The 72,089-nt window shown below is 39.6% G+C and overlaps 1 protein-coding gene across 1 annotated transcript; it reads right to left on the reverse strand.

The window, feature by feature from the left end:
* Nucleotides 1-482: 482 nt before the first annotated feature.
* PKD2 (polycystin 2, transient receptor potential cation channel) lies at nucleotides 483-51,666 on the reverse strand. The gene is made up of 15 exons (XM_043572210.1): nucleotides 50,930-51,666; nucleotides 43,116-43,229; nucleotides 32,665-32,798; nucleotides 30,557-30,807; nucleotides 25,698-25,922; nucleotides 22,992-23,220; nucleotides 18,536-18,703; nucleotides 15,462-15,643; nucleotides 14,199-14,319; nucleotides 10,253-10,351; nucleotides 7,902-8,023; nucleotides 7,525-7,642; nucleotides 6,259-6,422; nucleotides 1,785-1,932; nucleotides 483-1,415 (listed from the first exon to the last, which is right to left on the reverse strand). The coding sequence occupies exons 1-15, from the start codon at nucleotides 51,528-51,530 to the stop codon at nucleotides 1,179-1,181; spliced, it is 2,913 nt and encodes a 970-aa protein (XP_043428145.1). The 5' UTR covers nucleotides 51,531-51,666; the 3' UTR covers nucleotides 483-1,178.
* Between the last annotated feature and the right edge of the window lie 20,423 nt (nucleotides 51,667-72,089).

The following is a 72,089-nucleotide window of genomic DNA, read 5'->3' on the forward strand; positions in this document are numbered from 1 at the left end:
ACAGCTCAGAGCCTGGAACTTGCTCCTGTGCTAATAGCTCGGAGCCTAGAACTTGCTTCAGATTCTGTGTCTCCCTCTCTCTCTGCCCCTCCCCCGCTCATTGTCTGTCTCTCTCTCAAAAATAAACATAAAAAGAAAAAGAAAGAAAGAAAGAAAGAAAAAGTCAAACTGAGTGACAGGGCTCCTTCTAATTTTCCTATGTCATGGCTAGAGATGACATTTTAACCTACAATCAATCTGGTGGTTTGACGCAGCTCATTTTATTTTTTTTTTAAATGTTTATTTATTATTAAGAGACAGAGAGAGACAGAGCATGAGCATGGGAGGGGCAGAGAGAGAAGGAGACACAGAATCCAAAGCAGGCTCCAGGCTCTGAGCTGTCAGCACAGAGCCCGATGCGGGGCTCAAACTCACAGACCGCGAGATCATGACCTGAGCTGAAGTCGGACACTCAACCGACTGAGCCACCCAGGCGCCCCATCACGCAGCTCATTTTAAATGAGAGTGAAAACAGGATGAATAAATGAAACAGTTATTCCCACGGACATGAAATATAATACAATGATAAAAAAGCACAGTATTCAACATGTATCTTCACCATTCATACACATTCTAGCATAATGACTACATACCCATTCCATGGTTCATAGTTCTTTTCCAGCTCATCTTTTGGAAATGTTTGCCCCAGGAAGGTAGTTGAAACAAAGGGTTCCTTTCTTTAAAGCAAGCTATGTTTTACGTCCATAAACCAAGCCCGAGTGGGAAAGAATGCCCCTACTTTCCCTTCACGCACTGGGCAAAAATGACAATACTGATTTTTGTGACTGGAAATAAAACTCAGAAGGCTTTTGACAATTCTCTCCTAGCTTTAAAGGCTACATTGTTGTCCACTGAGAAGACTCATCCATGGTAACAAGTGGGAAGACCACTCCATGTACTTTACAAAGATTTTTTTTTTCTGTACTCAATATTTACACCTAGGTTTCTTATATGAGAAAAAAAAATCTTCTTTGATCCATGGGCAAAGTTTATCTAAAATAAATTAAAGTGCAGAAGAATTAACATTTGGTCACAAAGACCAGCATCATATGGTGGTCAGGGCATATAAATAGTGTACTTGCTCTGGCCATTCAGGACAGCCCTTTCTCCCCTATTAGGAACACACACTAACACACATCTTAGACTTGGATATTGGAACTCCCATTTGCACCTGCGCCTTCTATTCCGTCTGCAGACTGGGAGGAAGAAGGGCGGGAGCTTCTGGGGCGCGGCTGACCATTCAGTCCCACCGGCGTGCCTAAACCATGACTTATCTGGGAAGCTGCATCGTCAGACTCCCAGCGTTCCAACTCTTCCCGCACTAGTCGTTCCATCTGCTCCCTGTGGATTTCACTGTCACGACCCAGTCTTTCATCCTAACAAAGGAAAAAGAGATCAGGATGTTGGGGGTTGGGGATGCACACTTTTGTACTTAGAAATTGCCTTAGGAAATCAGGGGGCCAAATAATCCGTCGACATTAAATAACATTAAATAACACTGGCGATTTATAGCATATATAGCAATTCTCTGAGCTACTGGAGTGACTTTTTGACTTAATTCTACCATTCAGTGAAGGCAGAACCATCAGAACAGTATTAAGAAAGTAACACCTCCAGACTATCATCTGATCTGCACTGATCTGTAGTTATAGACATCTCAGAAACCCTCTCAGATGAAACACTACAAAATATGACTACCCTGATATTTTCTAGAATCAGTGTTTCTGTGTCAGATGACCACTTACCTCCGCCACCCCATCCAGAAGCCTTCCCAGAACCTCCCTTCTCTTCAGTTTGGCCCGCTCCATGATCTCCAGCTTCACGATCACAGCATCAATCTTGGACACGATGCTGCCGATGGAATGCTCCATTCGATCCACTCGTCTCACCAGGCTGCAGGAAACCACAGGTGAGAGGGGGAAAGCCACCTCATGTGGTGGGCTGCCTTTTCAGCCCAGCTGGCTTTTCATTTAAAAAAATTTGTTTTAAACAATTTTTTTTTACATTTATTTATTTTTGAGAGACACAGTGAGACAGTGCATGAGTGCGGGAGGGGCAGAGAGAGGAGACACAGAATCTGAAGCAGAGTCCAGGCTCTGAGCCGCCAGCACAGAGTCCAACACGGGGCTCAAACCCACGAACCGTGAGATCGTGACCTGAGCTGAGTTGGACTTAACCAACTGAGCCACCCAGGTGCTCCCCAGCTGGCTTTTCAAATGGAAGTGCTAAGATATTTTTCTTAAACAAGATGATAATCAGCAGTCTCAAACTTTAGCTATAAACTCATATATTGCTGATGGGAATGCTAACTGGCACAACTTCTCTGCAAGTCAACATTGTATGAGAAGTCTTATAAATGTATGTTTAGCTTTTATTCAGGTATTCCATTTCTTGAAAATTTTCCAAAGGAGGGGCGCCTGGGTGGCGCAGTCGGTTAAGCGTCCGACTTCAGCCAGGTCACGATCTCGCGGTCCGTGAGTTCGAGCCCCGCGTTGGGCTCTGGGCTGATGGCTCGGAGCCTGGAGCCTGTTTCCGATTCTGTGTCTCCCTCTCTCTCTGCCCCTCCCCTGTTCATGCTCTGTCTCTCTCTGTCCCAAAAATAAATAAACGTTGAAAAAAAAAAAAAAAAAAGAAAATTTTCCAAAGGAAGGAAGTAAGTATATATGTGATTTTTTGGGCTACCAGCATATTCATTAGAGTTCTGCCTATTAATAGTGGTTCACTGAAAAATGGTTACATTAAATAATTAATAGAAAAATTTTCAAATATGTTATTTTCATCTATACAATGGAATTCTATGGAGATACCAGAAATTGTATGGTGATAGAATATTTAACGGAATAGTGGTATTCACAATATATTAAGTAAATAAAGCAGTTGGAAAACACTATTCACTAGTGATCCCATTATTTTGAATAAAAAAATTTATGTAAATGCTTTAAAAACATAGAAATAGGAGACAACTTCTGGAATGGTGACAGGAGGGCTTTGTAAGCCCTCTCCCAGTGAAACAACTGCAACTGTTGAAAATTATCAAAAAAATTTTTTTTCAAAACTCTGGACATTTTCTTAAGGGTACACAGCAAATGAAGAAGCATTTATTTAAGAAAATCCACTGAATTTCAGAGAGTCTGCTCCCTCTCTTTCTCCCCCAGTTCAGTGTGACAGAAGTGCCACTCCAGTTGGGTTAGGCAATGAACACAGGGCTCCCACTCCCTTCTACTCCCAGTGGGGGGCTCTGGTATCTCACAGGAAGGGGTGGGCTGCACAGTTCTCATCCCTGTGCCTCCACCCCCGAATCCATATTGCAGAGGATCTAATCCAGACAAGAGTGGCAGCGAGCTATAAGGCTCTCTTCCTCCACTCATCTGCCAACTATAGGGTGGAGTTTCCACGCCCGGAGAGGCAAGCTGAGAAGACCGAAGGCTGCCATCCCAGCCCAGTGCTTGATTCATGAAACAGGGGTATCACTCTGGGAAGTAGACCACTGTTCCTGCTCCTCTCTCTGAAGCAGTAGCACAGGGGTTTTGCCCAGGGGATAGTCAGGCCACAGAACAGAGAGCTCCAAAGCTTCCCCCCAAGAGAACTGGCTTTATTTGGAACAAAGTGCTAAGCCTAAGAGTGCTTTTGAAAACAATGGAGATTATGGTGATAAACAGTTAAGATGAGGCTGGTCTGCTCTGGAAAATATCAACAAAGAGATACAGATTATTTTAAGGAACCAAATATAAATTCTGGAGTTGAAAAGTACAATAAATGAGATGAAAAAGTCACTTAAGGGTCTCCACAGCAGATCTGAGCTGGCAGTAGAAAGAATCAGCACACTTGAAGATAGATGGATAGAAACTATGTAATCTGAAGGGCCGAAGAGGCAAAAAGTGAAGAAAAATGTAGGATACCTGTAAGCACCCCAACAAACACAGGGTAGGAATCCCAGAAGGAAAGGAGAGAAAACAGCAAAAAACTATTTTAAGACATAATGGTTGAAAACTTCCTAAATGTGATGAAAATATTACACATTGTAGCAGCTTAATGAACTCCAAATAGGATAACTGCAAAGAGATACACACTCAGATCAGTCAAAATACTGAAAGACAAAGACAAAGAAAAAATCTTGAAAGTATCAGAGAAAAGTGACTCATTATGTATAACACTGAGGTAAGATTGCTAAGGTTAGATTGCTGAGGTTAAGACTGCTAAGATCTTACTGCTAATCTTAGCAGTAAGATTAACAGCTATCTTCTCATCAGAAACAATGGAGACCAGAAAAAAATGAAGGGGAAATAAAAATATTCCCAGATTAAAAAAAAAACTGAGGGAATTCATGCTAGCAGGCCTGCTTTAGAATAGATACTAAAGGAAGTTCTTTAGGCTGACATTAAGTGATCCAGATAGTAATCAGAAGCCACATGAAAAAACGAAGAGCACTGGGTACAGGTAATTATGTAACTATAAAAGGCAGTACAAATTCATATCTCTTCTCCTTTTTTTCCTCTTAACTGATTTAAAAAGCAATTGTGTAAGACAATATGTACACAATTGTATTGTTGGGCCCATAACATACAAAATTTAATAATATATTTGACAGGAGCAGGACAAAAGGGGGGTAAGAGCAAAGTTGTACTGGAATATGGAAATAACACCAGATGGTAACTTGAATCCACGGGAACGAATGAAGGGAACCAGAAATGGTAAGTAGGAAAAAGAATATAACAAACTCTATAAATATATACTTTCTCTTCTTTCTAGTCTCCTTTAAGAGACATAAAATTATATGAAGTGATCATTATGACAATGTTGTATTGGATTTGTAACATAGATTAATATGTATAATATGGCACAAAACAGGGGAGGAGTTATATAGGAATGATATTTCTATATCGCGTTGGATTAAGTTAATATAAATCTGAAGTAGATCCTGATAAATCAATTTGTATATATTACGTCCTAGAGAAACTACTAAAAAAATAACTAAAAAATGTAGTGAAAAAAATTATTAAAGGAATTAAACTGTTGCTCTAGAAAATATTACTTTATGTAAAAGAAAGCAACAAAGGAGAAAAAGAGGGACAAAAAAAGATATGACACCTACAGAAAATGAAAAATAAGGGACCCCTGAGTGGGCTCAGTCAGTTGGGCATCCGACTCTGGCTCAGGTCATGATCTCACAGTTCATGGGTTCAAGCCCTGCATCCAGCTGTCTGCTGTAAGCACAGAGCCCACTTTGGATCCTTGGTTCCCCTCTCTCTCTAACCCTCCTCTGCTCATGTGTGTGTACACATCCTGTCTCTCAAAAATAAACATTTAAAAAACAAGAAGAAAAATGGTAGTTGTAAGTCCAACTATATTAATGATAACATTAAATGTAAATGAAGTAAATATTGTAATCAAAAGGCAAAGATTACCAGACTGGATGAAAAGACCAGGTCCAACTATATGCTGTCTACAGGTGACACACTTAAGATTCAAAGATACAAACGACTGGAAATGAGAACAGAAAAAGGTGTATCATGCAAAAAGCGATGATAAGAAAATTGGAGTTGCTATAGTAATATCAGACAAAAAAGACTTTAAAACAAAAAAAAATTACTAGAGATAAAGTAGGACATTTTTTAATGAAAACGGGGTCAATCTATTAGAAAGATATACCAGTTATAAACATTTATACACCTAACAACAGAGTTCCAAAATACACAAAGCAAAACCTTACAGAAATGAAGGAACAATTTAATAATAATAGTTGGAGACTTTAATACCCTACTTTCAAAAAGTAGATGAAACTAGGCAGAACAACAGGAAATAGGAGATTTAAGTAACACTACAAACCAACTAGACCTAAAAAACGCCTATAGAACACTCCACTTAACAACAGTAGTACATACATTCTTCTCAGGTGCTCATGGAACATTCTTTGGGATATACCTTGTGCTACGCCATAAAAACAAAAAACACATGAAAAACAAAAAACATGTAAATGGAGATACAAACACCAAAATTACATTTTGGGTTAGTGGGAATAGGAGAGATCGTAATGTTTTCTTCTATTTATTTGCTAACTTAAACATATTACTTCTATTGAAAAAAAAACATTAAAAGTTATAAAAAAAAAAGAACTGATGATTAGTAATGGAAAGAATTAAACTGAGAGAGGTGGGAGAAACTGCTTTATCTCATTTAAACTCTTGTCAACACAAATCCTGCCAATTCCTTTATACTTACACTTGAAACTCTTCATAAGAAACCCCACTGGAGATGCTTCCCCTCCTTCTGGAGCTATGCCCACTGTCTTCATCATCATCCTCCTCAGAGTCATCCAGACTTCTTGGGAAACTTCGGCTGCTCATGGGACGTGGTAAAGAGCTGTGATCCAGATCCAGATCCTCCTGAAGAACATTGGATCACTGGGTGAGGAGCAAGAACACCCAGTCCCCACAGAGCTTCACTGAGGGCTTGGGCAAATGGCAAATGGGTATGTACCAATTACCTAGGATTTCTTTGTGGCTAACACCAGACTGTGATTCCCACACTTGTAAATTTCATGGATTGGCAAATTTTCAAAACAGGTCTTAATGACCAGCAAGGGACTGCTAACTTGTTTGGACAAGAAAGAACATTAAAAATAGAACAAAGCAGAGAAAAAAAGGTAGAGGAAGAAATATATTATCACCTTTTCATAAAAGATAACACATTTAATAGCTACAAAGTTGGAAGGATATAATCTTACAGTAAAAATTTTGACTAAATGCAGCCTTGTGAAAGGTGATTTCACTATGCCTGGGGAAGTTTTTCACTTGCTGGCACCATTCGATGGGGCAGAGTTTAGAAACTACTCCTCATAGAGAAGGAACTTTGGTATATAGTATTCACCTGCATTCTCTGTACCTCAATTACAATGGATATTTTTTGGTTCATTTAACCATTTATTTTTAATGTTAATGTTAAAGCTTGTAGTTATCCTTTCTGATTATAAAAGACCATGGGAGTTTACTTCTAACAATTTCATAAGAAGTATTCAAATGGAAGGCAGTAGTTAGTTTTGTTTCATTATAAATGTTAAAGAACAATTAGCTTTACATCTCCTGAGGAATCTTTTTTCCTCCACTCTCATGGACACAGTGAGGTGTGTGACTATTCAGGTTTCCCTTTTGAAGCTGCTGGCCAGAAAACTTAAGGCCAGATTTATAGCCTAATCTTTAATCAACATACATGTATTTTTATGGAAGCATTTTTAGCTTCCTAGTCTAGTTTTATATTTCACTTTTGTTTTACTTCATTTTTTCATTTTGATTGTTTTACACTGATGCCAACTTATTGCATTTTTACATATTATTATGTTATATATCCTTTTTGGAACAAGCTGGGTATTACAACATAAATTGAGACAGAGAGAGGAGAAAGACAGACTCTCAGTAATCCATGACTTAGCATGGTGTCTGAAACACTGTGGGTACTGAATCAAATCATGTTCTCCTAAATGAGACCCACCCTCTCTTTTTCCAAGTCGTCTCTCATCTGTTGATGTTCATGTTCGGTCAGTTCTTGGTCTCCATCTTGGTCATATTTTGTGAATATTGCCTCAATCTCTGCATCAGTATGGCCCTTCCTGAAATTATTGAGAGGTTACAGATGAAATCACTTGTGTACATAGTACAGTGAAAACAAAGGGACACCAAAATGCAGGAATAAAGGAGAAATTGCTGAATCAGGGCCAGCCCTTCTCTTATTAATATGTGCCAGAAAGACACCTACTCTGAAAAAAGAGCATCTCTATGAGTAAGTGCTTGGGCCAAAAATATCCTTATCACCAAGAACTTATCTTTCCATTAAGAATTTCCCTGGTCCTCAGAAAGAGTGATTCTTACCCTTTGAGATCTTGTCGAAGTTCATCAAAGTTTAACTTGCCTCCGCCTTGCCTCAGACTCTCAGAAATGTCATCCACGGTATTTTTTTTCAGTTTTAGTTTGACCAAGGCTTTATGGTAGCCCTGTTGAAAAGATTTGGTTTAGTTTATTCTCTTTTTACATGCGCTTTACCATCCATTTACAGTAGTAACTAACTACCTGTGCAGACCTTGCTTTGCATGGTAGTTGCAGGATTATAAAAATGACCATGCAAGCCTGAACTATGTGAAGTGATGTTAATAATACAGGCAAAATTATGATTGCTCCGTGACCTTTAAAACCTTTTATGAGGGGCACCTGGCTGTCTCAGTCAGAAGAGCTTGCAACTTTTGATTGTGGGGTCATGTGTTTAAGCCCTGTGTTGGGTGTGGGGATTAATTAAACAAACTTAAAAAAACAACTTTTTATCAAAGCATTAAAATTTTCTTGGTGTTGGTTTTAAACTTATTAGGAAAAATTTAAAAACAGTAAGGTGAATATTTATTTGGTACACTGAAATTTAAAACCTCAGAAACACTGAAAATTAAAATGTTTTATTTCTTTGTAAAAAATTTATCCAGAGTAGTCTGAACAGCGCTTGCTTTCTTCCTGTATAACGTAGGATATGGAGTAAACATCTTTTCTATGTCTTGGGGAGCTTTCATAATCTTTTCTTAATATGGGTCAGCTCCCAACATTTTATCCTTTGCATTTTCCATGTCATAACATATCTCCAAGAATTCCTTTAATGTCAAGTTGTTTGTCAGTGTCACTTCCTTGAAGACATTGTCAGCCTTTTCCTCATAACCACTGCCCTCGTTCATGTTGATAAATGTGCTTCACTAAGCTCTTTGACTGTATATCTGTCTATCCATTGATATTCAAGACCTTGAAGGGTAGTAATGTCAACATTTCCACGCCCAGCTACATAGCCTAGAAATCTGTTACACTGGTTTTGAATTTCACTTTCAGTGTTGTCATTCTTTGTTTCTTTGCTATGCTTTCATCTTTGCTGGCCCATTCTCCTTTTCCATCACACATTCTTGCAAAATGTCATATGGGTTTTTCACAGGGAGATACAGAAGCAACACAACTACATGTTCTGTGCCTGAACTGAACAGCAGATGCTCAGGGACCAATCCTAGACTTTGTAAGAAGTGATGTTATGCTCACCGGTTATGATACACATCTGTTACTTATGTAATGATTTGTAGACTGAAGAGCCAGCAGTGAAGTTTATAGTCATGCTATTACAGTTAATATACTGTGATAACTAAGATATTCTGTGAGAATTGCAAGTTTGTACTTCTATACTATTATTCACAGTCAATATACTGTGATAACTGATATATGAACTGCGTTGAGAGGCTGGTGTTATTTAACTGAACTAATTGAAATCTGTGCATACCAGAACCAGAGCGCAAAGTAAGGACTGTTTGTATATACGTTGGAGATTTACTAACGTGTAATAAGCTGTCGTTGCAAAATTCAGGATAACACACATCTCAGGTCCTATGGAAGGGATTTTGTTTTAAGAACTGGAAGTTCTCTGTTCAAACAGGACAGACAACATAGTCCTATGACTTGAACCAACAGAAAAAGATCAGTCAAGGAGCCGCTGGTATCTTAGCAAAATGATGTTAGGGAACAAGCTGTGTACTTCAGATGTAGTTATTTGTTGTTGCTTAAGTTTTATACTTTAGACCAAATAAAGAAGTCACATTGAAAAGAACAAAGTTACCCAGCTTTCCTGTCCTGCCCTTCCATTTAACAATTAACTTCCTGAGAGGGTGCGTGCTTAAGTGAAAGTCCTCAGACCCTTAGGCTGTGGCCTGATGCCACGGACAGTTTTCCTTTGACTATTTAAAAACTTCTCTGGAAGATCAAGGGTAAAGGGCGGACTACAAAATATTTGTTTCTAAACTTTTTTTTCCTCCTTTTAAATTGCATCTGAGATAGAAAAAAGCAGAGATGTCTATATTTTTCTCTTCCAATTTATTCTGAATTCTGGAACTGCAAGTGAGAGCCACCTGGAGGTGTTGTCAACATAAGTGAAGGTGATGAAGCCAGCAGCTCAGCTCTCAAGAGTCGAAAGAGATTGTTGAGAATTTAATTCTAGGGCGTTTACGGGTTCCCAGAATTTAAGTCCAAGTTAACAGCATACCCATCTCTAGCTCTGAGACAGAGAACTTTTAAATCATTCCTGAAATGTAGCAATCTACTCTTTATTTTAACAATGACAATGGGTCAGTGTTGCTGTGGAAATCTGGCTGAAACAATGCTCATTATATGTAGAGGATGAAAACAATTCTGAGAATTAGGGCTTGTCATACCTTTCTGATAAGATCTGAGAGTTCCATTTCAGCTTTCTGCTGGGCCAAATCAGATTTAACTTCGGAGTAAGTATCATTGATGATGGCCAAAAACATATTCTGTTTGTAAATTAGAGGAAAGTTGAGATTAAAGAAGAAACCTAAATATACTTTCCAAACATCAATCCGAAATTTGACATATGTATTTTTGTTCAGTTTTTTTTTTTTAAGTAATCTGATGTCTTAAGAAGTCATAAATTAATAGTTTTGCTGTTATATTCTTTGGGAAAATTATTTTTTCCATTAAGTCATGCCAGAGGAAAATACAATATATTTTCTTACTTACAAACCATATATTGTGATACATTTTGCAAAAAAAGATAAGAATGAAATACAACAAAATATTGATGTATTTACTTATGGATGGTGGTATTACTCTATTTTATTATTTCTGCTTGTCTATGTTCTCTACATTTTTTTCATTTGACATAAATTATTAGAAAATTAGAACTCTACATAGTTCTTCAAATTACAACAATCAGTACAGACAAGTGGAATCCTATGCTTATTCCAAATGTTGTTATATATTACTTGAGATTTACAGACCATGTTTTGAAGAGTTAAAAAAAGATCTCTCCAAATAGAAATACAGTAGGCTTCACAGAAGAGGGTCAAGAAAAGCTTAGTGAAAAAGACAAAGACTTTGGAGTCAAGCACATTAGGGTTTCAGTCTTAGCACTGCCAAGACTATATTGTTCAAATTTTCTAATCTTTAGGGGTGCCTGGGTGGCTCAGTCAGTTAAGTGTCCAACTTCAGCTCAGGTCATGATCTCATCGTTTGTGAGTTTGAGCCCTGCCTCGGGCTCTGTGCTGACCACTCCGAGCCTGGAGCCTGCTTCTGATTCTGTGACTCCCTCTTTTGTCTGCCCCTCCCCTGTCTCTCTCTGTCTCTCAAAAATGAATAAAAACATTAAAAACTTTTTTCTAATCTTTATTTTAAAATTTATTTGTTCTTGCATTAATAAAGTGGAAGAAATAATAGTACAGATTTTTACAAGAATTAATGAGATAATCTATGTAAAAGTACTTAGGACAGGACCTAACGCATGGTAAGTGCTACAGATATTTATAGCTATTATTATTCAGTGACGCTTAGTTCATTTTCCTAACTTTTCCTCTCCCCAGGATAATGGTTTGTATTTCCAACAGGTTTTTCTTGAAGCTCCACGCCCAACTGATCCAGTCCTTCTTTAACACGCTCTTCCTTCACTTTTCCGTTTTGACACATAACTATGGTTTGGACTCAGAGTTGTGTGTTTGATTATGTCTGTTTTCCCCCACAAATCTGTGGAATTTTCATGAGGGCAGAGCTGGTCTCTTATTTTCCTTACCACTGTACCCCCAGTACATAGCAGCTTGCCTGGAAATAGTGGCTCAGCAAGTATTTATTGAATAATGGATGAATGAACAAATGGGAGCTCTATTATTTTAATGGGCTACTAAATCATTGCAAGTTAAGGGGGAACACTACTTAAGATTCTGTAGCAGAAATGAGAATAAAATATACGATGCATGTAAGTTCGTGGCTTAATGTTTAATTCCGAGTACAGACCGTTGCAGTTGGAGCAACATTCCCACCTTCTCGCTCCCAACCCAGGCAACTAATGTTCTCTTTTTAAAAGTTTCCAAATGGTTGTTAGCTAATGCCTGCAAATATCTTAGGTGTAGGGTTAAAGGGTGGGTCCTCTGAAGAGATTTTTAAAACACTGAAAGTGGCTGAGAAAGACTACTGAAAGTGTGGGGAGAGGAAGCCCCCCTCCTCTCCACCCTGTCTCAGAAGGCTTGCTTAATTGTGCAATCAGAGGTCTTTTCCTGGTGATGACAGGATTTTGCTTCCTGGCTCATTTGGGCCACCTCTCACCACGGTAGCTTCTTTTACAGCCAGGGCAATAAATTAACACCCGGCAGTCGTCACAGAAAAATGGCCAACCCTGCACTCGGCTTGTCATTTCTTTAAAGAAAAATCTGTATTGACTGTAACTCCCCACCTGTCTCTGGGGGAGTGCGGGGTAGAGGAGTGGAGTTCAGGGAGAGCAATTCCTTTTTGTGTAACAGCACAAAAAATTACTTTAATATAAAGACAGAAGCTGAACGCTTCTTTTCATGTTCTAGTGATTGATTTGACGAAATGACTGAACAATTGCAGGGCACCGCCTACCAGAAGACAACATTCAAACAAGTCCACATTTGACCATTTCAAATTGCCACAGGTATGTTCCTCATTTGGCAGAGGGACACACAAAGAAAACTTAGGTGGCCAGCAGTTAACTAAAGGGTCCACTGCAGAGCTCTCAATTCCTGGGTTTTGTTTTCCTAGTAGAGATTCGGGGATTCAGATGCTCCAGAATCCAAAGTACTACCAATATTAGAGATGAAAAAGGCTTACTGTTCCATTTTTTTCTTTAACATATGATAGAAAAAAGAAACTAGAGAGGCTTAACTTTAAAACTAATAACACATTTGTGCAAGATACAAATGGACTTGCGTGATATTGCTGACTCTTTCAATCCTACCAAGGTAGATCTAATACTCAATCTGTAAATAACCACTAAATGCTTGGACAAACTTAGGGAATATTACGCTGAATTACTGAACTTTACACAAAGGATCTTATAAAATTTATTGAAAACGGAGACAATTTTGTTGTTTTCTTATGATGATGATTAATGTAAGGAAAGACTTAAATATTAGTGTTTGGATAAAGAACACCCACGCTGGGGTGCCTGGATGGCTCAGTCGGTTAAGCACCGTACTCTTGATCTCAGCTCAGGTCATGATCTCATGGTTACTGAGTTCAAAGCCCTGTGTTAGGCTCTGTGCTGATAGCCTGGAGCCTGTTTTGAATTTTGTCTCTCCCTCTCTCTGCCCCTCCCTCCTTCTCTCTCTGTCTCTCAAAATAAATAAATAAACTTAAAAAAAATTTTTTTTCAATGGTTATTTATTTTTGAGAGAAAGATGAGTGTAAGCAGGGGAGGTGCAGAGAGAGAGGGAGGCACAGAATCCGAAGCAAGCTTCAGGTTCTGTGCTGTCAGCACAGAGCCTGATGCAGGACTCGAACTCATGGATGGCGAGATCATGACCTGAGCCAAAGTCGGATGCTCAACCGACTGAGCCACCCAGGCGCCCCAAATAAATAAACTTAAAAAAAAACATCCACTGCCTAGGTTAAGCTAACTTAAATGAATAATTACTCAGTAAAATGTGTAACTGTTAAGATGAAGAACAAAATGCCTTTTAAAAAATATTAATTAACTTAGGGTCAAAATGTTAAAAATGTTCATTTGTACCAAATCAAGAGAATGAAAAGTTATTTTTGAAAGTAACTTTTAAAGCAATTTCCATCCATTGTTAGCTAGTTTTAAATTTAAAATTTGAATACTCTCTGTGGGCAGTCTCTAGATGTGTTAAATATAAGTAATTCAAGACAAAGTATCTTAAGCTTGACAAGCAATAATTAACTCATATATTACTCTTGACATCCTGGATCTAGCTTGCTTTGTCAGTTCCTATTTCTTTTTTTTTAAAGAAAAGAGGAAAAAGAGGAATGAAAAGTCATGCTAGCAAAGTGATCACGAAAGTGCTGACATCTGTGTTAAAAAAGGCTGTAAATATGTAAGTAGTCTACTTTTTAGGCAAAGCATTATTTTAGGTGACTCTATCAATTTGCATGTGACCTAATTTTTTCTTACATTGAATAGACATATATATGGATAAATGAAAGACAATGCAAAAGATTATTTGGTGGCGACTTAAAACTGAATCAATGAGAAGTAAAATAAAATATGTATTCTCATCTATAGTTTTTCCTGAGTCTTTTAAAAAATAAGGACTCTAGAGCATGAGAGAAAAAGGAAGATGGTGATTTATGAAGTTTAAATCACCTCACTGTAAACAAAAGTGTACATACCAAAAGAATGAAGAACATAAAGAACACAAATGTAGTGAAATAAATTGGTCCCAAAACTCGATTAGCTTCCTCAATCTCTGCGAAGTTGATATCACCCAAAATGATACGGAATTGAGTGAAGCTATAAAAACAAAACAAAACAAAACAAAACAAAACAAAACACTACAATACAAAAACAAAGACTGTTCAGCATTGATGTAACATTTCCTAAAGATGATTTCACACTTTTGGACCTCTTTATCAGTGTGCACAGCTGCCAGATAATAGAAAATTGTCAGTCTCCTTGGAAAACTCTTGCTAACTATTCAAGCAATTGAAGCTTTCTGGAATAAAAATCATATACTTTTGTGCTAAATACATTATTTCCATTTGGTTAAAAAGAAAATACAATAATTATTAGATGACTCATAAAGCAACCAGTTACAAGAATTTAATCCATAATCTGGCTAAAACATGGATGGTTAACTCTAAACTTCACCACGGTCACCCTGGGTCTGAATTTAAAACCTCTTTAAAAAAAGACTTTGAAAGATAGCCAAAATTGTATGCATTCAAAGATCCAATATCCTCACACGCTCTCAGAGTGGTGTTGAATGGCCATGTGTTGCCAATGCTGGGGTCTTAATCAGTAAAATCATTTCCCTTTCCGACTTCCATCGAACAGCAACATTAATTTGGTATCCCCCAGCACAAAAGCCCTTTTAACTTCCATTATCATAATCCTCTTCTCCTTTCCTGACTTACTTCTTTCCAAATGGCGTGGAAATGTAGTATTGGTTATTTTTTTTTTTTTAGTCTTAATATCATATATGAGAACTTTGGAAAAGGACAGAAAATTCCTACATTGGTTTGAGTTTCTCATAGAATATTAGAAATACTATTTTTTTTCTAGAAAATAACCTGAAGTTTAAAATACATGGCAACAATATTGAATAAGAATGAAAATCTAGGCAAATGGTCTCTTAAAAGCTACCATCCGCTCTTGGTGCTAAGAAGACCTCTGTCTTTGTAATCATATTGGTTTACTGTAGCTGTTCTATCTCTTATGACTTTAGAGTTGCTACCTTAAGTTTATCAGTATTATACATTGTCATCTTTACATTGGTGGGTAATTGCTTCTGGGAAAGATAATTAATTCTTATTTTTAAATAACTATTTAAAACTACTTGGTGGTTAAATAGCAACCATAAAGATTTCTTTATCCTTGAGGAGGCAAGGACAGCTCTGATTAAATTTTTCTTTTATAATTTCATATATACTTACATACACTCTTGGAAGGTACTGAAGTCATCAACCTGAGTGCCAAAGACAAGGTATGCCAACTGAGCATATGCTAAGAAGATGATGAAGAACATAATTGCAAAGCCAAAGAGGTCTTTGGCACATCGAGACATGGTTGTGGAGAGCTGACTCATGGTCCTGTTAAAGTTGATGAATTTGAAGAGCTGTAAGAGAGGGAAGATATCAACAGATGAATGGGTAAACAAATATAGTATATACACACAGTGGAATATTACCCAGCCTTACAAAGGGATAAAGTTTTGATCCATGCCACAACATGGATGAACCTTGAAAACTTTATGCTAAAGTGAAATAAGCCAGACATAAAAAGACAAATATTGTATGACCCCAGTAACATGGGGTAGCTAGAATATGAAAATTCATAGAGACAGAAAGTAGAATAGAGGTTACCAGGGGCTGCGGTGAGGTGGGAATTGGGAGTTAGTTTTTACTAGATACAGTTTCAGCTGGAATGCTGAAAAACTTCTGGAAATATATATGATGGTTGCACAACATTGTGAATGTAACTAATGCCACTGAATTGTACACTGAAAAATGGTTAAAGTGATAAATTTTATGTTAATGTGTATTTTACAACATTTTTTTAAAAAGTTCATTATTTATTTTGAGAAAGAGAGAACGAGCATGAGTGGGGGGATGGGCAGAGAGAAAGGAAGAGAAAATCCCAAGCTTCCCAACATTTTTTTAAGAGAGAGAATAATGACTTGCTTTTGTCCCCAAACCCAGCAACTTCTATTTTCTCATTCAAAAAGTACTTGTTGAATGCCTACCATGTGCCGGGCACTATTCTTGGAGTTGCAAACAGCAGTGCACAGAACAAAGCTCCTCCCCTGATGTTGCTTACATTTTACATGGTTACAATACAGTAAAAATAGGTTTAAATCATAATTAAGATGATTAGTGATATTTTTACCCCAAGAAAGATTGAAATGAAAGAGGAATGGGGAGGGGCACCTGGATGGCTCAGTCAGTTGAGCATCTGACTCTTGATTTCAGTTCAGATCATGATCTCAAGGTTCATGTGATTGAGCCCCACATTGGGCTCTGTGCTGACAGCACACAGCCTACTTGGGCTTCTCTCTCTTTCCCTCTCTCTGCCCCTCCCCTCCTTGCTGTCTCTAAATAAATAAATCAATATTTTTAAGAAAATAAATTAAAAGAGGGAAAAAACCCCACAAGTGAAAACTAGTTAAAAAAAATCCCTCCAGGAAATATTCATCACATGTTATTAACTGTCATTTATTGTTTAGCAATGATGTGCCAGGTACGGTGGAAAGAGCAATGTACACTGCCTCAGGTCTTTGCGATGATTTAAATACTGGTATTCTACCCCCAGGTGTCAGCCAGGGCTCAGAGCCAGCCGTCTAGCCCAGCGCTATCTGACTGCAAAATCATATTGAGCATTTCTGTAAACGAGACACTAAGGATGGCTGTTCAGGATGTTCCTCACAGCCCAGGGGCATGACAACCTGTGGCATAAGTCTTGGGGGAAGAACGCTGGGAGGACACATCAGAAGTCAAGTTGCAATCCCTGCCTTAAAGAACTTAATGGTTCTTAAAGTTTTGGGAGAATGTTTACAAGCAAAACACTAAATAAAATGCTCAACCTGAGGGACACATTGAAAGGGAATCTCTAGAATTTTACTTAAAGAACTCTTACAAATTGTTTCTGGCCACAATAAAATTTCTTTGAGGGTTGTGGTAATCACATTTCTTTATGTAATTCCTATGAGATTTGGATTATTATTACTATTTTATGATAAAGGTTTGGTGTATTAGTGGTGGTTTTTCTGGAACAAGCAAGTAACTAAATAAATAGGAAGAGAGGATGAGATCTATATCCTCTGATAAATCTCAGGCCTTTCAGGTGTGAATACCAATTCAGGAAAATAAATAACTGCTGGTGACTACCTTTTAGAACAGTGCTGTTCAATCAAACTTTCTGACATGATGGAAATGTTCTTTATTTCCATTGCCCTATATAGTAGCCATCAGCTATATACAGACATTGAGATCTTAAAATGTGGCTAGAGTGACTGATGAACTGAATGTGTAACTGTATGTAATTTTAATTAATTAAAATTTAAATTTCAACAGCCACTTGTGGCTAGTAGCTACTGTCTTGATAGCAGAATCATAGAATTTGACAAGTGACAGCTGGGGAGCTACCCCCATTATTACTAAAATTTTCTGCATCTCCAGAATTGAGGCTCATTTGTGTATGAAATGCCCTAACCTTTCACACACATGGAAATGCACACTGTTTTGGAAAAGGAGATGAGTCATAAAGGTACTACTCAGAAGTGTATGTATTTGTCCCAACTTCAATTCTAGGTAAAGCCATATGGCTATATGGCCTCCACCTGGGAAAGAGACAGTCCTTCCACAGATCATTTATAGTGCATCTCTCTGTCCCTCCCCATCCTCCCCAACTTGTTCTTAGTTCCCTTTCCTTCACCTGGTCACCCAATATCAGGTAAAACTCAACCTGTCCCTGTGTTAGTGTAGCTGAGGGCCACAGACCCAAAGGACACCGAGAAGGTGTCTTATTGCATTTGTGAAACAAATCTGCAGGGACTGGTTTTGCAAAACTGCAGGTAGTAGGAAGCATTCATACACAGATGAAAGATCACATGAATCCTGCTAGCTTACTTGTAAAATATGAAGCAGCTTTGGCTGGCATTTGAATTTAACCACAAAAGCACACTCAAGTCCTCCAACATTTTGTGTGACTCATGTTAATAAAAAGAAGGGAAAGGGGCACCTGGATGGCTCAGTCGGTTAAACGTCCGACTTTGGCTCAGGTCATGAGCTCACAGATCATGAGTTCGAGTCCCGTGTGGGGCTTTGTGCTGATAGCTCGGAGCCCGGAGCCTGCTTCAGATTCTGTATCTCCCATTCTCTCTGCCTCACCCCCGCCCCCACTCTCCCTCCACCTCTCACTCAAAAATAAATAAACATTAAAATTTATTTTAAATAAAAAAAGAAAGGGAAAAATATTATTGAAAATCCAGAACATGAACTTTGCAAATTACCTTAATCCAGACAAAAAATACTATGACAGCAGCTATATTGTTGAACTGTATTTGCCAGTATGCCAGATGTTCAAAGTTGGGAAAAGTATTTTGATCTTCTAGAAACTGTAGTAGCACCTCCACATTTGATGTTCTATATATGTTAATTCCTATAGCTACCACTGACAGCTGGAAAACAAAAGATTTATATATTATTACAGTGTTTTAGAAATATGCAACTTACCTTAAAATGACTATTTTTTTTACCCATGTATTACTCCTAGGGCTCAGCAATCTACTTATCCAAATCACTCATACAAATGTTAAATGCTGAGCACAGCCATAATACAAGTAAAACAATGAGCTGTTTGCATTCCCTTTGCTAGGAACAGAAATCCAATAAATGCATGTGTCCATGTGTACAAACACATGAGAGATGTTGCTGTATTACAAAATCAAATTCAAATAGGATGCCTTGTTTTTTCTGCCACTCTCATTTAAATCACTTTCCACCCTTCTGCTTTCTCAGCCCCATCTTGCTTTTTTTTTTTTTTTTTCAGTTGCCAGCCATCCATTCCTTCTACTATTTAACAAATACATAGTGGACATCTATGTATACAGCACTGTGCCAGGGGCTAAGAGGAACAAACAGAAGTAAAATGCACAAACTCTGTTTTTAAGAAACTTACACTCTGATTCAAGACCAGGTACACACACAAAAATAAGCAACCCAAAAGCGTACTAAGGAGTTGGCATTGTACAACATAAGGTGAAGGGTGAAACAAGACATTCTAAAAGGGGTGGTCGAAGGAAAAAGAATATGCTTGGTCTTAAAGGATGGTGGGAATGAATGATGGTCAGAGAGGGCTCCAGAAGGCTTGCAGTGGGAATATGTGTGAGCCAAGGGTTTCCCTCTTGTTTCTGTTCCTTACCCCACGACCATGCAACTTTCCACATTTGCTTCAGTTCCGGACCGACAACATTGGTCCCTACGTGCATCCATCATCAACTGGATTAAGGTATATGTATGGAAAGTGCTAGGGGTTAACCATCACAACCTGGGCTTCCTAATGGGATCTGAATCCACAGCAGGTGTGCTGTCCTAGGTGCTGAGACCTTTGCTGTCCATTCCTTCTCTCTTCTCATGAATGATGGTCAAAGACCACTTCATTAGCCCTTCTTGAAATGGCTTCTTGATCATGACTCCAGGTGATTATCATAGCAGAAACCTGCCTGGATGCCAATCTTTACCATCTTTTGTTTTCTGTGAAGAACTTCCAGAGCAAATCTTGTATTTTTGTGCTGGTGGTAGGATTATTTTCTTTGAGCTCTCTGAATACACTGAAAATGTTTCTCTATGTTGACTTAGTTGAGAGGGAAGGGTTGATTGACTAACAATAACCCTTTACCCAGCTCTCACTAGGTATAGTTGCTTTGGTCATTTATACAATATCAATATCATATCAATGTACTAAATTTCCTTGAGATGTTTTCTTCAAAATAGAGAATGAGAGAAAAGATGAGAAAAGAGATTTTGTAAGCATTTGAGTTATGTCCTGGGTTTTCTTTGGGATTGTCATCCTTATCTACGAAAGAACTTTCCTTCCTTAACATAAACTTCATAAGGGCAGGAGTTTGGGCTGTTTGGTTCTTTCCTATATCCCCAATGCCTAGAACAATGCCAGACACATAGCAGGTGCTCAGAAAATCCTTGTTGAATAAATTAATTAATAATTATCACCCTTGAAACCTACAAATCAACAAAATTATTTGAATTTAGACTTTTTAACAGTCTTCTTTTTTCAGTAATTCCACTAGTTTTGAAAGATCATTGTTTAGGTCAAACGGTTGACTAAATTAAGTCTACAGATTTCGAAGTCTTTGTTGGAAGAAACAAAAGGAAAATACAAAAAATGATTTCGAGTGGTTCCAAGATGTTGTAATTATATTTATCACATAATTACTTTTCAAGTTTCGGGTGTGCTTTAGCATATTTGGGCCAGATAAAATAAAAACACCTTTGCTTTTTTCATGGGGTTGAAGGTCCAGTGGAGCACAGGACTTGTTTTGGGGATGAGCAGAAAGCATGCCCTTATTTCTGCAAGGTCAGAGAAGGTTTCAAAGGAGAAGTAGGATTCCAGTAGCCCTTCCTTGTTCTTTACAAAAGCACACTGTCTGAATTGTTGTCTTGGCAGTTAAAGAGTTAAAAAAAAAAAAAAAAAGAACAATAGCACAGTGAAGCAAGTTTTCAAAGAAATACTTGCAAAATCTTGTGGCTGCTGAGCCAAAGGAACTATCCTTAATTTCCATGACATCATCAGTTATTTTCTCCAAAGCAGGTACAAGGTGATTCACTGAGGTGTGGGAATAAAATATTAAAACTTCTATCCAAGTGAAAAGAAAGTGCTAGAATTCTATTTGTATTTATTTTTAACCAAATCTTTCAAATTTTATGTTGTGTATGTTTGTACAAGTGTATACACACACACACACGCTACAAATATATGGAATACATTAGGGTGTGTTGTCAAAGTTCTCACGTATAGGTGTACATAATCAAAAAGGTTCATTGCCACTGACTAGTCTTTTGTTGATATTAAAGGTATTTGGTTAAAACCCAAACAAACCTGCCACTAACCAGCATACTATCACACTTTTACCATTATTCTCAACGACCTGAACTATAAATATACCCATATAAACTAAAAAAGCAGGGTTTGCAACCTTGGAGTCCCAAACAATAATTGTTTTCTAGAATAGTTTTTAATGTAGATGGACTGCACTCTTCCATCATGTAGTACAGAAATATTTTGAAAAATTCTTCCAGTCTCATGGCCTTTCCTCCCTCCTTAAATAGCGAAATGTCTTTGTTACTCTGTTATTATTAATGTATTGAGACTCTGGGGATCAAGAGCTTACCTACAGGAATTGTGTGATGTGACACAAGCCATTGTGCATCAAGGTGGAATGGCTTCCACACAGTATTCTGGAGGAATTCTTATTTTAAGTAAAAACTCTTTATGAAGAGCACATGCATGTAGCTTGAGAGGCAATAGAAGAGTGGCTAAGAGGGTTATTGTGAGGATTAAACATACTTCTGTATATGAAAAGCACCAGGAACTGTGTCTGACACACATAACTTCTAAAGTGTTAGTGATGATAATTATTATTATTGCTCGTGTTAATATTTGTGCAGTATATATCTATATAGTTCTTTTCAATGTCTTAAGCATTCTTTTATTCAAACATGAGGATTTTTTCTATGTTTAAAACATATTAATAACATATTTCAGAAAATATTTTTCCCTATTTTGCCAACTAATTCTAGTGATGATCTGATAATGACTTGATGTAAATGCTTCACAAAGCCCAAATGAATTTTTGGTTGCTGGGGGCTGGGGGAGAATAGTGGCCAAGAAGTAGGGTAACAGAAAAGGGCACCCTGATAGGATAATGCATCACTTAACTGAGATTTCAGAGGGGCATCTCTATCATCAGACGGAGGATGATGGTGGAAAGGATGGACTTTTAGGCATGTAACAAACATGTCTTTATATGCTTCAATGTGTAACAGGACTCAGCAAAAGATTACGTGTTCTCATTGATGGGAGAAAAGTTTGCAAAAATGCATTTCTCTACAGAAGCCCCTGGAAGGAAGTGATTAAGCTGATGTGGAAGGGAAACCATACTGAACAAGTGTAAGAAGTTATAATAGAGTCAAGGGCACGCAGGGGATCTACAAGGTGTCATAGTCTCGACTCTATCCTAGCTGCCTTCTGGTTTCTTGCACCGGATACAGAAAATGTTGATGGTCCCTCACTTGTATTTTGTACACTGTGGACTATTTTCAGGAAATTTTAAACTACAAGGAAATTTTCTCTACCACCCCAAATATTTTCAATATGCTTCTTCTTGCTCTAACTTTACATATGTGCAGAAAAATACAAATTAATTTTTGTTAGCAGTGAAGAAAAATATAATTAACAAAAAACAGAATAGACAAAACATTGTTTCCTGTGTCCCATCTCATATGGCATGCCAAAGCCAAATGTGAATTACTAAGTTATTCTTTTTTTATGTCTTGGAACTTGTGTGTATCAGCCCATAGCGATCACTTTAATTTTTTTTCAAGTTTATTTATTTATTTAAAGTCATCTCTTAAAGTGGGGCTTGAACTCACAACCCTGAGATGAAGAGTCGCATGCTCTTCCAAATGAGCCAGCCACATTATTCTGGTTATTTGTGTGGCTAATTGATAGCTTATTATAAATACCTCTCCACTTCTATATTCAGAAGGGTTACTCATACAAAATGAGAAAATAATTGGTAACACTGAAGTTGATATATAGGAAAGAGAACTTTTAGATTCTCCTTCAGGAATATCAGGATCCACAATAGATAGAGGAGATAGATCAAGGACTCTAATTAACATGTTTTTATAACAGAGTATGGAATTTTCTATTATTCTCAAACCTACCACAACAATCACAACATCCAGACAATTCCAGAAACTTCTGAAATAGTGTAGCTTGTGAATGCGTATTTCCAGTATCTCTTCCACCACATAGTAAAAGATAAAAAAACAAAAGATAATCTCACAGGCTGCCAGGAAGAAATCAAAAGTCGTGACATAGCGGATCAACTTTACAGGCTGAAATTGCCAAGATGGAATCACACCGCCTGTTGCTGGAAATTCAACCAATAACCTGCATTACAATAAGAACAGTTAAAATAGTAACAACAACAACAACAACAACAACAACAACAACACATGGATGCAGCCAGGAAAGGACATCCATCTACTCTGTCCCTGTACTAACAGGTCCTAAAATTGTAACCACAAGTCACCTCAAACTAGTGGCAGAATATTTTTGATCACAGCTAACAGCTGTGTTCTTGTACAATTCTGTGCCCCCAAAAGAACAAGGCTCCCCAAGTCCTCATAAAGAGATTATTCCTCCTCAGTTTCCCCTTTACTTTTCTGTTACTTATACTGCTCAAAATGCTCTATAGTTCTTTTTTTTTAATGTGGAAGTTAATCAACAAAGAAGCCTTTCTAGGACTCCTATTAAATACAAGTAATCCTAGTAGGCATGAAGAACATAAGAAATATAACTCATGCATTCAAACATGTATGGCCTGTTGAGAAATAGGATGTGTGTGTGTGTGTACATATATATGTATACACAGACTGAGCTTCTCATTCATTCACTTGGTAACACCTAACTGGCATTGAGTAAGTTGTTCTGGGGACTATTCTTGCTTCCCTTCCCAGAGCCTTATAGTTAATAGGTGCTCAGTAATGTCTGATAGTCTAAAACAGTAACACAGATTTTTTTTTACATTCATACTGATGGCACCGAATCTTAGTGCTTTAGCATATTTGAAGTGAGGATGTTTCTTGCCAACTTCCCATTTTATAGGTGTCACACTGAGAGAGTTAAATGATTCACTTAATGGTGCAGTTCCCCTATCAAACTAGAAATAGAATATCTACCTCCTTAATGTTAAGATTCTGAAAAGACCTTTAGTTAACTACCAGGTGTAACCCTCTCTTCCGTTACAGGATGGATAGCCACACCCAGAGCCTGAGTATCTAAGACTCAAGCATGAGCAATAATCAGGTCCAGGCAGAGACAATGGTAAATTAGAACTGGTCAAAGAAGTATGAAAATTTTTCCTTCCTCTTCACTGTCAATCACTGTTTTTTGTTTTTTTTTCTCATTTGATGTGTTGGAGACCAGGGGCAATAAACAAAAACCTGGGAGAGCAATACAGAAACAGCGAGCCTCGTGATAGCCTCGTGTAAATGTGGAAGGCAGAAAGTAGCTTGTGTGTGTGAAGTAATCTCTTTTTGTCCTGTTCTGGCCCTGCATCTGTTAACTTCTCCAGAAACGTAGGCAGCAACATACAGAAAAGAAATAATTGCCTTGACAATATTCACTCTTAAAGTATGGGAAGGAAGTGAAAGACATACTCAAGACCTTCTATAAATAGATATTTCCTTAAATGTCAATCAGAGTTGACTGCCTGAGTTGACTGTTTTTATCCTCTTTCTATTTGCCCTGAAATCATTAGGACAAGTTCAATAATAATTGCAATCATTATTCAATCATTTCTAGTAATAGCTGTTATTTGACTTAATGTGACATCATTTCCTGTGAAAGTTGTTAAATAAGTGGTCTGGGAAAATCCAACTGGCCTTGTAAAGCAGATTTGAGTTTAGCCTCAAAAATGATCACAAAATAAGGATGAGAATTCATGCTTCTTATTTGGTAGGTAGATATATGTGAAAGTAAGTCATGCCAGTGATGTCTGGGTGTTGCTGATACATTCACCAGGAGGATTAAAGTGGGTGCACTCTTGCCCTGTTCTGCTTTTTTCTTTTTTTATAGCACATATTACCTTCTAACCTACTATTTGTTTCTTTTGTTTATTGTTTCTTGTCTATTATCTATCTCCTCCTGGTTTAACACAAGCTCTGCTAGAGCAGCTATCTTTATTTTGTTCACTGATGTGGCCCAAGTGCTGAGAACAGTACCTGACACATATTAAGTGTCCAATAAATGTTTGCTGAATAAGTGGATGAATGAACAATAGGCCCCAGACAAGCCAGTAGGTCTTTGTTAGTTTCCTCACTGCTAACCAATGTGATCGTGGTGGCAATGTCACAGGATCTGTAGAAGGAATTTTATGTGCCTTTGGTGAATCTCAGTGTTAGCAGGTACCTGGGTATCCTACTGAACCTAGGCATACCCTCTGACTACTGTGCTTGTGTTCTGATAGCATGGGCATCATTTGAGAGTGGGAAGCTCAGGGAAACAAGTCACTGTTTGATGGCCAGAGGCCATGGTAACAGATCATATAGCACTGATCATTATAATGAGTAAAAAGAGATGTTAGCAAAACATAGTGCTTTTTTTCTGAGAAGGTTCCAGCTTTGGGATAAACCTGGACCAGTCTTAAGGTTCTTTCCAACTCATAATATTCTAGGATTCTAGTTCCCTTTCCCCAAATATATTTATCCCACTGAGCCTTTGGTTTTCACCCTTCCCTTGCTGTCAGCTCTGATCTTTGGCAGTCCTTTAGCCAGCCGGAGGCAATGGTCTCCTGGTCTATCTCAAGACTAGGATGTACATACAAAGACACTGAGGTGAGAGGGACCAGCGCCCTTGGTACACACCTGATCACACAGAACAGGTTAATGTTGGCGTTGTATACTGAAAAGTCAATAAAAGTTGCCCTGGTTCCTCGGTCCAGCCAGACATTGTTCTTGAGGCTAGCGACCTGAGCGGCTGTCTCCTCTCTTGTTCTTGACAAATCCAGGTAATAGCCAGCTCCACTATAGGTTGCAATCATTCCCCAGTGGCTACTCCCATTCAAGTCTTCTTCACTTGTGTATATCCAACTAATTAAAACATGAAATGAAAACAAAACAAACAGATAAAATCAGTGGAACACTTGTGGCATTTATAAAGATAGTTGGGGGGCACCTGGGTGGCTCAGTCGGTTAAGCATCCAACTTCAGCTCAGGTCACGATCTCATGGTCTGTGAGTTCGAGCCCCGCGTCGGGCTATGGGCTGATGGCTCAGAGCCTGGAGCCTGCTTCCGATTCTGTGTCTCCCTCTCTCTCTGCCCCTCCCCCGTTCATGCTCTGTCTCTCTCTGTCCCAAAAATAAATAAACGTTAAAAAAAATTTTTTTATAAAGATAGTTGGTTCCTGGTGAGATAGAGTATGTAATAAATAACTGTAAATCTTATCAAGCTGGGTAATGTGCTTGGAGTAGTGCTTCATAAATGTCTTTCTTTCTTTCTTTCTTTCTTTCTTTCTTTCTTTCTTTCTCTCTCTTTCTTTCTTTCTCTTTTTTAGAGAGAGCACAAGCAGGGGAGGAGCAGAGAGATAGAGAGAAGAGAGACACAGAGAGAGGATCCCAAGCAGGCTCTTCACTGTCAGTACAGAGCCCAATGTGAGGCTTGAACTCACAAACCAAGAGATCATGACTTTGAGCCGAAACCAAGAGTTGGACACTTAACTGACTGAGCCACCCAGGTGCCTCTAATTTTCTTTTTAAGTTTATTTATTTATTTTGAGAGAGAGATAGTATGTGAGCAGGACAGGGAGAGAGAGAGAATTCCAAGTAGGCCCTACACTGACAGCACAGAGCCAGATGTAGGGCTTGAGCTCACGAACTGTGAGATCATGACCTGATGATTCAATCCCTTTACACTAAATCTAGCCAAAACCTAGAACCAGAGGCTTAACCAACTTAGCCACCCAGGCACCCCCTTATTTAATTCTTATACACTTATTATCCCCCTTTTAGGTATGAGGGTCCTGAAGCTTAGTGAGGTCAATTCAATCTCGATGCTTTTGAAGGTATTGTCAGGAGCCTACACCAGGACTATCTCTAGAACCTGTGCTATTAGCCCTTAGTTTATGTAGTTGCCTTCCCTAGGTAACTATACTCAGGGGCTAGATGACTCTAGGCTCCCAGAGAAAACTGCAGCCAAGAGGTACAAGTTCATCAAGTACCACTGTTGGCAACTGAACTAAACAAGACTCCACAGGGCATTTGGGTGTTTAATCCACAAGTATTGAGAGAGGCTCTCTTAGGAACCAGACGCTTCTTTCGCATTAACAGGGATATAAAGATGGACCAAGTTCCTTTCCCTGTCACATTTATAGTAAGTAGGAAGATAAAAACTGTAATTAAACAATTAAAATACAAGGTAGATGGATGATAAATCCAACAGAGAAGTATAGAGAAATTGCTCTGGCAGATCCTTGTCTGGGGTCCGGCGACAGCAAAGGTGCATAGAGAAAGCTTTGGGAAGAAGCTGCAGCAGACCTGGGCTGTGAAAGATAAGTAGGATTCAGGCAGGCTTAAGTGGCTGAGAAGGGCATTTTCAAGCCTGAGCCAGGTGAGGCCGGAGAAGTACAAGGCATCCAGCTGGTAGTTGAGTTCAGCTCCCATATGATGAAGAAAGAAACGTTGAAAGGTAGACTGTGATCAGATTGTGAAGAGCAAGCACGAAGGAGTCACTGAGGGAAGGTTTCTGAGAGGCACTGAACGGACTTCCTCTGGTGGCTGCAGGAAAGACTGGAGTGGTGAGGAATAGACAGCTCATGTGCAGAAAAGTTGCCATAGCAGGTCTGAGATGGCCCTTTATTAGGAAGGCCTGCTTGCAAGGTTGGGCCTTGGCTGTTCTGAACCTTGACTAATAAACAGCTCCCTATATTGACATAAAACTTTGATACATAAGAGTGGCTAACTGTGCCTAGCCTGTCTGTACAAACACAGTGGCTTATGCTCAACACCTTCTTTCCTCCTGGGAGTCTGGGATTTGGGTACATGCCAGACAGTGGCTGCCTATGTGATCAGGAGCCGATAAATACCTCAGGCAGTGAGTCTCTAATGAGCCTCTCTGACAGATATTGTTAGGACTCTTTACTGGAGGAATTCGGCATGTCCTATGTGACTCCACCAGGAGAGGACTTTTGGAAGCTTGCACTTTGTTTCCTCCAGACTTTGCCCCACATGCCTGTACCTTTTTCTGCTTTTGCTTTTATCCTTTCACTGCATTAAACCTTAGCCACAAACATGACTAGATGATAAATCCTGTGAATCCTTCCAACAAATCCCTGAACCAGGGTGTGGGCCTGGGGGACCTAACACAGCTCAGTTAGCAGTCTCTGCAATAGGCCAGACATGATGAGGCCTGAGCCAGATCAGTGATAGGAAGATAGGAAGACAGACAGGAAGGACAGAGATAGGACACTGCAGTGACCATCAGAAGAACTTGGCCTCTGATTTGGAAGTCGGGGCAAGGGAGAAGTGACATCTGAAAAATGATTGGAGACTCTTTGAATAATGCAAAGGAGAACAGACCCGATAAGAAAGTGAGGAATTCAGTTTGGTCAGACTGAATTATAGGAGCTGGTGGGACATTGGTGGGATATAGTGTTATTTTTTGTTTTCTGTCACTAGAACACAAGCTCTGTGAAGACAGGGGATTTGTTTCTGTTTTGTTTCTTGCTGTTTTGTTGCCCTAGCCAGCACCAAGGGCGTTGCTAGAAAAAAGAGACCTCACTGGGAAAATGCCTGGCACAAGTAAACGCTCGGTACATTTGATGAAGAAATGATAAATTATCAAATAGGGATGAGAGAGGAAGTCAACTGAGTGTCAAGGGAAAAAATGTACAGAAAGAAAAGATCTGAATATAGAATGAACGTAGGAATAAGACAGAAGTGGGAGGGGTTAAGAGGAGGATTACAGAATGAAGGGAACTCAAGCATCACTCTCAGAAGTCACAAGAACGAGCAATCAACACCGCCAAGTTCTGCAGAGATGCCACATGCGATGTACATCAAGAATGGGTAAGTGGGTTGGCAAACTCAATAAATCCACTGGTGGCTTCCAAGAGAGATGTCCAAAGCACAGGTTTAAGCTTTAAGGGGTGAATCAATGGTAAGGAAATGGACGTGGCGAGTGAAGGCTATTCTTGCCGGAAGTTTGGAGTTCAAGGGAAGGAGGAATGGGAGTAATTTGAGAATAGGGCAGAATCAAGGGGTGGTTTAGACACATGGCAGTCCATCCATGGTAGATGGAAATCACCCACTCACCCATGCCTCCAGCAGACATTTACTGAGTAGCTTGAGACAGCAGGCAGTGCTCAAGGCTTTGAGAATACAGCAGTGAACAAAATACAGTCCCCACCCTCAAGAAGCAGGAGTGCTGATAAGGAGCTGATGGTGGCAAGGAGCCACCCTAACAGTGTAATTAATAGAGAAGAAGCAATGTGGTTTAGAAGAAACATGGGTTTTGGAGTCAAACTGGTTTAAGTGCTGTGACACTTTGGGTAAGTGAGCTTCAGTTTTTTCATCTACAGAACAGAGATGACACCTATTTTCAGAGTTGTTTTGTGAAAAGCAGATGAGATAATGCATGAAATCCCTTCTTAACTAGCGTCTGGTAGTGGCTGTATCCATTTCTCTCACTAATGATATGAAATTGAGTAAAATATTAGACAAGGTACCATAGTTTAAGGGCAGAAACTAGAAAAAGGAGCAGTAGACAAAATCATTACCAAACCTGGAAGAAATGTCTTTGGGATGATTCAATCCCTTTATGCTAAATCTTCTGACGTTTACCTAGTTTGTTCCTTACAGACCCTGGGACTAAATAAAATATGCATCGGATGATAAACAAAGAATCTGATCATTGGAGAGCTGTTTGCCCCCACTGTATAATTGACAAATCTGGAGTGTGGGTGTCTCAGTTCCCAAGAAAGGGATCTAGGGGAACTGACAGAATTAGGTTAGAAAAGTTTAGAAGACACTTCTAACCATAATGACTCACTCAGGGGCAGTGACCCTAAGAGGGCCACCTTGGGACCGCTTGAGAGCTCTTCTTAAATCTTTATAGTAACTACCATAATTCTAAAAGTAATGACTATCCTCCCTTAATACACAAGATATTTTAAGTATGGTTACAAAAGAATACCAAAAATCCCTGCAAATACCCACAATGACAATACATACTCAACATCATAAACACATCTTTGAGAGGACAGGCTTTAAACCAGACAAAAAACTGCCTCCCAAGCTTATTAGACACTTTAAATAACTGTACTATGAACAAAGATATATTTGTAAATTCTAGTAAGATGAGAATTTCTCTACCAGAATAATTTCCAGTAATAACCTAGTGAATTATATCAATGGATCTAGAAAAACAGGAACGAGTCATCTTAAAAGAAACCACCAAAGGCCCAAATAGCCTCTTTCTTGTGGGCCATGTGTCAACAATTTAGCCTGTTGAAAAATTTGTGTGCAGAAATTGAAGGGGGTAAAAAGTAGAGAAAACCTGAGAAACCAAAAGTCAGTTTGGCTATCGCCTCAACTGTAAGCACTGAAGGCTCACTTACAGCATCTTCTCCTTGGTTGGGGTTAGAGAACAAATGATGAATGAATGAATGAATGAATGAATGTATGTCAGTGAGAGGCAAGGACGCATGGTGACGGGGCACAGACACTTACGCTGTTCCATTTCTTGGACCGAATGGAGCCCTGTCTTCACTACTGACAGAGTAGACATCATAGCACTCTTTAATCTCATCTCTCAAGTCCTGGGGGATAGAACAGGACCCGTTCCTGACTTTGAGCTGCCGTATACGTGGTACGCCTAATAGGAGGTTCTCGTAGTAGATGAAGCTCCGGTTGTCTGCGTCAGTATTGTTGCTGGGTTGTGTCTTCCAGTAAAGCCCATCCAATAAGGCACCTTCTGTGAACTGAAAGTGAAGGAAACATTGAAAAAAAATTTTTTTAACGTTTATTTATTTTTGAGAGAGAGAGGGACAGAGACAGAGAATGTGGTGGTGGGGGGTGGTGGCACAGAGAGAGAGGGAGACACAGAACCCAAAGGAGGCTCCAGGCTCTGAGCTGTCAGCACAGAGCCCAGTGAGGGGCTTGAACTCACGGACCATGAGATCATGACCTGAGCCAAAGTTGGACGCTCAACGGACTGAGCCACCCAGGTGGCTTCACCCCGTGAAGGAAACATTTTTTGAAAAGTTCTTTGAAAAGCTCCAAGCTTAGCGGCTTGCATTGCACTTTCCTGGAATGTTTGCATGACCAACAGTTTGGCAACTCTGTGAACATGGTAGCATGACAAGAGTGGGTCTCTCTGTCAGAAAGATTAGGGTTGGATCTTGCTCCCCTGCTTACTAGCTGTGAGGCCTTGAGCAGGATCCAACTTCGAGCCAAGGTTCCTGCATCTATAATACTCATTAAAAAAATATATATCCATTTTTTTATATGGTTGCTACCCTTGGTGCCTAGGACTAAAGGTGGGGGGTGTGGTTTACATAAATCCACAACTGTGATCATTTTACTTTTCCCTTATTAAAATAACATCCCACACAACCATGGTTCCAAACTTGCTTGGAGAGGAAAAGACTACAGTTTTGATTACCAGTCTGCCATCTGGTGGATCTTTTAAGTGTCTGGACTATTTTGTCATATTGTGAACTCTAACTGCCCCTGCCCCTGCTTTACCATGGAATTGTGTATATGTGAGAAGTCTCTCATTAGTGTGCCTGTGGGGAAAAAGAAGCTGTTTCTCAGTGTCTTACCCTTATCAGACAATCAACAGAGATGGATTGCTTTGCTCTGGTGAGGTAGGGAGAGATTCATATTATATAAGAGTGGCTTTGGATGCAAGTATTTGGATGCCAAGATGTGTAATAGACTCTAATTCCTGATGCCTAATTAGGCATCAATATTAATGGGTCCACATGGTCCAGTTTCCTCTATCTTTACAACCACCAGCTCTGACCCTAGCATTTAATAAAAATTTTAGAAAGCATCTCTGCAGGAAGAAACAATTGTTTCCTTTCTAATTTCCCTTCCAATTTTCCTAGGTTCTGAGCACCATACCTCCCAGATCAGTTTAACATTTTTCCTATGGTATCACTCATAGCTTATCCTCTGCTACTATGTTGGATCTTGTGCAATTTGGGAAGGCTGGATTGAGTTTCACATTAGAGATCTCTGAAAGAAAGTGCCTGCCTTATATCAGGTGCTGTTCTAGAGTATATGCCATCATAAACAAGGAGACAAAAGACAAAACAAAAACAAACAAAAAAGAAAGACTAAATAACCAAATTTTTCCCTTATTAGGCTGTATATCTAGGAGATACTCAACAGATATTTATTGAATCAAGAATGGATGAATGAATTATAGACTAGGGTGAAGAAGTTCCTGTCAGGCTAGAAAAGAAGCCCATTTTTCATACTCCCTAGCCATGTGTAAGCATGCTGAGTCTTAGTCTCCTCATCTACCACCCGGGGCACAACATTAGCACTTACCTTGTGTGGTTACTATGGCACTAAAGAAGGTAAAGTATGAAACACTCAACATGCTGCAAGAAACATACAAGATTCTCAACTGGACCATAACTTCCAACAACTCACCATAACCTACATCTCACTCGGTGTTAGGCACACAGTGGGTCCTATATATACTGGTGAATTAATTTATGAAGCCAAATGAATAATTTTCAATGATAAAGAGGTACTTTGAAAGTCATTTACAAAAACAAAACAAAACAAAACAAAACAAAAATAGAAAAGTCATTTGTAAATACCTTCCAGAAGTCTTCCATTGAAGAAAGAGTTTTAAAGTTTGTTTTCTCTGTTTTGGACACTGGGGTGTCCAAGAAGAGTTGTGACATTATCCGGGTGTAGTAGTACACACTGGAACTCATCATCCCATAGGTCACTGGAACACAGAAAGAGCCACATAAACCCTGTGAGGGAACCCACACACTTACCAGTACACTCCCACTGAATGGGTAGGTATCCACAAACAGTCTGCTCTGTCCCTTGCCTTCCTTCCCTTCACCATTCTTCTAGGATCTCTCCCTAGCTCTCAAGCCTATAAAAGAAATAAATTAACATTGGCTTATGTGAAACAAAACTGGCTTACTAAAGAGCATTAAGATCAAGTGCCTTTACTTGACATCTGGGACATGGCTATTCAACTTCATCTCTCCCTCCCCACCTAGATCAGCCCCTCAACACAGGGAGGCTGATCTGCATGGGTTCCTACTGAAGCCATGCTGAGTGTCTCGTCCTGAGGCTGTGCATATGCTGTTATTCTCTCTACAATAAAACAGGCAGGCGATTCTCTGTTCTACATCAATTCTCCACCCTTCTCTGCTCTGCATACTGTGGCTGACCTCTACAGATGGTACCACATAGGCTCCCTTGACCTTTGACATCCCATGCATTTGGCCCATAGGGGGCGGAACAGGAAATGGGGGGGGGCTGAGGAAAAAGAGATTGGGTTTGTTTCCTCCACCCCTCCTCCATTCCCTCACCACCTGGATGCACTTTGGCAGGGGACCCTCTAACCTTGGCCATAGTTGCTGGGGGAATCTCTCCTCCCACAGCCATACTGGGTTCATGCCATGCCACTCCCTCCCCTTGTCCCTTCAGGCCTGGAGGTGGTAACTGTTCTGAGGGCCTCACTCCCCTTGTTGGTTCCCATAACCCTGCCCCACCTTTGGACATAGGGCCTTCATTAAACGTTCTTTAATTACCACTTTGAGTTTTCCATCCCTTTCCTGGCAGGATGCTAGCACAGACACATCTTCCTCCCATCTACCTCCCATCTCCCTACCTCCCTTCCTACCCATCAAATCTTGTATGGAACCCTCTAAACTCAAGCTATACTCCTTCCATAAAGATTTTCTGATTATATCAGCTCATTCTGAATGGTCCTAGAGGGAGGTAGGAAGATAACTTACAGGTTATCCCTGTAATCCCTTCACTAAAAGGGGGATTAAGTGCTATTTAATAAAATCTCTTCCTCATATAGTTCACTTCTCCACCTGAGCAGCATAGATAATTAAGATTATTTAAAAAGAGGAGCAGATAATAGTGATTCAAACATAAGTGTGTTTTAGAGTCCACCTCGAGCAGTCAGTGGATCAGTAAATACATACAATTATGCGGCGTATCTATTTTATCTGGAGGGAAAGGAATGTTTTCCAGTCCCCTTAGTTTTAGGCTCCCTCACCTGTCCTCCTGCAACCCACAAATTAGGGTAAGAACATTCCTCTTCAAGTGCTCCATGACTTGCCACCTCTCAAAACTGTACTGGGCCACAGTTAAGGGTTTAGACTTTTAATCCATTCATATTTATGGGACAGAGTGCTTATGAAGATAAGCAAGGTGTGATCTCTGTCCTCAAGAAGAGAAGCTATTAAGTATCCCTGGGAAGAGCATTGTCCAGCCAGCTCCCATAGAGGGGTGGACAGGGTACAATAAACTCTACAGAAGCTTTCTGTGGATCCAGAGACAGCTGAGGGAACAAAGCTGATATGATGCTAAAGAAAAGAAGTGAAGGATGCCCGAAGCTGAATAAAAAATTATTAAGTTGATTTTTTCAGTTAACTTGAAATTTGAATTTGCTTTGGATTGACTGATTAATATAGATCATTCTCAAATTTTTTACCTGTGGGTTTTATTGTTTAAAAAGATTTATGACAGATGATTTAAATATTTTGATGTATAAATATGCAATAGTTCTCTATGTATATAAATGTGAGTATTTTAGCCACTGATTAAACATTGTAGCTCTCTTACTTTCCTATATTTTTAATATCGATTGCTTTTGAAATTCTCAGGACCTGTATGAAATTTCACGCTTCACTAAAAGGGAAGTGATGCGTCCCCTTGACTATTTAGCACCATCTGTCAGACATCTAGAGAAACAATGCCATCTAGCTTTGAAGGGATGATTATTCTAACACATTGAATCAGCGAATATTAACTCAGTTCCTCCCTTGTACCAGGCCCTGGGATAAGCCATGGGATATCTTTTTTATTTTTTAATTTTTTTTTTTTGAGAGAGAGAGAGAAAAGACAGAGACAGAGAGCATCTACAAGTGTGTGCCCACAAGTGGGAGTGGGGCCAGAGGGAGATGGAGAGAAACTCAAGCAGGCTCCATCCTCAACACAGAGCCCAATGCAGGGCTCCGTCTTACAACCCTGAGATCATGACCAGAGCTGAAATCAAGAGTCAGATGCTTAACCAACTAAGCCACCCAGGCACCCTCTCCATGGGATATCTCTGAGAGACAGCTTCATACACTCCAGGAGTCAGCTGTACCATGAGTCCATATTAGGAAAAGTTCTGTGTTAGGGAGCAAGAAGTACTAGCAAACAAGACAGAGAGTGAAAATGCGCAAAGCTGTCAACATTTTGTAAGAGCACCTATGTGGCATCTCTGAGATGTGCCTAAGAGCATCCCTTTCACCCTCTCTGTGCTGAGGGAGACAGGTGCATAAACCAGTCTGGCAATCCAAGGTGAGGATTACAGTGAAAGAGGTGGGCCTGGACTCCAGCACAGCTCAGGGAGGTGGGATAGTTGATAAAGGCTTCTCACTGGATCTGCCTCTTGAGCTGATCTTGAGGGATGAGGAAGAACTGAACAGACCAAGAAGGTGACAGCCTAGGTCAAGGCCTTTCTGAGACTCACAGTGGTGTGGTGTGGTTGAAGTAACAGAAGTCATAGGGAGTGGCAGGTCTGAAGAAGGTAAGCAAAGACTGTATAATGTCTTTATTATGTAAAGATTTTAAACTTTATCTTGAAACTGAGGGATTATAGCATGTTAAATGGAAGAGTGACCTGGGTTAATCTGGTTTCAGAGACAGTAATCTGGAGCAGTGCCTGGGAGTCCTAAAAGTGCAGATATTAGATACTAAACAATGTTGTCTAAGGTCACTGAGTCATCTTAAAACTTAAATAAATCTTGTCACTTCTCTACTTAAAAAACCCAGCTTTCCACTGTAAACCCCTTACAAAGCCTACCAGACCTATAGGGTCTGGCCCCTGACTACCTTTCCATCCTTATCTGATAGTACTCTCTTTAGTAACTGTCTTCAGTTTCTGGAATGTTCTGAGCTTTTCCTGCCTCAGAACCTTCACTCATAAAGTTCTCTCTGCATCTGACTGGCTCCCACTCTTAATTTAGGTCCCAGAGAGGCCTTGTCTGTAGGGGAATCCTCCTCCCCGATTGTCTTGTTTCATATTACTTCTGCATTTAAGGGCAGGGCCTAAATCTGTTTTTAATTAAATTACTGAACAGTTGACTGAATGAATAAATGAATAATCCAGGACAGAGATGATAAAGGTTAAAATAGGAACAACAGTGATGTATGAAGGAAGGCAGATTCGAGAGGCACTAAAGAGGAAAAATGAGAAAAGTGAGGGAAAGCATCTAGAATGACGTGTAGCTTTGGGGAGAGGCATCATGTGGGTAATGTTCACATTAACTCAGAGAGAACATGAGTGAAACAAGTTTGGATGGGGAGGATGACGGGTTCAGGGTTAGGAATGTTAAGGATGAGATTGCTAGGAGATACACCAGTGGAGATGCCTGATAGAAGTTGGCACAATGTTTGTAGTTCATGAGCAAGGTCTAGGGGGGACCTGGAGTCACCAGCATCAAGTACCAGTTGAGAATGTGGAAAAGATCCCCGAAGAGAAAGCCAAAGATCCAGTTGCAGAGAATACACTGGCTAAACACATTTCATAAGGAAAAAAACTAAAAGTGAATAGAGCAAGGAGAAACACAGAAAGAGAGGGAGTCCTAGAAGCCAAAGAGAAGCTTCTAGAAAGCCAAATGCCAGAAAAACCTGAAAAGAGCTCTAAAATTTGGCAATTAAGAGGTCCCTAAGTGGGGTGCCTAGGTGGCTCAGTCAGTTGAGTCTTTGACTCTTAATTTCAACTCAGGTCATGATCTCATGGTTTGTGAGTTTGAGCCCCATGTTGGGCTTTGCGCTGACAGTGCGGAGCCTGCTTGGGATTCTTTTCCCCCCTTCCTGCCCCCCCCCCCCCCGCCTCGGCTCCTCCCTTGCTTGTGCTTTCTCTCAAAATAAATAAACTAAAAAAAAAAAAAAAAAGGTCCCTAAGTGACTTTGGTGAGGCCTTTCAAGAAGTAGAAGTGAGACCACAGAATAAACAAGAGAGGTGAAAAAACGTTACTAAAACCTCCAAATATTTTAATTCAGTTTTGGTTAAAATTTGAAGGAAATAGTAAGTAACACACTGAGATGGAAATCTTTGAGGGATAAAGGCTGACACAGGTGCTTTTGCGAATGACTATACTGAGCTCGTATTACTTCTTCTTTTGAAACAAGAGAAAGATATGTAGTATTAATAAATGTTATCACAAAGACATAAAGAAGAGAAAGCTATGCACATGGAGTACAGACTATGTATAAATTAATATTTATAGAAAAATAAATACACATTTCTTGTCATGTGGTTTTTGTTCAGTTTACTGAAAAGGACAGAGAGCTTTGTGGGCATAGGCAGTCTTTAACAGTTACTTTCCATGGACTACAGCCTGTGATCTTAGGACTGAATATGTTTGCTGTGAGAAGCTGTTGGAATGTTTGTCACCGGAAATTGAACTAGCTTCCCACCAATGTGATGATTAACCCATGGCCTTTGATTTCCCTGACCTAGTTATCAACAGTGAGTCTCCATGGATTCTCTTGCAATGAGGAAAACTATCTTGATTAGACAACCATCCTTGCAAGATTTTTACAAGTAAAATAAAATATTCATTTCCTTTTTATTGAGATATAATTGACATATAATATAGTATAAATTTAAGGTGTACAATGTGTTGATTTGATACTATTAATTTCTTAAGAATTTTTTAATTTTAGGGGCTCCTGGGTGGCTCAGTTGGTTAAGTGTCCGACTTCGGCTCAGGTCATGATCTCACCGTTCATGAGTTTGAGCCCTGTGTCAGGCTCTGTGCTGACAGCTCAGAGCCTGGAGTTTGCTTTGGATTCTGTGTCTCCCTCTCTCTCTGCCCCTCCCCTGCTCATGCTCTGTCTCTCTCTGTCTCTCAAAAATAAATAAATATTGAAAAAAAAATTTTTTAATAAAAAAATTTAAAGAAGCATTTTTTAATTTTAATTTTTTTAGAATACTAACATTTTTTTAGAATACTAGAATATCTTCTTCCAGAGAAGAAGAAATGGAGACACACAGATTACTTCTTAGAAGGGCTCTTCCTGTCCTAAGATACATCATGCTATTTTAGGACAATGTTGTTCATTTCTCCAATTTCATTACTTCTTTGGACACTAGTGAGTTTAAAGTTAAAGACTTTCCCACAATAACTGATTACATTTTCTACTCTATGAAATATGTTCTATTTTCTACTCTGTAAAATATTTACTGAGGCCTTGGTGTTTTTCTCAGTGACTTGTGGGTTACAAATGTGGTAAGGTATTAACCCTTTGTAATATTTCTTGTAAATATTCTTTACAATTGTTTTCTGCCTTTTAATCTTATCTATTTCTGTGACATGTACAAAAACTACATTTCTATGATGCTAACTCAACTAACTTTTCTTTATGATTTCCATTATAATGTCTAAACATAGGAAATTTGAGAAACTTTAAAGACTGGAGGGAGCAGAAAAAAAGAAGAGGCAAATGTATTTTTATCACAGATTCACCAAAGACTTTTTTTTGCCGTTTCCAAAGATCTTTAATAATATTTATTCCTTTCCTTAACTTTAGCATCTAAGTCACACAAAGAAATACTCTTACTATTTATAACAGTAACCCATATAAAAATAAATATTTTGATGGTAGATTCATAGCAACCTTAGGTTTCAAGTAAGAATAAATTCTAAATTACAGAGAAAATAGGATTACCTAGTCCCCATGTTATTTCTCTCCTCTGGGTTTATGCAGACTGATTTTAAAGATACAAGGGCTTAGAACTAACACTGATAAAATGGAAGATAAGCTTTGAGGGACACTTAGGCTCAAATGCTCAAACAATTAGAACCTATACTTCTTAGAACCTACTGATGAAAGAGTTTGGCCGCGGTCAACGATCTCTGGGAAGAATTTTGCTTTTACTATTCTCACATGACAGTACCTAGGATCTTTTGGTGTATTATTCCCAACCTGCACGAAATCTTTCAAAATAAGTATTTCACAGATACAGGAAGGTTAAATAACTTAGTTCAAGCTTACCTACTATATAAGTAGTGGAGCTGGAATTTGAACTCAGATCTCTGTTGATGCAAAAAAAAAATCTATACTTTTCCTACTGTGTCAAACTGCCTTCCAGATCCCTATCTATTTCATATCAAGAGCTTCCCATGTGCAAGGCATAGGGCTAAGTACATTCTCTCATATACCCACAAAGTAATGAGTTTGATATTATTGGCCATCTGATATTGATACTGTTGGCAAGATTTTAAAACTAGCAATTAAAGAGATGGTTTCTGAGCAATGGGGAAAGGGTTCAATCACTAGGAGCCAGTAAGGCATTGCTAGGAATAAATCATGTCTACTTATCTCATTTCCTTTTTGATTCGGCCAACAGCTGATAGCAGAAGAATGATGGAGTTATTCAGATGGGCATTAATAAGAAAAAGTCTTTCTTATTAACCTATTTCTTGAACATTCTGACCTAGATGATAATATAATTCAGTGAACTCCACTCAAAGAGCTTTCACTAATGGATGATGCTCTTAGACCAAACTTTTTTTGATTTATTATTAATTAATCAGGATAAGAACATGGATGATATCAACTCTATTGATCCAGTGAAGCCAAGAGGAACAGCTGATACTGACATGAATGACTCCAGATCCAAGATAATTTCAACAGATTGGAATGATAAGCAGGTGCTAATAAGATGGAATTTAACAGAGCTGAAAGGGAAGTCCTTTCAGGACTATGTTCCAGGAAGAAGTGTTCAAATACTAGCTGGGGGACACAGTGATTTATAGTTTGGGGGGAAGAGACTGAGGAATCATTTACGTAAAGGGTCAGGTGATGGGAGGACGCAGGAGCCACAGCTTTGTATCTGAATAAGGACACTCATAGTCCCACTTTTTCCATTCTTTCATCATGAGGTTCCTACTATACTTTCTTTCTTTTAAAGTTTATTTATTTGAGAGAGACAGAGACAGTGCAAGTGGGGAAGGGGCAGAGAGAGAAGGAGAGAGAATCCCAAGCAGGTTTGGAGCTGTGCAGAGCCTGACACGGGGCTAGAACTCACAAAACTGTGAGATCATGACCTGAGCTGAGTTGGATGCTTTAATGGACTGAGCCACACAGGCAGGAGCTACTGTACTTTCAAAGGGACCTGATAAACAGAACATGTGCAGGGGGAATTTCTATCGTGTGGGTACTCAAAGGCATATCGCCAATGACATGATTAACAGTTAAAGGAACTGAAAAGGCTTAACCTAGAGGCGTCTTAAGGGAGACTTGAATGGCTGTCTCCAAACTTCTGATAGGCTAAATTGGAGAACTTGGTAAAGGTACTTGGTAAAGGTGGGCTTGGAGGGGGCACTAAGAGAGGAAGTTAGACAGGGGTAGACTTGGCTTCATATAAGGAAGAACATTCTAACATAGCCATAGAAAAATGAAATGAATTATTTAAAAGAAGTAAGTCCCTTAACTTGAAACTGTTACTCAATCAGACATAGGATGCCTGACCACTTGAGAGGAACGCTGGAGTGCAATTTTAGCATTCAGTGGAGGTTTGATCATATGGTTGCTAAGATCCCTTCTTAACCAGAGATTCTACAATATTCTGAAAATAAAACTTTGCCTATGTAAAATATGTAGCTACTGGTATAAGAAAAAAATGTGATTAGTGTGAAAAAGAACAAAAAAGCTTTAAAAATTCTACAATAAACAAGAGAACCCTAATTATATGCCTTAAGGCATGTTTCCTAAAACTCTAGCTATTTGGTTTATTTATCTGGCCTAGATCCCAAACTTGTCAGTGCATCTGAAAACTCACTTCTCTGGGACACATCTAGAAGGCTCTGATTTAGCAGATCTGGGAAAACGGCAATTTAAAAAAAAATTCTCTTGGTGATTCTGATGCTCAAGCAGTTGGTATGGGGGCGGGGGGTGGGCATAGAAAACCTAGACTTACTTACAGGGATACTTACATTTTGCATAAGACATATATGTATGTATGTGTCTATGTCACGCTTAAAAAAACTTAACAATGATCCCAATCAACCTGTTAATATTTAAGGCCACTGTAGCTTAATATTTAAGCTCCTATGCAGGGAGCAAAATCTCCTTCAATATTCTAAGCTCTAACAGCTTAGAACATAAAAGTTAAAGATACCACATCTCTGCCTTTACAACTTTTATTGTAATGAATAGATCTTTTCAGGCTTTTTAGCATTTCTATCGTAGATAGAATGTTTTAAAAAGTAATGACAGGGGTGCCTGAGTGTCTCAGTCAGTTAAGTGTCCAACTCTTGATTTCAGTTCAGGTTATGATCTCGCTGTTTTTGAGTTCAAGCCCCGAGTCGGGCTCTGGCACTGGCAGCATGGAGCCTGCTTGGGATTCTCGCCCTCTGCCCCTCCCCCACTCGTGTTTTCTCTCTCTCCTCTCTCTCTCTCCCTCTCTCTCAAAATAAATAAACTTAAAAAATAAAAATAAAAAATAATTAATGACATTTCCTTTCTAAACAAGTAACAGAAAAAAACCAAGAAGATGGATGTTGTTGACACATACAAACTTTGTAGCTTAAATAACTTCTTTTTTGCTTAAGTTCCCACTTGGAAATGCAAAGTCTCAGAAAATATAAAAAGAAGTCATTCCCTGTTAAAGCTCGTCAAGAGCTGACTAGCATTAATAAAAACTGTGTGTGGGAATAGTAAATAAATCAGTATTCAATTTCTTTTTTTTTTTAATTTTTTAATGTTTATTCATTTTCTGAGACACAGAGAGAGACAGAGCATGAGTGGGAAAGGGGCAGAGAGAGGGAGACACAGAATCCAAAGCAGACTCCAGGCTCTGAGCTGTCAGCACAGAGCCCAATGTGGGGCTCAAACTCATGAACTGCGAGATCATGACCTGAGCCGAAGTCGGACGCTCAACTGACTGAGCCACTCAGGCGCCCCAATCAGTATTCAATTTCTTAAAATTACAACTGAAACTTAAATGTTTCCTCAATCCTTTATGTTCAACTTAGAAACCTTTTTTATTCCTTTTATAAATCTGATAAATTCAAAACGCTTTTTGCACTTAGTCAACTGAATTCAAGGTGGTCAATTTTAATGTACTAGGAATGGCATTATCAAACTGTTGATTAAATTTTGATTTTTTCCATATAAAAAGAAGGGGAGTCCTTTCAAGATTGGCGTTAATTTTTCAGCATTTCTAAGTGTGCACGGTAAGAATGAACTCCTTTCCCAGGAGTATGGTAAGAGGTCCCGGTTGCCATAAATCTGCTTCCTTGTCTGTTCTCATAAAAGGCTTTCGAGAGAACAGGACAGGACTCCCATCATTCAGTGCTCTTTGACTGAGAAGATAAAACCCATTGTCTATGACCTTCTGGACTCTGAAGCAAATGGTTTCTAAGACTTGTTTCTGGCTAAGTCTGGACTCCCCTCCTTTCCCCAAGGACGCATGGACGTATGAAAGAAGAGAAGAAGAAAGAGGTGAGACTGCAGTAAGTTTCCTTAGAGTACAGGTCCAGTGCTCACTGAAGATTTGGAAGATATTAAGAACTAAATGAACACATTTAACACATCAAAATCCAAAAGACTGGGACTTTTAAATATGTATATGTATATCCATAAAATGTCACCAATATTAGGTGACATTATTTGTATTTCCTGAAAGTTACACTTGGAAAGCCGTTTTGCTAAAAATAATTCTTATGTAGACTTTACATTAATTGATGTAAAAATAGTGACTGTGTATTTACCAGGAAATCTAATGCAAAAATCCTTTTACTTGGTTTCTTGGTGTCTGGCAGTTTGCGAGACGCGTGTCATAGTGAAAATGGTCACAACTGGCAATGAACTGGCCAGATAATGCTGAATTTTAATTAACGTTTACCAGAGGAGAGAGGAGGGCTTTACTAAATTCTAAATTGAAATTGAAAACAGAGAATTTCTGAATTAACCCCTCTGATGCATACACAATTCCCTTCAATTATAGTTTTGACAGGTCAAATATTTTCAAAACTTTTCTTTTAGTAGGAGGAAATGTTCTACTTACAAATGCATAAGACTATGAGAAAAAGGAGGTATGTGGCCAGTTCCCGTAAAACACTTTTAAGATACTTCTCACGGTTAGTGTTGCTTTCTTCCATGAGTCTTGTTCCCCAGAGACCTTTAAAATAATGAAAAATATGACATTTTATTTTTCAAATAACGAACGGCAGAGAAAACATATAAAATAAATAGCATAACCTTTCAGGGAGATTCTCTTGCACTTTTTTTTGGCATGCTCTGAATGTAACTGGGAAATTGTTTAGCAGGAGTGCCTTTTACTTTAGAATATATCAACCTCTACTGTCCCCCCAAATATGCAAATCACAAGGCGACAATCTGATCATTGTCTAAACTCCCAATCCTATTAGAAAATGGCTTAATAAAAATTTAGGAAGAGAACAGGAAATGAGGGCAGCCTAGAAGAGCAGATTAAATACTTGTGCAAACACATCACCTCTTCCTGTGTGGGGGGAGGACGCAACCTGGCAATTATCCTATTACTGAACCGTTAGTACATGATGTAACTACATGGCACATGATACCTTTCAGGTCACCCTGATGAAAAGAAGGGCTGGTTGGACCATCATTTCACTAGGGGAATATCCATTTAACTTCTAGCACACTGGCATAAAATCTCTCTACTCTGTACCCATCTTTGTCCTTTAAGAAACTCAATGCTGACTGACTACACTAAACATGCTAAGCTTAACAGATTTTTAAAATGCTAATTAACATATCATCTTTAAATTAAAAGCAACAATCATCCAACTTTTCTCTCTCTCTCTCTCTCTCTTTGAAGAAAGAGTAAAATCAGCAACCATGTTCCACATTTTAGCAGATGGAAAAAGTGTTCGGCTGGCTAAGTGGGATGACATAACCCTCCGTGAGCTTGCTGGAGGCAGTTACCGCAGTTTTGGACTCAGCCAGCAGACAGACATGGTGGCCATCCAAAACCCCCATTAATGAACAGTGCGGTAAAGTCACATTTCTGGTTACTTGGAAGAGACTTAGTATTTTCCAAAAAAGACAAACTTCTCAATCCTCTCAGTTAGATTAGGTCGGCTATGAATGGCAGCCAACCTGGCCCCTGCATTCTGCCTCACACTCCTATTCCACAGAGTTGAACCCCTTCAGTCACTGAAACTCACCCAGCCACTGGAGCCACCATGACACCACACAGAGAACAGGGAGAAACGGTATCCAGGCTTTTACTTCATAAAAATGACTTCATCACTAGTGTTTATGTATTTTTTAAGCCTTAGAATAATACATTAATTTTACTCCTAAATTTGGATATTTCATTTCCTTTTCTTTTTTCTCTCAAATTTCCTTTAGGAAAATCAACATCGGAATTCAAAGACACTGTGTTACGCATCACAGGTTTCAACACACGGAAAGTGGAGCATGACTTATGACCAGGTTTGCTTCTGCCAAGATCTGGTAGTTGTCAGGGAATTACTCACTCAGAAGAAATGCAGCAAGCAGAATGTTTGTTCGCTCAAACTCTATCATATTTAAAAATTATTACAAATTTAGATGACATGGAAAATTACAACTCAGAATAACACAGAGGCAGCCAAATATTAGGCTCAGTAGCCCTGGATGCAATCACACTCTTTCTTTGGTTATATTTCTTTTGGAGGCCAGACCTAAAGTATACACATAAGTAGGGATTACTAGTCTCTTTATCATCAGGAAAGATTGTTGTCTTGCCTCACTTGGTCAGTGATTTCACTCTTTCCCATGGTTTATAAACAATTATGCACTAAGGAATAGTCACAGTTCTTAATATTTACAAATGGTATTGCGACCTATAAATAGAAAAACCAAACTCCCATCAAATTTTATTCAAGCTAAACTTGCAAGGGCCTATCGCAATTTAATTCTAGCCCTCAAATGAAACATTTCAAATAAAAAGAAACAAAGTCCCTTTATTTATATTTTAATATACTTTATGCATTTCATTGACTTTTTCTAAGTTAGTCTACTTCCTCAAATGCTTATTGCTTTAAAAATTTCATCCAATTCCCCCACTGGGTGTGTATATAGGGTCTGTCTGAGGACACAGGGACCTGTTTATATTCTGATGGGTGAGAAATGGCTACATCCACAAATAGAAAATAATTGCTGTCTTGTAACCAACTACTTCCATGTTTAGCACAGCTGATAAAATAAGAATAAAGACAGAGCTCATGTCCCAAATGGCAGCATTCTTCAGAATCAGCTGTTGTCTTTTCCCACAATTGGCCCAGCTACAGAGGGAGTACCTGCCTGGCATTTTAGGTACTCACGCTCAGTACATAAAGTGTCTCCAGCTGTTAGGGAGAACATGCTGTGAGGGGGACAATCAGACAATATCCAACTTCTCTCATGTTTAAGAAGGCACTTATTCAATTTCAGAGCCCAAAATTGGAGCACATTATCTAAACAGTGTATATTCCCCTGGGCAGTGGCACTGATATGAATATAGGGGAACTCTGAGATGGAGAATCCAAAACACCAAAGGTGTCTCAAACATAAATAACTGTGAAAAAAAATGTCATTGTTGCAACTGTCTTATTCACATACTTCCAAAACCTTTTTATTTTGCAATATATAAAAAAAAAATCACAAAGAGAGAATGACATAATGAACTCCTCATATTCTTATGTATCTCTGACTCAGCTTCAACAGTTATCAACTCAATGCCAACTTTGATTCATCTAAACCCTCACCCATTCCTCTGAATTTTGAAACTAATTCCAGCTATCATATCATTTCATCCTGAATATTTCAGTTCTATGGTTATAGGACTCAGTGTGGATCATTTGCCTTACACTAACCCCGTCCCATCTGAAATACACTGAATGCTCGTGACTCATTGATCATGACAATGAGGAATAATGAGGAATAATGTGGAATTTTGGAGTCGGCTGTGTTCAAATGAGGGCTCAGAACTGTGAGATCTTATCTAACATCATGAGGCTCCATTTCCTCATCTGAAAATGGGGTAAGACTACCTCTTTGTGGGGTTGCTCTGGGAATTACAATATTATGTGTAAAGCACATAAAGTGCTTGGAAGAGGCCTGTCTACAGCTCCAGAAACAGGTGCAAATCTGAAAAAATGTCCTACTTCTGACATCTAGTTGGTCTAAATTTCAGAACAGTGTAAATGCCCAAATCCATATGAATTTGGATTTCACCGTGAATAGCCTGACCAAATTCTCACTGCATTTATATCATAAAAGAATCCTGTTCTTTTGTGCTTAGATACTTGTGGGCTTTGTTTAGGAAGACAAACACAATCCTTCCTAATAGTTACTTGAATTTCGTGGCCACCTTTAAAATGGGAAGTGATGGGTGCCTAAGTGGCTCAGTCAGTTAAGCATCTGACTCTTGATTTTGGCTTAGGTCATGATCTCATGTTTGGTGAGTTCGAGCTCCATGTTGTAGTCTATGTTGACAGCGTGGAGCCTACTTAGGATTCTCTCTCTCTCTCTCTCTCTCTCTCTCTCTCTCTCTGCCCCTCCCCCACTTGTGTTCACCCTCTCCCTCTCTCTCTCAATAAATAAACATTAAAAAAAAGAATAAAATATTTTAAAAAAAAAGGAAGAGACTTTTTACTACTACTGGGCCATTTAATATAGAAGATTCAGTTGCTACCTTATATGATACTGACTCCTGAATCTTGAATTCTTAGCCTTCTCCTGAGGTCCAGACAAGCAGATACCACAGATAACAGCCAGCTCCACCGTATATCCCACAGATAGTTCATACTCATATGCCCCATGCACTGAGATTTTTCTTTGTCTAGAAACCTACTTGCCCTGTTTGAGTTAATGGTATCAAGCCAGAAACATAGGTTTCATCCTAAAACAGGCCCTTTTCTTAACCCTCATATGGAATTGGTCCACAATTCTGATGGCTTCTGTCTGTCTCCAGGCCAGCTTCCCTCTATCCCAGTTCACATGCCTTGGATGCAGCCTTTTCACCCCTCTGTCTCTTGCTTAAGCCTCTCCTGACCTATTCTCCCACCAACCAGTACTATGCGCCTCACCCCATTCTCTACATTCTTGCTAGAATCATCTTCAGATTGACATGTAAAGCCCTCAAGAGCTCTAACTTTTTAGAGGGAAAAATACCAAGAAGCTACAGGCTTGCTTGGTCTTACTTCTGCTATTTTTTTCCCTCCTTAAATTCTCCCCTCATCCTTCAAAATGTTAACTCAAGTTTCACTTCCTCTGACCTCTCCAGGTAAAGCTGGCCCTCTCTTCATTGGGTCCCTTCCAAACCTGACACCTGGCATTGCAATTATTTACTTACATCTGTTTCTCCTACTAAACTGAGCTCTTTGAGAGTTGGGTGAATGATAATTCACCTTTGTATTCCTAGTACCCACTACAAAGGAGACTCTCATCAAATGTTTGTTGATTGCCCAAATTCTGTTACTAGCATCACCTTTCCACAAACCCCACAGTAGCAACCCTCCCTCAAAAAATTCTCCACGGCTATGGAAATACAAAATCCCATTTGTTCAAAATTATAGTGCAAATAATAAAAGGAAGAAGTGATAGAGTGAGGTTTAGATTAAAAACAAAGGGAAAGTCACAATAGCCGAAAGGTGGAAACAACCCATGTGTTCATCAACTAACGAATGGATAAACAAATGTGTTGTATACATACAATGGAATATTATTCATTTATCAAAGGGAATGAAATGTGGATACATGGTACAATATGGATAAATCCTGAAAACATTACGCTAACTGAAATAAGTCAGGCACTAAAGGACAAATATTATATGATTCCACTAATATGATGTACCTACATTAGAAAAATTCAGAGACAGAAAGTAGAATAGAGGTCACCAGGAGCAGGGGAATGTGGTAATTGGTAGAGTTTCTGTTTGAAATGATGAAAAAGTTCTGGAAATGGACAGTGATCATACAACATAGTGAATGGGAGAGGAGGTATCTATTTCTTATAGTAGCTTAGCCTACCCTGACCAATACAATCAGTACTTTAGGATTTCTCTAGGAAAACAAAAACCCCAAACCCCAAGCATAGGTGTTTAAAATAACAAACAGGAAATGACTTTACCAGGTTGATACATCCATAGAACACATTCAACTCTGGAAATTCAGAAAATTTGATAACTCATGTAAAGTATCAGATTTTATTTTTGCTCTAAAGATTTTGAAGAAAAAAAAAAAAAGTAAGCAAGACGATGTCTTTAAGTGAGGATGTCTTTAAGTTTGGGGGCAGTCTTTAAATCTTTCAGCCATCTTTCACTGCCTTTGGTCCAGATCTTTACCACTTCTTCACTGGCTGCCTCCTACATGGCCCTCCTGTCTGTCTCCCTGTGCAAGATCTCCTGCACAGCACACCCCCTGATATCCCCTTTCTGCATGTTCTGGTCCTGTTAAAAACTTGCAACCATTTCCTAATATTTAGGAATAAATTCTCAATTCCTTGGCTGGACACAAGGTGTCCCACAACCAGGCTTCAAACATTTCTTCTTTACTATCCTACTTCTGCTAAGTAGATCTATCTACTGTACAAAGAGCAAAAATGACCATTTGTTGTCCATATTGGATTCATGTCATTAAAGAACAACACAGAGTATGTTGAAGCTGGAAAAGACTTTGGAGATTAAGTTCAACTCTTCCACTTTATAAATCAGAACTGAGGCCCAGAAAATCTGAGTGAGTGTATAAAACCACGAAGGCAGGAGACCCCCAGGGAAACTCTAGACCACTCCAAGCTTGAGTAATCTCTCCTACCTTTATAAATTGCAAGATACTTTCTGCCTTTGATCCTAGGGTACTACTTACATATTGCATGTGAGGTTTTTGTCATTGGTATCCATGAGGGGGAAAAAAAATCACAACTCATTCATGGTATTTAGTTTACTTTTCTTGGTTTCTGTCCATAAGAAAATGGTGCTGGTGCTGGTTTAGTTCTTTTGTGTGTGTGAGGGGAGGGGGGAGGGGGAAGGGAGGCACCTAATGCAGCGCTAATTATTCAACAAATGTCACTTATTTAATAAGTGACAAGTATATGTTTAATTTTTAATATATTTAACATTTAAGAAAATAAAATTTATTCTAAAATTTTCTAAAATTAACATTTTCCTGAGTCTCTTCCCCTACTAATTAGACCATTGACCAGAAGTTCACTATGAGCTTATACATTGTCAATTTTCTTTTTAATTTCTTTAAATTTAAAAAATTTAAAAATTTTTGAAGAAATAAACTTGTATATAAACTCATACAAAGATACATATTTCACTTCATTATATTCTTTTATCTAGTTTATTCAAAGAAGGTTAAATGTGTTATCAGACGCTTAACCTTAGTTAAAAGGATCATGACTTATTATTCATTAGCTTATAAAAAACTTCTCTCACATCAGTGAATATGCACATTTAAAATAAGGTAAAGTAATATATAATTTGTTTGGATACAGTTTTGAACCTTAAAAAGTGTTAGGGCTTTTTCCTAACTCACATAGGTTGTTCAAAAAGGATCTTTTGTTCCCTGTCACACCATGAGTCAGATTACCTAGCATAAGCACCTACATGAAAGTACCCAAGTGTACACAATTAAAAATTTATGATTTAACTTATATTTATGAAGCACTCACAACATGACAGAGACATGCTATGCATTTTACAAGTTTCATCTCATTTAATTCTCCCCACTCAAGAACTAAGTATTATAATGATCTCTTAAGAAAAACAAAAATTGGGGATCAGAGAGGATAAGCAGTTTGCTCAAGGTCACAGGGTCAATGTGTGGTGGAACTAGGATGTGGGTAAAGGACTGACTTGGTCTCAATCACATTGCTGTAAAAACACCTGGGTTATTTTGTGCAAGATTTTCAAAACTGACAGGGAAGAGAGGGGAAGGGAAACTTTCAAAAGAACTGAGCATGGAAACTCTTAAAAGTGGAGATTAAAATAATTTGAACGGTGAGAGCAAATGCAACTCTTTTCCAAGGATGCCTCTGACAAAACTTTGCAAAAACAGGATCCTATCTGCTTCTGGAAAATCTGTGTCCTCTAAATAGACACTGGCAAATCTGAAAATTCCTTTCCTGCCTTTTGGAAAGTTGGGCGCACCGAACTCTGACACATTTACATGCTGCTGGTATCTGGTGACTCCACTGATTTGTTGGAACTTCAAAGAACATTGATTTAATTATTTAGAAACATACTACCAAGTTTTTTAGACAATGTAACTTGTTCTTTGCAACTATTTCAGAAAAATGCCTAGATTAGAAGTGGCTGCACAACTGTTTTTCTCAGACATTATTTTATTCTGTTTGTGGTGATCTCAACAGCTCGCTCTCCCCAAAACAACCACACACATCACCAAAACATCAGTGACAACTCAGTGACACTCCTCCCATAACTTGGATAACACTACCGTTAACCCTTTCCAGAATGGAATGAGGGGCAATAGGACATCCAGACCAGTGGAAGCCCCAGATATGCAGTTGCAACCACAGTCAGTTGTATTAGAATGTTTTTTCATTCTCTACAAGAAGAAAAATCTCCAGAGGTACCCTTTCATTCTATTACGGCTTTCACGTAGATCCAGCGGTAAAAATGTGCTGACACACCTTCTTCTTTTAGAAGAAGGAGGTATCCCATAAATTTGCACCTACAAGGGCGCAGTGGCGGTCCGCCATGGGTACCGGAAGTAGGGCACAAGTAGCAGAGGTGGGGTACGCGCCTGCAAGGGAGGCGGGGACACAGGAGGGATGCGAGGTGGAGCCCCGGAAAGCCGCCCGCAGCTGGTTTGTGCATCAGCCGCTGCAGGTCGCGCTCTTACCTCGCAGCCCGCGAACCAGCCTCTCGGCCCAGGCCACTCGCGGCGGCTGCCCGTCCAGGGGGAGGTGGCGATGAAGCGGGTCCCCGCCGCCGGCCGGGCTGGGGCTCGGCGGGCCCTGGTCCTCTCTCCGGCGCCGCCTCCCGCTTGGGTGGCCGGTGCCGTGGTAGCCTCCCAGCCCCCGGCCCCGGGCGCCCACGGAGCTCACGGACGAGGAGGCGGCGGACCTCCGGCTGCCCGGGCGCCACTCCACGTCCATCTCCACCACCATTCCTCCTTCCTCGCCTTCCACCTCCTCTTCCTCCTCCTCCTCCTCGGCCTCGAAGCCCGGGTTGTCACGGCTCCATGCCTGCCGCGAGCACGACGAGAGCGGCGGGGAGGGAGAGGCCGAGGCTCCGGCCGGGGGGTCCCGCGCGGCCGCCTGCCGGATACGCTCCATCTCGATCTCCAGGCCCCTCTGCTCGCGGAGGCCGCCCGGAGCGGCGAGGCCGGCGCCCACGGCCGCGCCGCCCGTCATCAGCCGGCCGGGGCCGGCCGCTCGGGCTGCGGGCGGCCGCTTCGGGTCCCCGGGCTGCTGCGGCTGCACGCGGCTGGAGTTCACCATCGCGGTCACTGGCGCCCGGCGCGCCTTCGCCCCGGGCCGCGCTCGGCGGAGCCCGCCGCAGGAGCCATGTTCCTTTCTTCCCGGGGCCCGCCGCCTCCTGCTCCCCGCCCCCGACCTCCCCGCAGTCCCGCGTCCCTCGCCCGCCCCCTCGGCCCGCCTTCGCCTCGCCTCGCCTGGCCCAGCGGCCGCGGCGCGCGGCAGGGGGAGGTGCGAGGAAGCCGCCCCCGCGGACGGCGCGGTTGGCGAGCTGCGCCGGGGCCCACGTTCCAAGTGGAGCCGGCGCCCAGGGCGGGCGCCCACATTCCGTGCGGGTGGAGGGGCTTGGGCAGGGAGGGGGGCCTGCGGAGGCGGGGCGGGGCGGGGAGGGGGGCAGGGCTTCTGGAGCTGTCGCTGCGTGCGTGACCCTGACATAATGCTTGGGTCCCTCTTAACTGCCAGCCCCTTCTGCCTCGATTTACCACATTGGAGACAGAGAGAAGAGAGAAAACCATTTTGTGAGATGGTGTGGACTAGCGATATCCAGTCTGCGCTGGTCTGCAGTAGGGGCAAAGAAATCCTCAGTTCATTTGAAAACTACCAACAAACTACTAACGCTGACTTCCTTGCCCTTTGGCGGCCGCCTGTCCCTGATTTTGGCAGCCGCCTGTCCCTTGCCCTGGCGGCTGCCTTTTGGATGGTTTCTTCAAGCTTTGGTCGGCTCCTCTCTCCACACATTGTGGAGACCCCAAGGATTCTGTCCTGGAACTCTCTGATCCCTGGGGCTCCCAGCATGAGCTCATCCATCCCCTCTCCTCGCTGTTGCCCTGAGCCAGTCTGGCCTCCAGGTCTCAATCTCCCGTTAGGCCGGGGCCAGAACTTTGTTCTTACTCTACAGAGCACAGCCAACTGGATGTTCTGCAATGGTCTCAGACTTAACCTGTCTCAAATTAAATGCTGTCCTTTCACCCCTCTTCTTTTAAGCCTGCGTCACCTCCTGTAATCTCAATTGAGATTTGAGGCATCGCTGTCCTCACTTGAAGCTTGCCAAGCTATGCTTCTCCATGATACCCTCATCTGTCTGCTCTTCTCGTCCTTCACCTCATCTCCCTGAATCTTGTTACTTCTGCCCCACAAATCTCTGATCGGATCTGTGTCTCTCATCCGTGTTTTCTTGTATATTTCTCATTGGAACAACAAACGTGTCCATTCCACCTCCATTCTCCACCTCAAGGTGTCCTCAGGCCCAAATTGTATTCAGAACCAAAACCGTTCATGTCACATGATGCTTAGATACCTCTTGGGGCTTCCGACAGCTTAAAGGATAAAATTTAATTTCTGTAGGTTAGGTTAGTATATTTTCTTCATCTGCCCTTGTATTCATTTGTTTGCTAAGGCTGACATAATGAAGTACCACAGACTAGCTGCCTTAAACAACTTAAATTTATTTTTTCACGATTCTAGAGGTTGAAAGTGTGAGATCAAGATGTTGGTAGGATTGTTTTCTCCCAAGGTCTTTTTCCTTAGCTTGTAGATGGTGGTCTTCCTCTAGTGTCTTCAATTGGTCATCTCTTTATATGTGTCTGTGTCCTAATCTCTTCTCATAAGGACACTAGTCACATTGGATTAGTGCCTATTGTAATGACCTCACTTTAACTTAATTATCTTAAAAACAAAAACAAAACAAAAGAAAAGAAAAAAACCCTGTCTCCAAATACAGTCACATTCTGGGTTGTTGAGGGTTAGGACTTCAACATATGAATTTTTGAGGGGGACATAGTTCAGGCCATAACAGCTCCCAATCTACTTTTCTAGCATTGTTTCCCATCTTGTATATCCATTTGAGTAGCATCCTTTGTTGGTTCTCCATGTGCTCATAACATGCTGATTTTATTTAGGGGATCACGGCTGCCTATCACCGATTCTGCTGTTTATCGCTTTGGTTATCTGTGTTCTTTACTTAACTTTGAGCTTCTTAAAGACAGGGCTGGTGGCGGGTCTGGAGAACAGGCCTGGCTCATCCTATCCATCAGTTAATTCCCGAGATATTTCCTGGATAGCCCATGCCCTCAGGAGGAGATAGACAAACCACAAATAACTGTCCTGGGTAAGGGTTATGATGCTGCCATCTAAGCAACCTCTAAAGATGCCAATGCCCTGAACAGCACAACCAGGCTGTGTAGTCAAAGGATTCTTAGTAGTCACATGCCAGAAGAGAGCCAGGCCTGAAAAGAGAGTATAGGATCGGGGCTAACAGGTTCCGCTGGGGAACAGATCTCGTGCAGTATTTTAAAGTGTGATCAGAAGACCTTTAGCACTACTTACAGCAAATGTTAAAAACATGGATTCTGAATCTCTACTCCAGGATTACAGGCCTGAAATTCTGAATCATAGAGGATTCTGGGGTGTTGTGAATTTGAGAAGCACCAATATATTCCAAGCCAATGGGGTTTCATGAAACATTTTCCCATATTCCTAGTGCTTTGTTATCACCTGTGATGCATCAGTGTGGAATCCCAGGCCAAGAAGAAAGTTCCACGGTTCCTGAGTCAAAGGTACTCTTTGTCTTGTCCCTGCAGTGTGCTAAATCTGAACGCCAGGGTCAGATCCTGCTCTGCCACTTCCTACCTGTGTAACCTTGGGTGAGTCACTTTACCTCCTTGTGCCTGGACAAACAGGAGTACTAACAGTGTTTACCATTATGGTGTTGTTGTGAGGAGTTCATGTAAGGCGGTGGAACGCTGTCTGGCATGTGGTAAATGCTCAAGTGCAAGCTATTATTAGCTCTTATATCTTAATTATGATAAATGTTTTCATCTATTACAATAACTCACTTGGAAATTTTTGCCACGACTGGATTATGAGCTTCTTAAGACAGACGCTTGCTGCCTAGCACAGAGGATTCTCCAACAAATACTTCTTGAGCGCCTATTATGTACCAGGCACAACACTAGGAGAGAATGCAGTTGGTGCAGCAGACAAACAGCCCAGCCCCGGGGGAGTTGCATTCCCTGTGGACTTGTTGAGGGACTGAGTGAACCTAGTCGGGTGTCATCATTTGCAGTCACACAGACAGACCTTTGATTAAGACTGGGTTTTCTAATTCTTCATGTAGAGTTCCTTTTTTTTTTTTAATGTTTATTTTTGAGAGAGAGAGAGAGGGAGACAGGGTGCAAGCAGGGAAGGGGCAAAGAGAGAGGGAGACACAGAATCTGAAGAAGGCATCAGGCTCTGAGCTGTCAGCACAGAGCCCCACACGGGGCTCAAACTCATTAGCTGTGAGATCATGACCTGAGCCGAAGTTGGATGCTTAACCAACTGAGCCACTCAGGCACCCTTTAGACAAAGAGACAATAAATTTGTGAGGAATTGGCAGGATAAAGAAAACAGATGTTTAGGAACTTTAATTAACAAGGAATTCTAAGTGGAATTTGGGTCAGGTAGTAGATTAGAAAAAAAGTAATGAGGTTTTTGCTACAGCTTTCTCAGCTTTAAAGTTTCTATCTCTGGTGATGTCTTTTTGCCTAGTACAGGAAGGGTATCTTTTTTTTTAAAGTTTATTTATTTATTTTGAGAATGAGAGAGAGAGTGTGTGGGAAGGGCAGAGAGAGAGAGAGAGGGAAAGAGAATCTCAAGCTGTCTCCATGCCACCAGCAGAGAGCCTGATGTGGGGCTTGAACTGCGAGATCGTGACCTGAGCCAAAGTTGGTCACTTAACCAACTGAGCCACCCAGGAGCCCCAGGAAGGATTTCCTGCTTTCAGGGGATGGAGAAGTTTCTGAGTGTCCTTGTACCCTGCTATTTATTAAGTAACTTTTAAAAAAAATAATCAGTTCTCCGAAGTGCACATTTTGGGGTGGCTTGCCTTTGGCCCCTACAGTATTAAGTCTGTATGAAGGCTTTCAACACAAGAAAGGATTGAGGCAGAGAGACTACTCAGGCTGGCATGAGAGAGGAAGGTAGGCAGGGCTAGATCATGGAAAGTCTCAGATGCATGTTCAAGAGTATAGCCTGTATTCTATAATTAATAATGATAATAGTGTGTCTTCATTTACAGTGTCATTCATTCATTCATTCATTCATTCATTTAGAGTAGGTTTCATGCCCAACATGGAGCTCAATGGGGGGCTTAAATTCATGACCCTGAGGTTAAGACCTGAGCTGAGATCAAGAGTCTGGCGCTTAACCAACTGAGCCACCCAGGTGCTCTCCCCTCCTTTTTTTTTTTTTTTTTTTTGGTTACAGTGTCAATTATTTAAAACAAAATCTGAAACATTCTTTTAAAGACCATACCATTGTCTCCAAAAGAATTCAGACGGACCAGGGCACCTGGGTGGCTCAGTCAGTTAAGTGTCTGATTTCGACTCAGGTCATGATCTTGCAATTCACTGGTTAGAGCCCCACATCAGGCTGTGGGATGACTGACAGCTCAAAGCCTAGAGCCTTCTTCAGATTCTGTGTCTCCCTCTCTCTTTGCCCCTCCCTGCTAATGCTCAGTCTCTTAAAAATTAATAAAGATTAAAAAAAAAGAATTCAGACTGGACAAAAATGCATTCACCCATAGATAATTCAGAATTAAATGTGTGCTTAATACAAGTTTTAATTACAAATTATCACAAGAAATGTGATTTTTTAAAAATTCACAGAATTATTTGTGTAATATAACTTGGATGGTATTTAATGCACTGCATCCTAAATCCTACATTCCAGGACTTTCACTGCGAATTTAAATCTTCATCTTCATCAACCCTCCACCAGCCATGCAATATGTTTCCTGCTCAAATACGCATTCACTCTTTCTGGCTTACTAATGTTCTCTTCTGTGCTTTTTCGTTGACATGTTTTTCCCCTTCGGAGCTCCTTGCCTTTCCTCTAGCAGACCTTGAAGCTATAAATTTCTCTCCCTTACTACAGAATTCCTTCCTTTAATATCCATCTTAAAACGTTATTTCTCATAAGAAGTTTTCCTTTATAAAATAAATGAGGTGCACACACTCATAATTTTCTTCACCCAGTTGCCACAATCCTATTGCCTATTGCCATATTATAATATTATTATAATATTATATATTACAATAATCTACAGGGCCTGAAATATTGTGTGGGGCAGATAACAGAGCTGGATACTATTTGGTTTTATTTCATCTGCATGGTTATGTTCTTCTGGAACATGTTATACAAACCCCATCTCTTTGTCTCAGTGCCGTGGTGGCCGTTTAGAAAAGCCATTTAAAAGGCAACTTTACAAACAGTGCTGTCTGATTTAATGCTTAGTATTCCCCACACCTCTGGCTTCTGTATTATCAGTCTTGCCTGTTTGTTTCCTATTTTGCTTTTATTTCCCCATGTGAACAGACGAAGCAGACACAGCAGAAGGACCGTTGGTCCTGCAGATTCCACCTTCCAAAGGAAATCCAAAAGGAGCCTCTGGCGTGTGTGGTGTTGCTTAGCAACCCACCCAAACAAACATGTTTCCCTCTCAATTTTTTCCCAGTCCTTATTTATTCAAGAGCACTGTAAAATAAATTTTTACCACTTGACATCTGAAATCATTAGAAAAAAATTTGGTGTTTTGCGCTTTGTGAGAACTGCTAAGCATACTGAAAATTTTACTTGCTTTTATTTCTCTATTTACTGCACTACTAATACAAGGCTAGGGTTTGTGCTATTCTTCTTCATGTCTAGAGTTTGGTTTGGATATGTCCCTTCTTCTGTGGGGGCCTGGTTACCTTCGCACTGTTGTTGGGTAACACTGTGATTTTGATGACCTAACTTCTCTATCTCAGTTGCCTTCTGTGGTAATGTGGTTAAATATCTAATTTACGAATTCCCACAGAATTTTGCTGAACATATAATGAGGGAATATTGACAAGTTCATCCACTAGACACCAGGCACCATGTTACGGGGGAGATCCCAAGGGGGGAAAGGATAAGACATAATTCTACCTGCAAGGGGATAAAATCTAAGTCAGAGATGCCTGGAAACATCCTTACATCGTTCCCAAGCCCTCTTCTACACCTTGTAAAGACTTAAAATCTTTCTGGACTCAGGCATCGTCTCCTTCTGGAAACTTATGTAGCCATAATCCTGGCCCCTAGCTTGAATTTACTTGCCCCTCTACACTGTAAAACTTTATCTCAACATTTGTCATTTTATATTACAAATATCTGTGAACAGTTGTCTTCCTGAGTAGAATGTAAGTTCCTAGAGAGAAGAAGAGACCCTGACTTTTTTGGTTTGTTTTTTGGCAGTTCAGCAGACATTCCCCTTTCTTATCAAAACAGTAATCAGGTTTTCATGGGGGAACCACGCTCCCCTGTTCTGAGTCCATGCATGCCTCAGATGGGGCTGACACCAGCACTGGCTCCTAAGTGATGAACGTGGAACTCAGGCGTGCCAACCAGAGCATCATGAACTCTTGGCCCCTGTGAATGGTATTTAAGAACAGGTGTGGGATCTGGTTCTATTCAATGGAAATCAGGACAGAACTTTTTTTCAAGTTGTGGAAAAGAAAAGCTTTTCTTCCTGCTAGATTTAGAGTCAAAGGATATAAGTCTAGACAAGCTGGCAGCCAAAATGTTGATACTCATGGGAGAAATGGAGCCAAAAATATTATACATACATAAAAATAAGTATAATGTGAGGGCCGGAAGAATACCAAAATTGATCTAGTGGTAATGTTTGGGTGGCCATGCTATTCAAGAACATTGTGAAATACATTTTTATCATTTGACATCTTCTGGTTTTGTCAGTGACAGATATGATATTTATCATCTATATCTTTATCCAAGTTCAAAAGAATTTTGAACCATGTAGGGCTAAGAATAGAATGCTTTGGAATACTGTGTGAAGCTTTTTTCTTTACTAACTCAAATTTATTCACTAATTCCATTTGGATGTAGTTGTTAAAAAACTTTGAATCCCACTGTATTTTCACTAGCCCAGATTTTCCAAAAGGATAGCAGAATTTTTTTTTCAAATGCCTTTTGATGCTGACATGAATGAGACTTACAGCATCCCTAGATCTACCGGAATTTACAGATTACCTGTTAAATATCCATAGAGCACAATCTTAGATGATATAATTAGGGTGCAGAGGAAATTGTCCTTGCATGCAAGAAACTTGTAATTAAATTGCAAAGACAAGCTATTCACAGATAACACAATTACTGATAAGTGCTTTATGGTTCTCATCTGGAAAGGGTTTTTTTGTTGTTGTTTTTAAGATTCTGGAGTCCTGACTCCTAAGGATTCTGATTTATTATGTCTTATGTGGGTCTTAGGAGATGAGGAAAGACCAGCTTCTGATGGTATCATTTGAGCCCCTGAACCAGCACTAATTGAAGGCAGATCTAACCCTGGACTTCATTAGCCCTAACATTTCCTTTCTGATTAATTTATTTTAGGTTAGGATTTCTGTCCCTTGTAATTAAAAAATTAACAGATTTCAATAAAAGTGAGCCATACAGACTGTTAAGACTCATGTTAGTTATGTGCATAAGATGCTATATGACCACATGATCAGGCCCCTTTGTCTGAGCATATAGGGTGGCTTGTTTGGCTTCCCACTCTGCAAGAGTTAGGAGATTAGCAATTTTAGAGGATGTTAAACCTTACCTTTCTTTTTTTATATAATTAAATTACAGCTTTGAAATCTTTGCTGTAACATTCCAGAAGTCCTTTTAAAAATGCCTTTTCAGGGTGCCTGGGTGGCTCAGTTGGTTAAGCATCCAACTTCAGCTCAGGTCATGGTCTCACAGCTCATGAGTTTGAGCCCCTGTTGGATTCTGAGCCTGGAGCCTGCTTCAGATTCTGTGCTCCCTCTCTATCTACCCCTCCCTGCCCATGTGTGCTCTCTCTCTCAAAAATAAATAAACATTAAAAAAAATAAAAAATAAATAAAAATGTCTTTTCATTCTCAGTATTTTTCAGTAGCAGTTCTTATTTTTGATCAAGTTCAGTCTATAAATTGTTTCTTTTATGAATTGTACATGTGGTGTAATATTTTTAAAAAAATCCTTGCTTCAGGGGCACCTGGGTGCCTCGGTTGGTTAAGTGTCCTACTTTGGCTTGGGTCATGATCTCACAGTTCGTGAATTCAAGCCCCGCATCAGGTTCTGTGCTGACAGCTCAGAGCCTGGAGCCTGCTTTGGATTCTGTGTCTCCCTCTCTCTCTGCCCCTCCCGTTTGTGCTCTGTCTCTCTCTCTCTCTCAAAAAATAAATAATAAACATTAAAAAACAACTTAAAAAAATCCTTGCTTCATCCAAGGCCATGAACATTTTCTCCTATCTTTTCTTCTAGAAGTTTTTCAGGTTTTACATTTAGGCATATAATCCATTTTGAGATAATTTTTGCATCTGGTGGGAGGTATGAATCAATTTTTTTTCTTACATATGAATGTCCTGTTGTTCTAGCATCATTGGTTGAAAAGACAATCCTTTCTCTCTTGAATCATCTTTGCACCATTTTTAAAAATTAATTGACCATATATGTGTGAGTTGATTTCTGCATGTTCTGTTCTAGGATCTAAGTGATCCTAGGTGAAATGCTAAAACTTTACACTACTATTATGGTTTTTCCCCCTATTTAAAGATTTTGCTTTTTTTTTTTTTTTTAAATTTTTTTTTTCAACGTTTTATTTTATTTTTGGGACAGAGAGAGACAGAGCATGAACGGGGGAGGGGCAGAGAGAGAGGGAGACACAGAATCGGAAACAGGCTCCAGGCTCCGAGCCATCAGCCCAGAGCCTGACGCGGGGCTCGAACTCACGGACCGCGAGATTGTGACCTGGCTGAAGTTGGACGCTTAACCGACTGCGCCACCCAGGCGCCCCAAAGATTTTGCTTTTTAAAAAAAAATTATTTATTTTTGAGAGAGAGAGAGAGTAAGCAGGGGAGAGGCAGAGAGAAGGAGACAGAGGATCCAAGCGGGCTCAGCCAATGATAGCAAAGAGACTGATGTGGGGCTCAAATTCATGAACTGTTGGATCATGGCCTGAGCTGATGTTGGATGCTTAACTGACCAAGCCACCCAGGTGCCCCCAAGACTTTACTTTTTTAGAGCAGTTATAAGTTCACACAAAATTGAGGGAAAGATACAGAGATTTCCCATGTCCCTCATGCCCTCTCACATTCATAGCTTTCCCCATTATCAACTTTTCCCACCTGAGAGGCACATTTGTTACATCTGATGAAACTACACTGATGCAACATCATCATTCAGGCTACAGTTTACATTAGAGTTCACTCTTGGTGTTGTACCTCTGTGGGTTTGGGCAAATGTATGATGACATATGTCCATTATTATAGTAATTCTGGCCTTGTAAAATGAGTTTGGAAGTGTTTTCTTCTCTTCGATATTTTAGAAGAGTTTGAGAAAGATTAGCATTAATTTTTCTTTAAGTGTTTGTTAGAATTCACCCATAAAACCATCTGGGCCTGAGGTTTTTTTGGGGGGAGATTTTTGATTACTCATTCAATGTCCTTACTTGTTATTGAATTGTCCATATTTTCTATTTCTTTATGATTCAGTCTTGGTAGGTTGTGTGTTTCTAGGAATTTAATCATTTCTTCTAATTTATCCAAATTTGTTGGCATATAATTGTTGATAATAGTCTCTTGTGATCCTTTATATTCCTGTGGTATCAGTTGTAATGTCTCTTTTTTCATTTATAGTTTTATTTTATTTGAGTCTTCTCTCTCTCTCTCTCTCTCTCTCTCTCTCTCTCTTTTGGTCAGTCTAGTTAAAGGTTTGTTGATTTTGTTTATCTTTTCAAAAAACCAATACAGTTTTGTTGATCTTTTCTATTGTTCACCTGGAGAGTATTTCATTGTTTTTGCTCTAATCTTTATTATTTCTTTTATTCTGCTAAGTTTGGCTTAGTTTTTTCTTTTTCTTTTTTTTTTCTAGTTCCTAGAGGTGTAAAGTTGGGTTATTTATTAGAGAGCTTTCTCTTTTTCTTAATTCAGGCATCTTGCTATGAACTTCCTTCTTAGAATTGCTTTTATTGGATCCTATAAGTTTTGGCATGTTGTTATTCCATTTTTATCTCTCTCAGGATTCTTTCTGGTTTCTCATTTAATTTTTTCTTTGACTCATAAGTTGTTTAGGAGTGTGTTGTTTAATTTCCATATATTTGTGAACATTCCAACTTCCCTTCTGTTATTGATTTCTAGTTTTATACCATCATGATTGGGAAAGATTGATATGATTTCAGTCTTCCTAAATTTGTTAGGACTTGTACTGTGGCCCAGCATATAATCTATCTGGAGAATGTGCTACTTGTGCTTGAAAAGAATGTATATTCTGTTGCTGTTGAAAGTAATGTTCTATAAATGTCTGTTATGTTCATTTGATCTATAATGTTATACAAGCCCACTGTTTCCTTATTGATTTTATGTTTGATGATTTATCCATTGTTGAATGTGGAATATTGAAGTCCTCTGCTATAGTTTTATTGCTGTTTATTTGTCCTTTCAGTTCTGTTAATACTTGTTTTATATGTTTAAGTGCTCTAATGATGAGTGAATATATATTTATAACTTTTATATCTTCCTGATGAATTGATAGTGATTTTACTTCCTTTGGGTAAATATACAGAACTGGAATTTCTGGATCATATGGTAGTTCTGTTTTTAATTTTTTGAGGAGACTCCCTACTGTTTTCCCAATTTATATATTCACTAACAGTGCACAAGGGTTCCCTTTTCTCTGTATCCTCACCACACTTGGTATGTCTTGTCTTTTTGATGATAGTCATTCTAACAGGTATGAGGTGGCATCTCATGTGGTTTTGATTTGCATTTCCCTTGATAATTAGTGCTGTAGAGCACCTTTTCATGTACCAGTTGGCTATCTGTATATCTTCTTTGGAAGAATGTCTATTCATTCTCCTGTCCATTTTTTAATTAGATTGCTTGGTGTTTTTTTTTGATATTGCATTTTGTGAATCCCCAAGTATTTAGGTCATTTTTTTTGGTCAGCATTTTGTAATTTTCAGCATACAGATTTTATACATGTTTTCTTAGTTTTATATCTAAATATTTCTCTTTTTTTTGGAGCAAGTATAAATGGCACCATTTTCAATTTTGGTTTTAACTGGTTTATTGTCAGTATACAAGAATTGAATTGATTTTTGTATGTTAATTTTAAATCCTACAGTATTACTGAACTCATTGTTCTGGGAGCATTTTGTAGGTTTCTTGGTATTCTGTACACAGCAAATCATGTTGTCTGAAAGTAGTTTTATTTTTTCTTTTCTAATTTGCATGCTCTTTACTTTTTAATTTAATTTATTATTATTATTATTATTATTATTATTATTGCCTATTTTAGTGACTAGAAATTCCAAGGCTATATGTTGGATAAAAATGGTGAAAGGAGACATTCATTCTTTTTTTCCCGTTCTTAGAGTAGAAGCATTCAGTGTTAAGCATTCCTCCTTAAAAATGGTATTAGCTGTAGATTTTTCCAGATGCTATTTATAAGGTCGAGGAATTTCCCCCCATTCCTGTTTTTCTGAGAGTTTTTCTCATTAATGAGAATTGGATTTTGTCAAACACTTTTACTATATCATTGATATTACTATGTGATTTTTTTTCCCCTTTGGCTTGTTAATATGGTAAAATACATTGTTTGATTTTCAAATATTGAACAAGCTTTGTGTACCTGGTTTGAAATCCACTTGGTCACAATGTACTATTGTTTTTACACATTGTTGTGTTTGACTTGCTAACATTTTGTTGAGGAGTTTTGTGCTTATATTCCTGAAAGATACTGGTGTGTAATTTTCTTTTTCGTGTGTACTGTCTTTGTCTCCTTTTGATATCAGGGTAATATTGGTCTTATAAGGTAAGTTAGGAAGTGTTCTGTCCTCTTCTATTTTCTGGAAGAGATTATGTAAAAGTAGTGTTAATTCTTCTTTGAGTGTTGGAGAAAATTCTCCAGTGAAACCATCTGAGCTTAGAGATTTCTTTTTCAGGAGTTTTTAAATTGCAAACTGAATTTCTTTAACAGCTGTAAGAATATTCAGGTTATCAATTCCATCTTTAAAAAAATTTTTTTTAATGTTTATTTTTTGAGAGAGAGAGACAGAGTGCAAGCAGGGCAGGGGCAGAGGGAGAGGGAGACAGAATCCGAAGCAGCTTCCAGGATCTGAGCTGTCAGCACAGAGCCTGACAAGGGGCTTGAACCCATGAACCACGAGATCATGACCTGAGCCGAAGTCGAATGCTTAATTGACTGAGCTACCCGGGTGCCCCTATCAATTCCATCTTGACAGAGTTTTGGTAGTTTGTTGATTTTGAGGAGTTGCTCTATTTCTTCCGAGAAATTTCTTCTTTATTTATTTCTTCTATTTCTTTACCCCTTAGGAAGGTAAATTGTTCATAGATGTGCCAGTTTGCTAGTGCTGTTGTAATAAAATATCACAATCTAGGCGGTTTAAAAAACAGAAATGTGTCGTTTCACAGTTCTAGAGACCAGAAGTGTAAAATTACGGTATCATTAGGGCCTTGTTTCCTCTTGAGCCCTATAATGGAACTCTTGCTTTCTTTTTGCTAGTTTCTGGTGGTTTGCTGGGAATACGTGGTATTCCTTAGCTTGCAGCTGTATCACTCCAATCTTTGGTGTCACAGGGTGACCTGTGACATCACATGTGATGCCTTTGGTGTCACATGGTGTTCTCTCTGTGTGTCTCTCTGTCTTCAAATTGCCTTCTTATGAAGACATCAGTCATGTTGGATTAGGAACCCACTCTACTCAGTGTATCTTCATCTCAACTAAACTAATGACATCTGCAATGACCCAATTTCCAAACAAGGCCACATTCATAGATGGAGGAATTAGAACTTCAACATACTAGGGCGGGGGGGCACAATTAGCTCCTAACAGTAGTATTTCTTTATTACCCTTTGAATGGCTGCAGGATCTGTTGTAATCTCCTATTTGATTTTGACATAATTTATGTCTTCTCTTTTTTTGTGTCCATCCTGCTAGAGGATTTTCAATTTTATTTCTTTTTCAAAGGATCAGCATTTTGTTTAATTACTTTTCTCTATTACTTTTCTGTTTTCACTTTCATTGATTTCCGCTCTTATCTTTATTATTTCCCTCCTGCTGCTTGTGTTGGGTTTGTTTTGCTCTTGTTTGTCTAGTTTGTTAAGTTAGGTTAGATTATTGATCTGACACCTCCAGAAGGGCTTTGGACACACTGCCAGGGAGAATCTGCCTGTATTCTGCTTGACCCATCTCGAAATGCTTTGAGGCTGGAGGATAGGTGCTACAAACCAACTTTTGTATGCCTCCCTCCCTGACCAAATTCATATGTTAAAATCCTAATCCCAATGTGATGGGATTTGGGAGATGTGATTAGGTCAGGAGGGTTCAGCCCAGAATGACCGACCTCATAAAAGAGGCTCCAGAGAGATCCCTAGTCCCTTTCACCACATGAGGACACAGTGAAAAGATGGCTGTCTATGAACCAGAGCTCTCACCAAACACCAAATCTTCTGGTGCCATGATCTTGGATTTCTCAGCCTTCAGGACTGTGAGAAATAAGTTTCTCTTATTTATAAACAACACAGTTTGTGGTATTTTTGTTATAGCAGCTCTAACAGACTAAGACAATGGGGGACTTCTTTAGAAGAACATGTCAGCCTCAGCACTTAATCCCCTTCCTCTCCACCATCAGTATCTAGAATGAAGGGTGATGTGTGGAGAAAGTCAGGTATTTGAGTTTTACCTAGGGGTAGGCCTCCCCTCACCCTTTCTCACCTTCAAGAAGTTGGATATATCATTTCCATGCAAAACTTCTGTACTTTTACTCAGTAACATCCAAATAATAACTTCAAAGTATCACCTTGATATGAGATAAGTGGTGGTGGTAATACTTAGGTCACCTTTAGGACACTTCTTTTGAATTTTCCCTTAGGTCTGCCCCATATTCTTTTCGTAGTTTCTCAAAGGCAGCTGAGCTTTTGTCTATTTAGTTGCTGACCTTTGCTTTCAATTTGACTAGGTGAGTATGTTCAGCCTCATGGATCTCCCACATTTATTTGTTTGCACTTGGGGGTGGGGGGGTGTGTATTATTGGAGATTTGGACCTAATATGCAATATGTAGCTGCACTTTGGATTAAAACAAGCAGATTAGCTTAGTCAGACGTGAATCATTAAGGTGTTTGGAATAAAATAGATGAAGTCAAAGAGACCGCGTGGAAACAATACTGCAGTTGAACATGCGATGTGTTAGAGAATGTGTACTCTGGTTCTGGATGTTGCAAGTGGAGAACACAATACATAATGCTTTAGTACGTGAGTTCACTAAATCGAAGATGTGTAAAAAACTGCCTCATGAAATTGTGAAGTAGAAAATAGTTTTTTCTTCAATCTCTACAAACAGGGTTTTAAAGTCCTTTTTTTGCCTGCTGAGTGCAGATCGATAACAGAACTGCTTTAGTTATTTGCCTCTGCCCTGCTCCACAGGGGAGACTGACCCCCCGGGGAGTTTTGTTGTTACCCTATAATTACAATCAAACATTCTTTGGAACCACTGTTACTAGAAACCTGAAAAATTGAGTATGAGATGCAGGAAAAGGCTGTGCCAGGGACCAGTAAAAAATAGTTCCAAATCCTGGTTAGGTTATGCTATTGACATGGAAAAAGGATGATAAGATTGTCAGATTGCATCCGAATTGAGTGTCTACAGGGTTATTAATGGATACGTATGTGATGGGACACAGTTTAAACAGTTTTTTTATTTATAAAAATGTATTAATTCCTTTTCCTTGACTTTATGTAAGAAGTAAGCCATGAAGGAATTGCTCTAATACTTTTGTATCAATGTATAAGATATTAAAAATATTTTTTTAATATTTATTTTTTTTGAGAGAGAGAGATAGAGAGCCAGAGTGTGAGTCGGGGAGGGGCAGAGAGAGAGGGAGACACTGAATCTGAAGTAGGCTCCAGGCTCTGAGCTGTCAGCACAGAGCCTGATGCGGGTTTCGAACCCACGAACTGTGAGAGCGTGACCTGAGCCAAAGTCGGACGCTTAACAGTCTGAGCCACCCAGGCGCCCAAGAATTATTTTAAGGACATTATTCATCATAATTTTTTCTATTCTGCTAGCTCTTTCCTCCTACCATTAATTTTTCAACATTTCAAAACCTTGAGAAAAATTGAAAGAATAATACATTTTACCACATTAGTTTCTCTATCCTGTGTACTGTTTTTTTTTTTCCTGAATCAATGGAAAGTAAATTACAAAAACCATGGCACATCACTCCTAAATATTTCATTTATACATTTCTGAAGAATATGGAAATTCATTTCATAAATATGATGCCATGATCATACCTAAGAAAATTAACAATAGTTCCTCAATATCATCTAATGTACTGTGTATATTCAAATTACTGTAATTGTCCCCAAAATGTATTTTATAGTCTTGTTTCTTTCTCAGTCCAGCTGCCAACAAAGTTCAGGTTTTGCCCTTGGTTATGCCCGTTTATGCTTTTAATCTCGAATAGTTTAACACCCTTCTTTTCCAGGATTGAAAGATTTAGAAAATAAAAATACAGAATGTTCAGTTAATTTGAATGTCAGCTAAACAATGAATCATCCCTTAGTATAACATATTCCATGCTTACACTAAAAGATGATCTTGTCATTCATCTGACATTCAAATTTAACACAGTGTCCTGTATTTTATCTGGAAACTTAACTTTTTGGAAAGTTCAGACCAGTTGCATTGTAGAGTAACTCAAACTCTGGGTCTGTTTGTTTTCTTATGATTTGATTCTGTTAGACATTTTTCTACAAAAACGTTTCACAGGTGATGGCGCATGTTTCTTATTGCATGACATTAGGACACATACCCAGTCGTCCCATTTGTGAAGCTAAGTTTGATTCCTGGATGAACGTGGTGACCACCAAATCTCTTCTTCCTTTGGAATTACTAATTTGTGGGATGATCTTCTAAGACCAGGTGATAATCTTGTTGCCAGTGACATTTTGTGCAATTATTTTAACACTCATTAGAGGTCATTTCCTGAATCAATAGTACACTGTGGGTGGCAAAATGATTTTCAAATTTCATCATCCTGTCTACATTTACTATTAGCTGGCATTCATCTGTAAAGAAGATCTTTCCTTCTTCTATGTGTACACTATAGACTAATGAAACTAAAAAAAATTTCAGTCTGTTAGAATTCATTTTTGCCATTATTCTTTTTATTCTCAAATTACTCCAGTTTTGGCCAATGGAAATCCTCAAGTTGGGTCTTGAGTCCCTTGGTTGTGACCCCATTTTGTGTTTAAGGTCTCCCTTGCATTCTATCCTTGAAGAGATTTCCCTGGCTCATTTTTTACTCATTTTACGCAAGGAACAGGAATCAGCTTCCTCCCCCCCCTGCCCCCCCCCCCCAAGCCTGTGACAGCTATCAGTTTACTGCTGTCCTGCTTTGTAATACTAGAATTGGACCCTATAAACATGCTTCCTTTGCCAGCTGGCACAATGGGAAGCTTTGTCAGTAGATGGCACTGGAGGGACACTGCAGGGAACAGGCTTCTCTTGCTGGCCTGTGTCCTCTCTTTTTTGCTCCTCCTGTGCAAGCATTGTGCAAGAACGCCCAGTGGCAGTCACTCTCCAGTTAGTTTTTCTGGCACCTTGGCCTGCAGTATTTTGCTCTGCAGTGGTGGCCCGTGGTTTCCTGCTTGCTGGCATCAGTCTCCTGGATCTCCAGTGGGAAGTGTCCTGTTTGCCAACTTCAGCCCACCAGCTATGGATCAGCTGTAGCAAACTTCTCTACCATCTCCTGGGCTATAGCTACATTCTCTCTAATGAAGTCTGAATCTCAGTTTTAGGGAGAGGGCCCTCTTTGCAAATTGTCCCTTATTTGGGTACTGTTAGCCTTGTGATGCTGTTTAGGTTCTCTTTTATCTCATCTGGTTAATATTCTGTTTCTAGTTAGTAATGTTTTATGTTAAACTTTCCGTGTTCAAATTACTAGTCTGTTTCCTGTTTTCTAATTGAACCCAGACTAGTAGAGTTGAGAGAATAGTCTTTGAATGATGCCACCATTCAGAGATACAGTTTCTGAATTAAATCGGTATGTGTTTGGATTTGAGCATAGTGTTAAGCTGCTCGCCAGTGGGAAAAGGGATGCTTGTATTTTGTCAGGCAGGGACAACACAATTAGTAAAGCTATTACCTGTGGTTGATTGTGATGAAGTGCTAAACGAAGCAGGTCCCAAGGGACTGCTGTACCTCACTAATGATGGCTTCAAGGACGGTGGGGTCTTAGCCTGTTTGAGCTACTGTAACCAAAGTACCAAAAAGACTCAGTGCCTTATGAACAACAGATATTTACTTCTGACAGTTCTGGAGGCTGGGAAATTCAAGATCAAGGCATCAGTAGAGCTGGTGTCTGGTAAGGGCCTGCTTCCTGAATCATGGATAGCCATTTTCTTCCCTTGTCCTCCCATGGTGAAAAGGGCCAGGGAGCTCTCAGGGGTCTCTTTTATAAGGACATCGATCCCATTCATGAGGACTCTACTCTTATGACCTAATCACCTCCCACAAACCCCACCTCTAATACCCTCATGTTGGGGATTAGGTTTCAACAAATGAATTTTGGAGGGACACAAACATTTAGTTTATAGCAGGTGATAGGGGATTGGGTCTTCTCATAGTTAAAAAGCTTTTCCCACACCCAAGTTATAAAGTAACTCCCTCATGTATTTGTCTAATGGTTTTATAGTTCCCTTTTATTTATTTTTTTAATGTTTATTTTTGAGAGACAGCGCGCGCACACTAGAGAGAGAGAGAGTGAGTGTGGGAGAGGGCTAGAGAGAGAGGGGGGAAACAGAAGATCTGAAGAGGGTTCTGCGCTGACAGCAGAGAGCCTGATGCAGGCTCAAACTCTAGAACTGCAAGATCATGACCTGAGCTGAAGCTGGATGCTTAACCAACTAAGCCACCCAGGTGCCCTCTATACTTTCCTTTTAAATTTACATCTCTGTTCTATTTGGAGATTTTTCTGATGTACAGTGTGAGTTATGGACCCAATTTTATCTTTTCCCAAATGGGTATCCAGTCACTCAACATCATTTATTTAAAAGTCCATCTTTTCCCAAGTGATCTTAGATGCCGTATACTAATTTTCATAGGTACTTGGGTCGGTTTTTAGATTTACTACTCCCTTCCCACTCTATTTGTTTGCCAGTACCACAGTATTTTTTTTTAATGTTTATTTATTTGTGAGACAGAGAGAGACAGAGCATGAGTGGGGGGCGGGCAGAGAGAGAGGGAGACACAGAATCTGAAACAAGCTCCAGGCTCTGAGCTGTCAGCACAGAGCCCGATGCGAAGCTCGAACCCACGAACCGTGAGATCATGACCTGAGCTGAAGTCGGACGCTTAACCAAATGAGCCACCCAGGCGCCCCAGTACCACAGTATTTTTATTAGAGAGGCTTTATAGCCTGATTTAATACTTGTTAGGGCTAGTCCTCTCTTACTGATTTTATTTCCCTTCCATTATTGTATGTTTATTTTTCCACATGAACTTTAGAATTAGTTTGCATAACTCTAGGAAAAAGTTTACCTTCATTTTAATTGGAATCACATTTATATATTGCATGAGGAGGGTTGTCATCTTTGTGGTATTCAGTTGTCCTATATGAGAACAAATGATGTCTTTCCATTTATTCAAGTCTTTTTTGGCTTACAGAAGTGTTTCACAGTTTTTCTAATATAGTTTTTTTTTTATTTTTTTACATTTATTTATTTTTGATAGGCAGAGAGAGACAGAACACAAGTGGGGGAGGGGCAGAGAGAGAAGGAGACACAAAATCCGAAGCAGGCTCCAGGCTCCGAGCTGTCAGCACAGAGCCCGACGCGGGGCTCAAACTCACAAACCGCAAGATCATGACTGGAGCTGAAGTCGGATGCTTAACCGACTGAGCCACCCAGGCGCCCCTGGTTTTGTTCTGATATTAAATGACATATCTTTAAATGGTTACTGTTTGTATTTTGGTATGTGTGTTTCATGTACATTTTATATTATGGTACCTTACAGAAATTGCTCAGTACTGGTTCTGTTTTCTAGGTGTAGTATTACATGATCTATATAGAGATATAATTTAATTCTTTCTCAAATCTTATGCATCTATATACTGTGATCATTGGCTCTTATCTCCAATGCTGCCTCTATTGTTTCTCCATTAAGTGTGATGCTGGTTTTTGAGCTGAGATGTGAAACATTTCATCATGTCAAGAAAGTATCTCTTAATTTTAATTTTATTTTTATGAAATTAAGAATGAGTGTTAACTGTTGGTGGGAATGCAAACTGGTGCAGCCACTCTGGAAAACAATGTGGAGGTTCCTCAAAAAATTAAAAATAGATCTACCCTATGACCCAGCAATAGCACTGCTAGGAATTTACCCAAGGGATACCGGAGTGCTGATGCATAGGGGCACTTGTACCCCAATGTTTATAGCAGCACTTTCAACAATAGCCAAATTATGGAAAGCCTAAATGTCCATCAACTGATGAATGGATAAAGAAATTGTGGTTTATATACACAATGGAATACTATGTGGCAATGAGAAAGAATGAAATCTGGCCTTTTGTAGCAACGTGGGTGGAACTGGAGAGTGTTATGCTAAGTGAAATAAGTCATACAGAGACAGACAGATACCATATGTTTTCACTCTTATGTGCATCCTGAGAAACTTAACAGAAGACCATGGGGAGGGGAAGTAAAAAAAAAAAAAAAAAAAAAAAGAGGTTAGAGAGGGAGGGAGCTAAAACGTAAGAGACTCTTAAAAACTGAGAACATGGGGCGCCTGGGTGGCGCAGTCGGTTAAGCGTCCGACTTCAGCCAGGTCACGATCTCGCGGTCCGTGAGTTCGAGCCCCGCGTCAGGCTCTGGGCTGATGGCTCAGAGCCTGGAGCCTGTTTCCGATTCTGTGTCTCCCTCTCTCTCTGCCCCTCCCCCGTTCATGCTCTGTCTCTCTCTGTCCCAAAAATAAATAAACGTTAAAAAAAAAAAAAATTTTAAAAACTGAGAACAAACTGAAGGTTGATGGGTGGTGGGAGGGAGGGGAGGGTGGGCGATGGGTATTGAGGAGGGCACCTGTTGGGATGAGCACTGGGTGTTATATGGAAACCAATTTGACAATAAATTTCATATAAAAAAAAGAATGAGTGTTAAAATTTTCAAAAGCTATGCTACGTTTTATTATGTGTTCACAATTATTTCTTTTTTCTCTTCTTCTATCATGATATATATTGTTGGGAGAGAATACTTACCTATACACTGGTTTTGGGTTTGAGCATGTGACTTGCTTTAAACGATGGAATTTGATCAACAGTGGTAGTTTGTCAAGTTCAGAGTCCAAAGCATCATATGTTTCTACTCACCCCTTTTGTGTTTCTGCCTCTACCATCAGAAAGACATGCCCTGAGTAGTTGATGATCCAAATAGAGGAGCATATGGAGTAGACCTGAATCCGTCCTGCAGCCTCAAGCATAACCACCCTTGCCAACCCACAGACTGGAGAGTGAAAAAAAGAAAAA

This window comes from Prionailurus bengalensis, chromosome B1 (assembly GCF_016509475.1).
Source record: "Prionailurus bengalensis isolate Pbe53 chromosome B1, Fcat_Pben_1.1_paternal_pri, whole genome shotgun sequence".
In the NCBI taxonomy this organism is placed as follows: domain Eukaryota; kingdom Metazoa; phylum Chordata; class Mammalia; order Carnivora; family Felidae; genus Prionailurus; species Prionailurus bengalensis.

Excerpts from the sequence above, each read along its gene's own strand:
- PKD2 (XM_043572210.1), bottom strand. The coding sequence starts at position 51,530 with ATGGTGAACTCCAGCCGCGTGCAGCCGCAGCAGCCCGGGGACCCGAAG. Across the intron at positions 18,704-22,991 it reads TGGATGTTGTGATTGTTGTG|CTGTCAGTGGTAGCTATAGG; the intron begins GTAGGTTTGAGA and ends TTTGTTTTCCAG. Across the intron at positions 1,933-6,258 it reads TCTTATGAAGAGTTTCAAGT|CCTGGTGAGACGAGTGGATC; the intron begins GTAAGTATAAAG and ends GGTTTCCTGCAG.